This window comes from Anomaloglossus baeobatrachus, chromosome 8 (genome assembly GCF_048569485.1).
Source record: "Anomaloglossus baeobatrachus isolate aAnoBae1 chromosome 8, aAnoBae1.hap1, whole genome shotgun sequence".
NCBI lineage: Eukaryota > Metazoa > Chordata > Amphibia > Anura > Aromobatidae > Anomaloglossus > Anomaloglossus baeobatrachus.
The window spans coordinates 217916653-217988741 of record NC_134360.1 but is presented as its reverse complement, the minus strand read 5'-3'; the positions used below and the strand labels follow the sequence as shown (position 1 = coordinate 217988741).

At 47.2% G+C, this 72089-nt stretch overlaps 1 long non-coding RNA gene across 1 annotated transcript; it reads left to right on the top strand.

Moving 5' to 3' along the window:
- The first annotated feature begins 15655 nt into the window (after nucleotides 1-15655).
- LOC142249441 (uncharacterized) lies at nucleotides 15656-34011 on the top strand. The gene is made up of 4 exons (XR_012725051.1): nucleotides 15656-15733; nucleotides 32736-32873; nucleotides 32955-33027; nucleotides 33557-34011. It is a non-coding gene; the product is annotated as an uncharacterized LOC142249441 (long non-coding RNA).
- The last annotated feature ends 38078 nt before the right edge of the window (nucleotides 34012-72089 follow it).

Genomic DNA, 72089 nt, shown 5'->3' with positions numbered 1-72089 from the left:
TTTCCTGCACAGTGACCTCATGCAGAGAATGCCCACAACTCTCTCCCATGGAAAGCAACAAATTGTCTCCATTATTATCATGTCCAGTATTATAGAAGTTATATTCTTGTACATGGGAGCAGAATTATAGTAGTTATATTCTTGTAGATAGGGGGACAGTATTATAGTATATTCTTGTACATAGGACAATTTTCAATATAAAAAAACAAAAATAAATGCAATTATAATAAACAAAAATCTTCCATTAATACAAAACACAAATCACTGAGGTTAGATAGACACAAGCACTAAATAATCATATCATATACATAATTAAAAGTCTACACCTGTGGGGGGAAAAGAGTGTTAATGAAAACCTACCATCACTATACAATATAGAAGGAGCAGAGTAACAGCCATCATCAGCAGTCAGGGATGTTCTGTCCACCACCGGTGTCAATGTCAGGCTCTACCTGAGGGACTACAGATAGGGGCTTCCGCTTTGGCGGGGAATGGTCCTCTACGTCCTTGTCACACTCTGCCTCAATTTTCCTCAACTCTTTCTCATAATCATCATCATTTGACTCAAACAAAGCCCCATATTTGTTGGACACGACCACCACACCTGCAGAGCTCTGGACCTTCTTATTTGCTCTGTCATATTCTGCCTCAGGTTTACGGGAGGACGTGTTCTTCTTCTTCCTTTTATTAAGGTTAATACTCCAATCATCAGATACAGACAGTGATGCTGAAGGGGGGTTACATGAGGCTGCTGGACCTGAGGGACGACCTCCATGTTCCCCTCTGCACCCTGCTGCTCTGGCGTTACATGAGTGGACTCCCGGGGGACATCTGAGCTGGTCAGTACCTCTCCTGACATTAAATCCTTCTCCTGAGCATCCGCTGCTACCTCCTGAGCGTCCGCCACTACCTCCTGAGCCTCCGCCACTACCTCCTGAGAGTCCGCCACTACCTCCTGAGAGTCCGCCACTACCTCCTGAGAGTCCGCCACTACCTCCTGAGCCTTCGCCACTACCTCCTGAGCCTTCGCCACTACCTCCTGAGCCTCCGCCACTACCTCCTGAGCCTCCGCCACTACCTCCTGAGCCTCCGCCACTACCTCCTGAGCCTTCGCCACTACCTCCTGAGCCTTCGCCACTACCTCCTGAGCCTTCGCCACTACCTCCTGAGCCTTCGCCACTACCTCCTGAGCCTTCGCCACTACCTCCTGAGCCTTCGCCACTACCTCCTGAGCCTCCGCCACTACCTCCTGAGCCTTCGCCACTACCTCCTGAGCCTTCGCCACTACCTCCTGAGCCTTCGCCACTACCTCCTGAGCCTTCGCCACTACCTCCTGAGCCTTCGCCACTACCTCCTGAGCCTCCGCCACTACCTCCTGAGCCTCCGCCACTACCTCCTGAGCCTCTGCCCCTGCCATCACATCCTCATCAAAGAAGACTCTACAGATGTTGTGCCAGGCGTCTGGACAGTCCCTGTGAGGATGGCCCATCTTACCACAGAGGTTGCACCTGACGTCCTGGCAGTCTACAGCAATATGGCCGATTTCCCCACATAGGCTACACTTCGCCACAGTAGAGGCATTGGCCATATGACCTGTTTTACTACATCTGAAGCACTTTCTGAGTTGCCCGTGATAGTAACATCTCCCCTTTTCCTTCCCAATGAAGAAGGAGTTGGGTAGATGGGCAGTGATGTTGTTGTATTGCCTCAGCTTCACCTTCCACCCCGTTGTCCAGATACGGTCCTCGTCTCTGTCCTTGGTGAGTCCAGAGACGAGGTCACAATGTCTCCGGAGCCACACCTCGATGTCCTGTGGGGAACGGCCTCATTCCAGAAGGTGATATTCACTGTGACCGTATCTGGCCTGGAAATAGGAACCAATGTAAAATCATTCCAGCCCTCAGTGTCCCTGAACTCGGGGTAATTGGCCCAGAATCTGTCCAGGTCAGACCTGAGATTAAAGCTGACGTCATAGCCCAGCCTGTCCTGCAGATTAGACACCGCCAGGATTTCATTCGGCACAGACCCCATGTGGCGGCACAGCAGCTCTCTCACCACATGCCTGCGCTGTGGCGGATCCTCCTTGGCACCTAAATACTTAAACTGCACAACATTTATGTGTTTGAATGTCTGGCCGGTATAATATGCGCTGGGGGGCACCTGCTGGGTCACACTGGGCTGACTGACAGGACCAAGGGTCTGCAGCAGGGGGGCTGTCACACCTTGAGGATTAGACGGTAAAGGGAGATAATCACACATATCAGGCACATCATCAACAAAATCATTATCAGATCACTGTCCCCAGTCTGTGCCTCAGCCTCATCAGCACAAAGAGTCACACATGTAAGGTCCTGCTCCTGTGCTGGGCACACTGGAACTTGTGGTGCCTCTGCTGGAATCTGAGGCACTGGCTCCTGTTCAGACTTAGCTGCAGGCTGCTGCGTTGTTTACCCTCCTGGAAACAGAAGCGTGCAGCCTGTAACACCGGTCGTGTCTGCGGCTGCTGGGGCTGATCCTGTGCAGTCTCTGAGGATATGGACTCCACATCACAGTCCTGCTTGTAGGATGTGAACTGTTCCCAGTTCCTGTAGGTCTCTTCCAGGGGCCCCATCCTGTCCAGCACACAGTCCATGTCTCCTCCGGGGGCCCCATCCTGTCCAGCACACAGTCCATGTCTCCTCCGGGGGCCCCATCCTCTCCAGCTCACAGTCCGTGTCTCCTCCGGGGGCCCCATCCTGTCCAGCTCACAGTCCATGTCTCCTCCGGGGGCCCCATCCTCTCCAGCTCACAGTCCATGTCTCCTCCGGGGGCCCCATCCTGTCCAGCACACAGTCCGTGTCTCCTCCGGGGGCCCCATCCTCTCCAGCACACAGTCCGTGTCTCCTCCGGGGGCCCCATCCTGTCCAGCTCACAGTCCATGTCTCCTCCGGGGGCCCCATCCTCTCCAGCTCACAGTCCATGTCTCCTCCGGGGGCCCCATCCTGTCCAGCACACAGTCCGTGTCTCCTCCGGGGGCCCCATCCTCTCCAGCACACAGTCCGTGTCTCCTCCGGGGGCCCCATCCTCTCCAGCACACAGTCCGTGTCTCCTCCGGGGGCCCCATCCACTCCAGCTCACAGTCCATGTCTCCTCTGGGGGCCCATCCTCTCTAGTACACAGTCCATGTCTCCTCCGGGGGCCCCATCCTCTCCAGCTCACAGTCCATGTCTCCGCCAGGGGCCCCATCCTCTCCAGCTCACAGTCCATGTCTCCTCCGGGGGCCCCATCCACTCCAGCTCACAGTCCATGTCTCCTCCGGGGGCCCCATCCTCTCCAGCTCACAGTCCATGTCTCCTCCGGGGGCCCCATCCTCTCCAGCTCACAGTCCGTGTCTCCTCCGGGGGCCCCATCCACTCCAGCTCACAGTCCATGTCTCCGCCAGGGGCCCCATCCTCTCCAGCTCACAGTCCATGTCTCCTCCGGGGGCTCCATCCTGTCCAGCACACAGTCCATGTCTCCTCCGGGGGCCCCATCCACTCCAGCTCACAGTCCATGTCTCCTCTGGGGGCCCATCCTCTCTAGTACACAGTCCATGTCTCCTCCAGGGGCCCCATCCTCTCCAGCTCACAGTCCATGTCTCCTCCGGGGGCCCCATCCACTCCAGCTCACAGTCCATGTCTCCTCTGGGGGCCCATCCTCTCTAGTACACAGTCCATGTCTCCTCCGGGGGCCCATCCTCTCTAGTACACAGTCCATGTCTCCTCCGGGGGCCCCATCCTCTCCAGCACACAGTCCGTGTCTCCTCCGGGGGCCCCATCCTCTCCAGCACACAGTCCATGTCTCCTCCGGGGGCCCCATCCTCTCCAGCACACAGTCCGTGTCTCCTCCGGGGGCCCCATCCTCTCCAGCACACAGTCCGTGTCTCCTCCGGGGGCCCCATCCACTCTAGCACACAGTCCATGTCTCCTCCGGGGGCCCCATCCTCTCCAGCACACAGTCCATGTCTCCTCCGGGGCCCCATCCTCTCCAGCACACAGTCCATGTCTCCTCCGGGGGCCCCATCCTCTCCAGCACACAGTCCGTGTCTCCTCCGGGGGCCCCATCCTCTCCAGCACACAGTCCATGTCTCCTCCGGGGGCCCCATCCTCTCCAGCACACAGTCCGTGTCTCCTCCGGGGGCCCCATCCTCTCCAGCACACAGTCCGTGTCTCCTCCGGGGGCCCCATCCACTCTAGCACACAGTCCATGTCTCCTCCGGGGGCCCCATCCTCTCCAGCACACAGTCCATGTCTCCTCCGGGGCCCCATCCTCTCCAGCACACAGTCCATGTCTCCTCCGGGGGCCCCATCCTCTCCAGCACACAGTCCATGTCTCCTCCGGGGGCCCCATCCTCTCCAGCACACAGTCCATGTCTCCTCCGGGGGCCCCATCCACTCCAGCTCACAGTCCATGTCTCCGCCAGGGGCCCCATCCTCTCCAGCTCACAGTCCATGTCTCCTCCGGGGGCTCCATCCTGTCCAGCACACAGTCCATGTCTCCTCCGGGGGCCCCATCCACTCCAGCTCACAGTCCATGTCTCCTCTGGGGGCCCATCCTCTCTAGTACACAGTCCATGTCTCCTCCAGGGGCCCCATCCTCTCCAGCTCACAGTCCATGTCTCCTCCGGGGGCCCCATCCACTCCAGCTCACAGTCCATGTCTCCTCCAGGGGCCCCATCCTCTCTAGTACACAGTCCATGTCTCCTCCAGGGGCCCCATCCTCTCCAGCTCACAGTCCATGTCTCCGCCAGGGGCCCCATCCTCTCCAGCTCACAGTCCATGTCTCCTCCAGGGGCCCCATCCTCTCTAGTACACAGTCCATGTCTCCTCCAGGGGCCCCATCCTCTCCAGCTCACAGTCCATGTCTCCGCCAGGGGCCCCATCCTCTCCAGCTCACAGTCCATGTCTCCTCCAGGGGCCCCATCCTCTCTAGTACACAGTCCATGTCTCCTCCAGGGGCCCCATCCTCTCCAGCTCACAGTCCATGTCTCCGCCAGGGGCCCCATCCTCTCCAGCTCACAGTCCGTGTCTCCTCCGGGGGCCCCATCCTCTCCAGCACACAGTCCGTGTCTCCTCCGGGGGCCCCATCCTGTCCAGCACACAGTCCGTGTCTCCTCCGGGGCCCCATCCTCTCCAGCACACAGTCCATGTCTCCTCCGGGGGCCCCATCCTCTCCAGCACACAGTCCGTGTCTCCTCCGGGGGCCCCATCCTCTCCAGCACACAGTCCGTGTCTCCTCCGGGGGCCCCATCCTCTCCAGTACACAGTCCATGTCTCTCACCACATTCGCCAGCTCCACACCCTTTGAGTTCAGTCTCTGGTCACACACAGCCTTCATGTTGGGGTTCGTGGCCTTTAGGTTATATATAAAGTCTATCTCCATCTGCAGCGTGTTTTCCTGCTGCCATAACTCACCCATCTTGTTTACCAGAGCAGGTATCTCCTCCGCCAGCTGCAGCTCGGGTGCACGCGCCGTCTCCTGAGGTTTAGGCTTGGACAATGGCTCTGAGCTTTTAAATGCAGACTTGTCTTTTGCTTTCCTGGTGCCACTGCTGGGTCCAGGCTCCACAGCACTTTTACTGCTGCCACCTATGACCTCGTGCGTCCTGAGCACGCCATGCTGGTCACCATATGTTACTGCTGTAGGTTTTCCTGCAGTGTCCCTCTCTCCAGAGAGGTCCTCCTCTGCCTGAGAGCTGGAGGGTGAGCTGCACACCTGAGGCTGATGATGGGAGCTGCCTCACCTCCTGTGCACCCGGCTGGAGCTGCTACTGACAGAAGAGTCTCTTGGGGAATTACTGGATCTTGCACTGTGCTGCATTTCTTTACTCACTAACATTTTCACCTCAATTTTCTTTGATGTACTTGGAGCTGGTCTTCATTCCATTACTTTACTCACATTAACTTTGCTTCCTTCTTCTTGGAACTTGCAGAGTTTTGGCTTGTTGCTTTCTGTTGCTTCCTGCTTACTTAGGGATTAGTATTTCTATTAGAAGAAGCCTGGGAAGTTTCTCCCAGCGTAGGCCGAGAAGCCTGTGCTTTGGATGGGGAGCCTCCATACCCAGGGTGGCCCCGCCCCGAGCTTACTCCAGACATGAGGAGAACCACTGACACACAACCTCTCACATAGGTGGCAGTATTATAGTAGTTATATTCTTGTACATAGGGGCAGTATTATAGTAGTTATATTCTTGTACATAGGGGCAGTACTATAGTAGTTATATTCTAGTTCATAGGGGACAGTATTATAGTAGTTATATTCTTGTACATATGGCAGTATTATAGTAGTTATATTCTTGGTGCAGTATTATAGTAGTTATATTATTGTACATAGGGGGCAGTATTATAGTAGTTATATTCTTGTACATAGGGGGCTGTATTATAGTAGTTATATTCTTGTACATAGGGTAGTATTATAGTAGTTATATTCTTGTACATGGGGCAGTATTATAGTACTTGTTCTTGTACATAGGGGTCGGTATTATAGTAGTTATTGTTGTAAATGGTGCCGTATTATAGTAGTTGTTTTCTTGTACATTGGGGCAGTATTATTTTTTATTATTATTATTATTATTATTATTATTATAATACTGCGCCTTTTATTGAAGTTTAGTTTTAGTTTTTACCTTCCTCTTTTCTTATTAGCGGCTTATAAACTGTCTTTATTTGTGAGACAGTAAAAAAGTTGTGATTTATGATGGAAGAAATTTAGAATAAAAGTAAGACAATAAGGTTACTTTCACACATCCGGTTTGAGCACTGCGGCTCAATCCGGCTGTGCAAGCTATGCAACGGATGCGGTGAAAACACCGCATCCTTTGCATAAGTTTTTCCTTTGCGGCCAGTCCGTTTTTTGCCGCTTGCGGCATGCTACTGAGCATGCGCAGTGGCAAAAACCGCATGCGGCCGGATGCGGTTATTGCCGCATCGCGCCGCATCCGGCCGCCATAGGCATGCATTGAAAAATGCGCCGCATTGGCCAAATGCGGCGCGATGCGGGTTTTTTTGGCGCACGAAAAAACGTGCCAGGCAACGTTCCATCCGGCCGCCGCATCGGCTAAATCTGCCGCATGCGGCAAAAACCGGATGGAACGCAAGGCCATGCGGCACAATGCGGCACTAATTAAAGTCTATGCAGGAAAATCGCAACCGGCAGCAAAAAAAAAACGGTTGCGATTTTCCTGCAAAGTGCCGGAGTGTGCCGCATTGCAGAAACCGGAGGTGTGAAAGCAGCCTAAGGTGTTAGTAATTTTTTCTCAGATCTGGATACATTTTCTTGTTGTGCCGTCATTCGGGCAGTTATGCTTTGTGTATTTTGGTCGTCATGATGGCGGTATAATAATGATGTCAGTACATGTTTCCGGCGTGTGCGGCGCAGTGAAGTCGCCTGCAGGTCGCTCGGCGTTTGTCACTCTGCAGATAGAAACTGTTCACTTGTAACATCAAAATAGAAGTAATAAAAGTGCGGGGAAGCAAGTCATCAATTACCGGGCAGGAGGTGCCAGGCGGCATCATTTATATTTCACAAACATGTCAGTGGCGGTGCTGGGTCACAGCCCGGGGTGATCAGGTCTCATCTCCTTGCTGAGTGCTGATTTCCTCGGCATCACAGGCTCAGAAGGGTTAACCGTTCTCTGTTTTATGCCAGTCAGTAATGCAGGGTAGCAGATATTGGTTGACACCCAGCTTTCCCCAGATCCAGATACACCACTGCAGAAGAGAGGCGCTTCCAGGGTTCACATTTACTGAGATTTTCCTGATTTTGCGCGGCCGTGCCCTTTAAATGTTGGTAAATACTTAGCCTGGTCTTGCTGTCAGGACGGAGCGCGGCTGCCGGTGACAGTCGAGTGCTTATCTCCACATAATGATTTGTGTTAAATGGAGCCAAATCATTATCCTAATAACCAGAAAACTGTGGAACGATTCTACGGATATCATTAATATTATCTTGTCATCACAACATTTCCCCCCTTTCCGCTCCTGGAATGAAGGATTTGATGCCTGGGTGAAATATTAGCATACATAATTACATTTGATTAATACAATTATTGCATGGCATGCTAATGGTTCACTGGTCCAGTGTAAAATGAGATTGGTGCAGGCGGAGGCCTCCCTGTGCGCCTGGAGGGCTATGTCTGCGGTGTATAGTATGGCAGCACATACTGCTCCCTGCTGTAGGCACCATGCACATGTCTGCGGTGTATAGTATGGCAGCACATACTGCTCTCTGCTGTAGGCACCATGCACATGTCTGCGGTGTATAGTATGGCAGCACATACTGCTCTCTGCTGTAGGCACCATGCACATGTCTGCGGTGTATAGTATGGCAGAACATACTGCTCTCTGCTGTAGGCACCATGCACATGTCTGCTGTGTACAGTATGGCAGCACATACTGCTCCCTGCTGTAGGCACCATGCACATGTCTGCGGTGTATAGTATGGCAGCACATGCTGCTCACTGCTGTATGCACCATGCACATGTCTGCGGTGTATAGTATAGCAGCACATACTGCTCCCTGCTGCAGGCACCATGCAAATGTCTGCGGTGTATAGTATGGCAGCACATACTGCTCTCTGCTGTAGGCACCATGCACATGTCTGCTGTGTACAGTATGGCAGCACATACTGCTCCCTGCTGTAGGCACCATGCACATGTCTGCGGTGTATAGTATGGCAGCACATACTGCCCCCTGCTGTAGGCACCATGCACATGTCTGCGGTGTATAGTATGGCAGCACATAATGCTCCCTGCTGTAGGCACCATGCACATGTCTGCGGTGTATAGTATGGCAGCACATACTGCTCCCTGCTGTAGGCCCCATGCACATATCTGCTGTGTACAGTATGGCATAACATACTGCTCTCCGCTGTAGGCACCATGCACATATCTTCTGTGTACAGTGTGGCAGCACATACAGCTCCCCACTATAGGGACCGTGCACATAGCACCTGTGTACAGTGTGGCAGCACATACTGCTGCCCGCTGTAGGGACCGGGATAGGGACTACATCTACCAGGATGGGGACATATAGTGGGTACAGAAAGTATTCAGAACCCTTTAAATTTTTAAGTCTTTATTTCATTGCAGCCATTTAGGGTTTTTTTTCTCATTAATGTACACTCTTCCCCCATCTTGACAGAAAAAAAAAACAGAAATGTGGAAATTTTTGCAAATTTTTAAAAAAAGAAAAACTGAAATATTACATGGTCATAAGTATTCAGCCCCTTTGCTCAGTAATGAGTAGAGGCACCCTCCCTTTTGAGCTAGTACTGCCATGAGTCTTCTTGGGATCCTGGATTTGGGGATCTTCTGCAATTCTTCTTTGTAGATCCTCTCCAGTTCTGTCAAATTGGATGGTGAACGTTGGTGGACAGTCATTTTCAGGTCTCTCCAGAGATGGTCAATTGGGTTTAGGTCAGGGCTCTGGCTGGGCCTGTCAAGAATGGTCACAGAGTTGTTCTGAAGCCACTCCTTTGTTATTTTAGCTCTATGTTTATGGTCATTGTCTTGTTGGAAAGTGAACCTTTGGCCAAGTCTGAGGTCCAGAGCACTCTGGAAGACGTTTTCTTCCAGGATATCTCTGTACTTGGCCGCATTCATCTTTCCTTCAATTGTAACCATTCGTCCTGTCCCTGCCCCCATAGCATGATGCTGCCACCACCATGTCTCACTGTTGGGATTGTATTGGGCAGGTGATGAGCAGTGCCTGTTTTTTTCCACACATACCGCTTAGAATTATCACCAAAAAGTTCTATCTTCATCTCTTCAGACCAGAGAATCTTATTTCTCAGTCTGGGAGTCATTCATGTGGTGTTTTTTTTTTTTTGCAAAAACTCTATGCGGGCTTTCATATGTCTTGCACTGGGGAGAGGCTTCCATCGGGCCATTCTGCCATAAAGGCCCGACTGGTGGAGGCTGCAGTGATAGATGACTTTGTGGAACTTTCTCCCATCTCCCTACTGCATCTCTGGAGCTCAGCCACAGTGATCTTGAGGTTCTTCTTTACCTCTCTCACCAAGGCTCTTCTCCCACGATTGCTCAGTTTGGCTGGACGACCAGGTCTAGGAAGAGTTCTGGTGCTCTCACACTTCTTCAATTTAAAGATTATGGAGGCCACTGTGCTCTTAGGAACCTTGAGTACTGCAGAAATTCTTTTGTAACCTTGGCCAGATCTGTGCCTTGCCACAAGTCTGTCTCTGAGCTCCTTGGGCAGTTCCTTTGACCTCATGATTCTCATTTGGTGTGACATGCAGTGTGAGCTTTGAGGTCTTATATAGACAGGTGTTTGCCTTTCCAAATCAAGTCCTATCAGTTTAATTAAACACAGCTGGACTCTAATAAAGGAGTAGAAACATCTCAAGGAAGATTACAAGGAAATGGACCGCATGTGACTTAATTATGAATGTCTGAGCAAAGGGGCTTATGACCATGTGATATTTCAGTTTTTTTGTTTAAAAAATTTGCAAAAAAAATTCTACATTTCTGTTTTTTTTTCTGTCAAGATGGGGGATGGGGTGCAAAGTGTACATAAATGAGAAAAAAAAATGAACTTTTTTGAATTTACCAAATGGCTGCAATAAAACAAAGAGTGAAAAATGTAAAGGGGTCTGAATACTTTCCGTACCCACTGTATATTAGCCACAATGAACGGATTCTGACCGCTATTATTTGTATTGAAACATCTAATGAGCATGTGAAAAAGTAATTGTGAAGGGTGAGGGAGGTGTAATCAGTAGAGATGAGCAAATAGTAACTATTCATGTTCGGATAATGCTTACCGAATACCGAGGACTATTCCAGTATTCGTCACCAGAAGATAAATGCTCAAGTTCCCCACTGACTTGCATTAGGCTCTTTCTTCGTGACAAATACCGGAATAGAACTGTGGGATTCGTTACAAATGATCTGAAAACTAATAGTTACTATTCACCCACTACTAGTTATCAGTAATGGACATGAGGAGGAGGAGGCGAACTGTGACATCACCTATTGTGAATGGTGGATCCTGTGTTATCTACTGTATATAGAGGTGTTATCAGTCATTGTACAGAAAGAGAAGGAGGTGAGCTGTGACCAGGGGCGTAACAACCGCGGTTGCAGAGGTTGCCACTGCGACCGGGCCCGTGGTGCAGGGGGCCCGCTGGCCCCAGCCCCTGATCCAGATAGATGTGTGTCGGAGGCTACGCGTGACAATGACACATGCTGGTCAGTGCTGGCATGCCAGCGTCGCAGGAGGATGCCGGGAGAACGCAGGGTAGGTGAGTACCATGGCCACCAGTCGCCCAGGGCCCCTTCCAGCAGACAGCAGATGGAGACCCACAGGGAGCAGCAGATCACTGTCATTTGCTGCTCCTGCGGTGCACAGGCTCTAGCACAGTGCGCCCTCCCCTCCTCTGTGTCCTGTCTGCTCCCGTCTTCACCACAGAGAGAGGGGGAAGGGGCGCCTGCACTGCTGCGGCCAGAGAAGCTGCTTCTAAAGAGCCTCTGAACTCCAGGAGGCCAAGAAGGAGGTGAGTATAATGTGAATCATGTATTATGTGCTGCCTGTCTGCAGGGCCGGATTATAGGCGGGGCAGACGGGGCTCCAGCCCAGGGGCCCCCACCAAAAGAGCTTCTAAGGGGGCCCCCACCATACTTGGCACCTGTCAGCATTTTTTTTTCTTCACACCCTCTCCCCCTCCGTAAAAACAGTCTAATAAATCAGCTGTGTTTTCAGGGGGGGGGAGGCGCGGGGTGTTGAAGCACCGCTATTTATTTGTATCTGCGTCTTTAAGACGCAAAAACAAACTGCGGGCACAGGACGCTGATTGACACCGGAAGTACCAGCGGCCACTTGTACTTCCGGGGTCAGGTGTGCTAATGCTCCCTGCTATGTGCTGCGGCCGTACCCAGCGAGGGGCGGGCAGCTGCCCCCCCTCCCCTCCCCCTCCCCCTCCCTAGAAGCAGGGGCACGGTGTAGTGCGCCGCTGTATCTGCTGTCCCCGCTGCGCTCCTCTACACTGTGTGCATGCCAGGCACACTAGAAGGAGGCAGCGCGCTGTGCTCTGTCGGCTCTGCTGTGTGCTGTGCTCAGCATGCACCCAGTGTAGAGGAGCGCAGCAGAGCCGATGACCGAAGCTTCCTCTTTCCGTTCCCATTCAAATGTATTTGCATCTTTCAGACGTAAATACATTTGAACAGCGCGCCGGGACCCGGCCCCGCCCCCGACGTGCAGCAACATGATGAGATCAGCACCTTGCTGACGTCATCACAGTGCTGCAGGCGCCACACAGGGGACAAGAGGAAGCGAGCGCAACATGAAGGAGCTGAAGAGACAGGTGTAATTAATGGGGATGAGTGAGGAGGGGCTGAGGACACAACGGTGAACATTTGTGAAGGAACACAGCTCTGTGACAGGCAGAGGAGGAGTACTGTATTCCGAGGGAGGGAGGAGTGTGTAGTGATGGGACAGTGTAATTTGTGTGTGTAGGGGGTGATGAGGGTTGTATTGTGTGTGGGGGGAGGGGTAATGGAGGGTGCATTGTATCGTGTGTGTGGGGAAGGGTAATGAGGGGTGCATTGTATTGTGTGTGGGGGAGGGTTAATGGGGGGGTGCATTGTATTGTATGTGGGGGGAGGGGTAATGGGGGGGTGCATTGTATTCTGTGTGTGTGTGTGAGAGAGGTGATGTGGGGTGCATTGTGTGTGTGTGTGTGTGTGTGTGTGTGTGTGTGTGAGGTGATGTGGGGTGCATTGTGTGTGTGTGAGGTGATGTGGGGTGCATTGTGTGTGTGTGAGGTGATGTGGGGTGCATTGTGTGTGTGTGTGTGTGTGAGGTGATGTGGGGTGCATTGTGTGTGTGTGTGTGAGGTGATGTGGGGTGCATTGTGTGTGTGTGTGTGTGTGTGTGTGAGGTGATGTGGGGTGCATTTTGTGTGTGTGTGTGAGGTGATGTGGGGTGCATTTTGTGTGTGTGTGAGGTGATGTGGGGTGCATTTTGTGTGTGTGTGTGTGTGTGTGGTGATGTGGGGTGCATTTTGTGTGTGTGTGTGTGTGTGTGTGGTGATGTGGGGTGCATTTTGTGTGTGTGTGTGTGTGTGTGTGTGTGTGTGTGTGTGTGTGTGTGGTGATGTGGGGTGCATTGTGTGTGTGTGTAGGAGGTGATGTGGGGTGCAGTGTGTGTGTGTGTGTGTGTGTGTGTGTAGGGGGTGCATTGTAGTGTGTGTGTGTGTGTAGGGGGTGCATTGTAGTGTGTGTGTGTGTGTCAGAGCTGTGTGTGTAAGAAGCAGTACTGTGTGTGTATATATGAATTAGAGCAGTCTGTGCGGCCCCCCCCAGAACTATATGGGTCCCCCAGAGCGCTATGTCACCCATCGCAGTAATGAGTACACCACCAAAGCTGTTTGCCACTCCAGTAACGTCTATGCCCCCTGCCCCTCCTGTAATGTATATATTGTAGCCCCCAGCCCCTCCTGTGATGTATATACAGCAGTGCTGTCAGTGTGCAGTCATGTCTGTTAGTGACAGCCATCGTGAAACACAGCCACATGTCCTGAAGGAGCTGGACGGAAACAAGCGGGAGAGGTGAGTGAGGCTGCTGGCGATTTCCCCATATTAATACCTGTAAAGGCTCATGCACACGTAACTGCTGAATATTCTGCAGCGATTTGACAGCACATGTACGCTTCAAATCGCTGCAGAAACACTGCATAATGGATGCAGTTTTTCTGTACAGAAAATCCGATTTCATGCGCTCTGGCTGCTGCCCCCACCATAGACAGAGCGGGAGCTGCATCCATAGCGCACGGAATAACTGACATGCTCATTTTATGAACGCACGGATTTGGGTCAACATTTTAGCACCCAAATCGCTGCGTTCATAAAAGCTACGTGCGCACGTATCATGCACAATCTACCTAGATTGTATAGGGGACGCAGGACGCATGCATTTACACTGCAGTGCTATACGCAGTGTAAATGCATGGAATTACGCAACGTGCGCACGAGCCCTAATGCGTCTGTGTCTGCATATATGTCAGTGTATATAACTGTGCATATATTTGTCTGTTTATATGTATTTTTCTGAATTTGTCTTCAAATATGTATATGTATGCCTGTATGTGTATGTGCGTGTCTGTGTGTGGATGGGGTCCACTGAGACTCTTTCACCCGGAGGCCACAAAAACCTGGAGCCGGCCCTGGCTGCCTTAACATTGGGATCAATAAAAAATGTGAGTAAAGTTTTACACGCTACAATATATATAACGATGTGTCACGTCGTAAGTGACGCACATCCGGCATCGTTAGTGATATTGTAGTGTGTGACAGCTACGTGCGACCCTGATTGTGCGTTAAAACGTTGATCGCATACACGTCGTTCATTTTCTAAAAATTGAACGTCTGGTTGTTCATTGTTCTTGAGGCAGCACACATCGCTCCGTGTGACACCCCGGGAACGATGAACAAAGCTTACCTGCGTCCTGCCGGCAATGCGGAAGGAAGGAGGTGGGCGGGATGTTTACGCCCCGCTCATCTCCGCCCCTCCGCTTCTTTTGGCCGGCCGCTGTGTGACGTTGCTGTGACGCCGAACGTCCCTCCCACTCCAGGCAGTGGATGTTCGCTGCCCACAGCGAGGTCGTTTGGAAGGTACGTGTGATGGGGGTAATAGTTTGTGCGACACGGGCAACAAATTGCCTGTTCCGCACATACGATGGGGGCGTGTGTGATCGCATACGAGATCGAAATGTGTAAAGCAGCCTTAACTCTACTTTCCGTGTATAAGTGATGGCTGTGAGTGATCCTGGACTGTGTCTATATTGTAGTACTGTAAATCTGAATGTGGCAGAACAGGATAAATGTTCATTGGATTTCTATCTAAATGCTACAGTTCGCGCTCTACTGTTATGGCTAAAAATGTTAACGTTATGGGGCCCCCACCAGATTTTCTGCCCAGGGGCCCCCACCAACCTTAATCCGGCCCTGCCTGTCTGTGTTATATATAAGGTATGTGTGTCCTGTATAGTGTGCAATATGTAGCTGTTTGTCTGTGTATACTGTCTGTCTGTGTATACTGTCTGTCTGTGTATACTGTCTGTCTGTGTATACTATCTGTCTGTGCGTACTGTCTGTCTGTGCGTACTGTCTGTCTGTGCGTACTGTCTGTCTGTGCGTACTGTCTGTCTGTGCGTACTGTCTGTCTGTGCGTACTGTCTGTCTGTGCGTACTATCTGTCTGTGTATACTGTCTGTCTGTGTATAGGTACCCCCTACACTGTATAAGTGCCCATTATACTGTATAAGTGCCCATTACACTGCATAACTGGGAAGGGAGATCTGCATTTCCTGGGGGGTTAACTTACCCCAAACCATGTCTCCCTGAAAATAAACTCTCCCCCGAAAATTAAGACCTAGTGCTTTTTTCGGGGCAAAAAAAAAAATATAAGACAGTGTCTTATTTTCAGGGAAACACAGTATGTGGGTCAGTAAGAGGAGCACGGTTTTTGTGCCACACAGCTGGTGCAGTAATAAGGGCACATACGGCAGCACCGGCTCACTATTGGGGTGTCGGTAGGATGAGGTGTTTGTGCAGGTTGGGAATAGTTTGGACGGGTTCAAAAATGTGAGGTCAAATGTGTCTTTTTTTGTAATCTCTGCAGATGAGTTGTTCCTGGAAGACGTTATGTCAGTCTGGAAAAGATGGGAAAAGGAAACAATTCCATCCGAAAGACCATCAGCTGTAAGTCACCATCTATAACTGCACTGTGACCTCTTGTATGTCCTGCAGCACCGATATCTACCACTATATGGTCACCATACAGTGGTAATATCAGTGTCATCGGCTGAGGTTCCACTATACTCACAATTAGGCTGCACTACTGTAGTAATCATGGTTACCTGGTTAGGGGCCCACTCTGATGTTTCACCCTCCCTGAGCTGAACCCCTAACTACCTCTATATTCTAATCATGAATCCTGGTATACAGTGCCTACAAGTAGTATTCAACCCCCTGCAGATTTAGCAGGTTTACACATTCGGAATTAACTTGGCATTGTGACATTTGGACTGTAGATCAGCCTGGAAGTGTGAAATGCACTGCAGCAAAAAAGAATGTTATTTCTTTTTTTCTTTTTTTTTTTTTTTTAAATTGTGAACAGTTTATTCAGAGGGTCATTTATTATTCAACCCCTCAAACCACCAGAATTCTGTTTGGTTCCCCTAAAGTATTAAGAAGTATTTCAGGCACAAAGAACAATGAGCTTCACATGTTTGGATTAATTATCTCTTTTTCCAGCCTTTTCTGACTAATTAAGACCCTCCCCAAACTTGTGAACAGCACTCATACTTGGTCAACATGGGAAAGACAAAGGAGCATTCCAAGGCCATCAGAGACAAGATCGTGGAGGGTCACAAGGCTGGCAAGGGGTACAAAACCCTTTCCAAGGAGTTGGGCCTACCTGTCTCCACTGTTGGGAGCATCATCCGGAAGTGGAAGGCTTATGGAACTACTGTTAGCCTTCCACGGCCTGGACAGCCTTTGAATGTTTCCACCCGTGCCGAGGCCAGGCTTGTCCGAAGAGTCAAGGCTAACCCAAGGACAACAAGGAAGGAGCTCCGGAAAGATCTCATGGCAGTGGGGACATTGGTTTCAGTCAATACCATAAGTAACGTACTCCACCGCAATGGTCTCCGTTCCAGACGAGCCCGTAAGGTACCTTTACTTTCAAAGCGTCATGTCAAGGCTCGTCTACAGTTTGCTCATGATCACTTGGAGGACTCTGTGACAGACTGGTTCAAGGTTCTCTGGTCTGATGAGACCAAGATCGAGATCTTTGGTGCCAACCACACACGTGACGTTTGGAGACTGGATGGCACTGCATACGACCCCAAGAATACCATCCCTACAGTCAAGCATGGTGGTGGCAGCATCATGCTGTGGGGCTGTTTCTCAGCCAAGGGGCCTGGCCATCTGGTCCGCATCCGTGGGAAGATGGATAGCACGGCCTACCTGGAGATTTTGGCCAAGAACCTCTGCTCCTCCATCAAGGATCTTAAGATGGGTCGTCATTTCATCTTCCAACAAGACAACGACCCAAAGTACACAGCCAAGAAAACCAAGGCCTGGTTCAAGAGGGAAAAAATCAAGGTGTTGCAGTGGCCTAGTCAGTCTCCTGACCTTAACCCAATTGAAAACTTGTGGAAGGAGCTCAAGATTAAAGGCCACATGAGACACCCAAAGAACCTAGATAACTTGGAGAAGATCTGCATGGAGGAGTGGGCCAAGATATCTCCAGGGACCTGTGCCGGCCTGATCAGGTCTTATAAAGATGATTATTAGCTGCAATTGCAAACAAGGGTTATTCCACAAAATATTAAACCTAGGGGTTGAATAATAATTGACCCACACTTTTATGTTGAAAATGTATTAAAATTTAACTGAGCAACATAACTTGTTGGTTTGTAAGATTTATGCATCTGTTAATAAATCCTGCTCTTGTTTGAAGTTTGCAGGCTCTAACTTATTTGCATCTTATCAAACCTGCTAAATCTGCAGGGGGTTGACTACTACTTGTAGGCACTGTATATTAAAGGGTCCCACTGGGAATCTTTCCCCCAGGGCCCACAAAAACTTGGAGCTGGCCCTGCATCTGGCATTTGCCAGAGTTCCTAGATGGCCAGTCCGGCCCTGATTACAGCTCCTGTCATTGTGCCCTTTTGCAACTGCACCTGACATTGTGCCCCTTGCTCCTCTGATACTGTCCCTGGCATTGTGCTCCTTGTGCCGCTGCTGCTGCGCCTGGCATTGTGACCCTTACCCCTTTGTTACTACGCATTGTATTGTGTCCCTCGCCCCTCTGCTATTGCACCTGGCAATCTGCCAGTCTTTCACTTCTTGTGCCTGGCAAGGTGCCCCTCTGCTACTTGCGCATGGTAGGGCGTCCCTCGCTCCTGTGCCCCTTCGCTCTGGTGTAGCAACTGACAGCTTGTCTGTGCTACTGCGCTAGGTGGCATGTCCCTTGCCTCTCTGCGCCTGCACCTGACAACGTGCTCCTCTGCTACTGCACCAGGCAGCGTGCCTCTCTGCTGTATCGCCTAGCAGCATACCACTTTGCTGCAGTGCCTGGCAGCGCCCCCACCGCCCTTTACCCCTCTCCTACAGCACACCACTTGCGCCTTGCAATGGTCCTCTTTCCCTCTGCTGCTTTAGTCTGGCAATGCAGCCCACACCCCTCTGCTACTGCGACGTACCACAGGTTCAGGGCTGCATCTACAGAGTAGCTGCTGGCCAGAAGAGTGAACTTGAAGCTATAGTGGCTGAATCAACCCTAAATGAAAAAACTGTCTACTGCGACTCTCTTGTTAGGACCTGTCTGAGTCCGTCAGCTCAGAAAGGCTTCCTAGGACAGACTTGACACTAGCCAATCTATCCTACAGGTTCCGAAGGAACCCTCTCCTTCACTTTTACACCCCTGTACAGAGGTAGAGACTTACCACAGGCAATGGGTTGCATCTACAGAGTAGCTGCTGGCCGGAGGGGCGAGCTTGAGGCCAGTGGTTGATTCAACAATAAGTTAAAGATAGCAAACGAAAAGGCAACAGTATTTATCTGCCCAGGTCACAGAAACTGATGCACTAACAGGATACGGCAGCCCTCCTTGATAAAGATGAAGGCAGCACAGGGGCAAAATACTGATGAGACAACCACTCACAACCTACCAATTCATGGAGGGGGTGATTTCTCAGTATTAAAATTGCACAGGCATTATGCTTGTATACGGGGCGGGTAATTTAGTGCACAGTGCGCCTGGCTTACAGCCTATTACTGAAGCCCGATCAAACGGACTACCCAGCACTTGATCATTGCACTCCACCGGGACAGACACCTGTTGTGATCCAGTGACCAAGGAAGATGAGAAAAAGAGCAGTAACTCGGAAACCCAGAAAATAACCAGAGTGGCTGGAACCTTAACGGACTGCAGACCTAATACTGACACACAACTAGAAGTAGCCGTGGGGCGTGCCTACGATGACCTAGTCGTTTCGACACAGCCGGAGAACTAAATACTCTAACAGAAAGAAATGTAGAAAAGCTAATCTGCCTCGCAGTAGTCCCCAAAGATATAGATAGCCCCCACATGTAAAGATTACGGTGATATAGGAAAACACAATACGTAGCTAGAGAACAGAGTCAGCAAAGATGAGGCCCAAAACTATCTGCATAGGAAAGAGCACTGACTGCAGCTGTAAAAACCCTAATAAATACCAGCATGCCTGACATGAAAAAAATACTGAGCCTGAACAGGCTCTCCCCCGCTATATCAGTACTCTGGTGTAAATGGGATCCAAGAAAAACATTGATATAGAGAGGGGACTGAATATTGTACCAAGCATGACAAAACACAATACATAACAGAACATGGAGCAAGGTACACAGATACTCCCAGCATGGAATAATCCAATTCCACCAGGAACTCCACATAGGGAAAATCACAAGAAAGTGAAAACCATAAGCAAAGGTACAAGACCAACTTATCTGAGAGGACTTCTGGTAGACACAGAGAACAGGTCTGGTTTCAGTAAGTCCTTAGAACACAGGAAATACAATTGAGCACCGGCAAGGAACAAAAGGAAGCTACATAGTTATATAGGCCCAAACCAAATGGCCTGATTGCAAATCCTACTCAGCTGTCCAGTTCCCACTCAGCAAGTCAGCTGCATTACCAGCACTGACCACAAGAGGGAGCCCAAAACTGGAATCTAATTCAAATGTATTCACAACAGACACCCTACCCAGCACTCTATCATTGCACTCCATCGGGACAGACACCCTACCCAGCACTCTATCATTGCACTCCACCGGGACAGACACCCTACCCAGCACTCTATCATTGCACTCCACCGGGACAGACACCCTACCCAGCACTCTATCATTGCACTCCATCGGGACAGACACCCTACCCAGCACTCTATCATTGCACTCCATCGGGACAGTCACCCTACCCAGCACTCTATCATTGCACTCCACCGGGACAAACACCCTACCCAGCACGCTATCATTGCACTCCACCGGGACAGACACCCTACCCAGCACTGTATCATTGCCCTCCATCGGGACAGACACCCTACCCAGCACTCTATCATTGCACTCCATCGGGACAGTCACCCTACCCAGCACTCTATCATTGCACTCCACCGGGACAAACACCCTACCCAGCACGCTATCATTGCACTCCACCGGGACAGACACCCTACCCAGCACTGTATCATTGCACTCCACTGGGACAGACACCCTACCCAGCACTCTATCATTGCACTCCATCGGGACAGACATCCTAGTTTACAAGACCAACATAGATTGGATTGGCTGTAATCGAGTATCGTGTACATACAAATATAAATAAATGAGGTATTAGTTAATATTTTGGCCAAAATACAAAAGCTCACAACCCAATGTCAAGGGTCCTCATTGTTTTGTGAGTCCCTATACTAATAATATAAGCAAAGCCACAGAAAAATTAAAATTTCCCAAAATTTCATAAGTTCAATATAGGAAAAGAATACTGTTGTATTTACCTGCCCAGGTCACAGAATGTAATGTAGTAAACGGCTGGACCAGCCCTCCTTGATAAATATGGAAGTAACACAGGTGCAAAACACTGATTAGACAACCATCATGGAGGGGGCGATTGCTCAGTATTAACATTGCACACAGATAAGGCCTGTATAGGGGGGCTGGTCACACATGACGTGCACAGTGCCTGGTTTACAGCCTATTAGTGACGCCCATAGTATTAGATTAGGCGGGCTGCCCAGCACTCTATCAGTGCACCCCACAATCACAGATACCCTACTTTACCAGCCAACATAGATGGGCTTGTCTGCATCCTGCAAAAAAAGAGATGTAATATTCAAAAAATAAATACATTTATGTGGCATGGGTCAATATTTTGGCCAAAATATACAAGCTCGCAACCCACGTCAAGGGTCCTCATTATCTTGCGAGTCCCTACCTAAAATTAAATGCAAAGCCACAGAAAAAGGAATTAAAATTCCTTAAGTTCAATATAGCAAGAAAAAAAACCTAAATCTTTCTGTGGCTTTGCTTTTAATGCACCCTTAAAGGGGGTTTCCCCATGAATAAAGTTAAACTTAATCAATTGAACAGGATCACAGCTGATTCTTTTTGTGAGGTAAAACATTTCACGACTTGCTTTTAAAAAATCTTTTTTCTCAAAGAAAGAATAATTTGTGATCCTGTGTCTTTAAGGTCTGCATACTTTGTTAAGTCCTCCAATGCCTAGGAGTATGATCAGACTATATCCCTGTACGGTCAGACACATCCATTACACAGTACATAGCAGGGGCACATATATAGGATTATCTCACCACAGGCGTATTTTTTTTTTTAATTACATCCAATTCTGGAAATTATTATTATTTCAAGATCTATTGATTTAAATATCTGTTAAAATTAAGTTTGCTCATGGGAAAACCCCTTTAACTAACTAAAGCTTTTTTCCCCCCTAAATGTTGGGATCTGTCTAAGGACATCAGCTCAAAAAGGCTTCCTGGGATAGACTTGGAGCAAAACACTCCATTAATGCTGGTCCCAAAGAAACCCCGGCCTACACCCTTGAGCCTCAATACAAAGACAGTTTCATAGCTTTAAGGTTGAAAGACACAAGTCCATCAAGTTCATTCTAAAAGCTAATGTGCTGATCCAGAGGAAGGCAAAAACCCCATGAGGCAGATGCTAATTGCCCCATATTAGGGGAAAAATTCCTTCCCGACTCCACTTATGGCAATCAGACTAGTTCCCTGGATCAACATCCCATAACAAAATCTAGTAACAATAACCTGCAATATTCTATTATTCACAAAAGGCACATTTATGCCATCCATGAACATTTTTCTTTCAGCCGAGGTAGGAATGGAGGTGTCTGATAGACACCTCTCCATTACTAACCTCTGGGGTTGATGCCAGCTGTCAATTTACAGCTAACATCAGCCCCAAAAATATTAATCCGATTGCCACCACACAAGGGCAATCAGGAAAAGCTGGGCAAAGCGCCAGAGTTGGTGCATCTAATGCATGTGCCACTTTTGAAGTAGCTGGGGGATGCTATTTTTAGGCTGGGAAGGACAAAATAACCATGGGCCTTCCCAGCCTGATAATACCAACCCCCTGCTGTCTGCTTTACCTCCAGTAATAACACAATATATTATATAACGGACATGCAGACACTAAAGGCCCCGTTACACGCAACGACGTATCTAACGATATATCGCCGGAGTCACAGATTCCATGACGCACATCCGGCATCGTTAGCGACGTCGTTGCGTGTGACACCAACGAACGGCCGTTAACGATCAAAAATACTCACCTTATCGTTGATCGTTGACACGTCGTTCATTTTCATAAAATCGTTGATTGTTGAGGACGCAGGTTGTTCGTTGTTCGTTGTTCCCGAGGCAGCACACATCACTACGTGTGACACCTCGGGAACGACGAACTGCAGCTTACCTGCGGCCGCCAGCAATGAGGAAGGAAGGAGGTGGGCGGGCTGTTACGGACGCTCATCTCCGCCCCTCCACTTCTATTGGGTGGCCGCTTAGTGACGCCACTATGATGTTGCACGAACCGCCCCTTTAGAAAGGAGGTGGTTCACCGGCAACAGCGATGTCGCTAAGCAGTTAAGTCCGTGTGACTGCTCCTAACGATATTGTGCGCCACGGGCAGCGATTTGCCCGTGACGCACAAACGATGGGGTCGGGTACACTCTCTAGCGATATCGCTGCGCGTGACGGGGCCTTTAGCCAATATAATATTAGAATTTGTGAAATATTTTAATCCAGTACCTTGCAATTTAGTATAAGATATAATATATCTGTTGATAACAGCACTCAAGGGTAATTTACTTCAGTACTTAAGACAATGTTTCCAACAACAGACAAGGAGAATGTACAAGACAAGATGAGATAAAAGTTCCCTCGCACTCCTAGACCTGAAGTGCTGAGATAAAGTCAAATGACACCGCCTCTTTATATCCAGAGACGTTCCAGTTCTTAAAATCAGGTATTCAGAGCACCACCGGCACGGACTCTACTAACTCCACAGTGATCGTGACAAGGTCCCACTCGACCGCCGCAGGTGTGACAGTGCGTCCAGATCCCACTCGACCACCGCAGTTGTGACCCCGCGTCCACTTTTGAAACGTGGAGGTTTCAGTCACTCAGTGTTATTAGTAGAAATTCACATATAACAATACCTATATAGGTATATATGACAAAAAATATTATCTATAGGGGATAGGGGGCTTGTACCTGGGGTGTAAGTGTATCATACCCTATCATTTGTCTTCAGCCCACAAATGACTGTTGACCACACCTAGTTGGACTCCCTTATACACATTCAGGATTGTATCTGTAATCCGTATACATTCACTCAAGTTTCCATTCAAGGAGCCTCATTGTAACATAAAACAGATATTTTATGGCGTTTTTAGTTTTACAATTTTAAAAGACGAACAAGAAATATTATCTATATGGGATTGGGGGCATGTACCTGGGGTGTAGTGTATAATACCCTATCATTTGTCTTCAGTCCACAAATGACAGTCGACCACACCTAGTTGGACTCCCTTATACACAATCAGGATTTTATATATAATCCGTATACATTCACTCAAGTTTCCATTCAAGGAGCCTCATTGTAACATAAAACAGATATTTTATGGCGTTTTTAGTTTTACAATTTTAAAAGATGAACAATTGGAAATTATACAAATTACCAGGCGACAAAATCCAATGAAGTACAGAAGACAAAATTCAACAAGGTACCGGAATAAAATATATAAAAATTAATCTTATTTTGGGTTTCTTAATTAGCATTGTTGTCTTGGTTTACATAGCTGACATCACCCATTATATATAAAATTAATATATTATATATATATATATATATATATATATATATATATATATACATTATAGAATTTATACACCTGTTGTACTGTAATAGCATTAAGGGTACGTGCCCCCGATCAGGACCAGCTGTTGTCCTGGACTCAGCGTGTCCTGACGTGCGGGGCAGAGAGTCTCCTCTGTAGGAGAACGCAGGAGACCGCAGCAGCCCGTGCCCACAATCAGGGTTCAGGGCACTGCGGTCTTTCGCTTGTATTCTCCCTTCGGAGAACACTTGCTACTCCGCAGTAAACAACTGACATCCTGCGGTTCAGGAAAGACGCACTGCAGTTCACTTTTTACTGCGGGACGCACAGTGGGCACGGGATTTCTAGAAATCCCATCCACTGTGCTTGCACTGTACAATGCAGCATTTTGGAGCATGCTGCATTCAAAACGCTGCTAACCCTAATCGTGGGCATGCAGCCTAAAGGCTGCTTTACACGCAGCGACATCGCTAGCAATGACGCTCGTGAAAGCACCCGCCCCCGTCGTTTGTGCGTCACGGGCAAATCGCTGCCCGTGGCGCACAATATCGCTAGTACCCATCACTCATACTTACCTTCCTAGCGACGTCGCTGTGGCCGGCGAACAGCCTCTTTTCTAAGGGGGCGGTTTGTGCGGCGTCACAGCGACATCACACTGCAGGCGTTCAATAGAAGCAGAGGGGCGGAGAGCAGCCGCATGAAAGTCACGCCCACCTCGTTGCTGGAGGACGCAGGTACGGTGTTGTTCGTCGTTCCCGGGGTGTCACACGTAGCGATGTGTGCTGCCTCAGGAACGACGAACAACCTGCGTCCTGAACCAGCAACGAAATTTGGGAAATGAACGACGTGTCAACAATCAACGATTAGGTGAGTAATTTTGATCGTTAGAGGGCGCTCGTAGATATCACACGCCACGACGTTGCTAACGAGGCCGGATGTGCATCACGAATTCCGTGACCCCAACGACATCTCGTTAGCGATATCGTTGGGTGTAAAGCCCCCTTAAGAGTTCACTCCTAAAGCAGTTTGCACCAGAAATTTTACAAGGGGAACTATTTACTTTAAAAGGGATTTCCCGTCGTGGACAATCATTTTAATATATTTAAAATATAATAAAATGTAATTTTTCTCTTAAAGGGGATGTCCAGGCTTGAGGTTAACGACAGACTTTTGAATCCTAACAGGAACTGCACTGTGCACTGTGAGGATTCGCCTGTGCCGGTAGCGGGCAGTCGTGACCACAAGTATGTGACTTGCATACATGCGTTCAGGTGCAGACACCTAGAGCAACTGCAGACTATTACCTCAAGCCTGGAAAACCCCTTTAACAAACCTGAATTAAAATTCTGAAAAACAAATATTTACACAGAGTTTTCACAGGACTATATCCAGAAAGCTCATAAAAAAAATATCACTAATTGTTTTGCATATTTTACACTGCACCCTGTACATGAGTCTCCCAAGGAGCTGAAGATACAGGGAGAAGTCACAAGAGACCCTGATTCCAGCGATGTGTAACTTACTGAGCTGTTTGCTGTCATTTTGATAAAATCAATGTTTTCTCTGCTGCACATCTAGCAGTTATACAGAGCTCATGAATATGCTGGACTACCTGGCAGCACGCCAAGTAGTCCTGTAATGATAATCTCCTGCTGATTATACAGTGATTTTATCAAAACTACACTAAGTAGCCCAGTAATTGACACATCACTGGAATCAGTGTCTCTGTCCCTACGTTATGCAGATTAGCTGGCAAAAACCTCCTGACAGATTCACTTTAAAAGATAAGTCAAATTCATTAAGATGAAATGAATTTGGTGCATGTTACTCCAACGGGCGCTTCATCAAGGTTGGTATAGAAAAACACCAGCCTTGATTTAACGCCACCAAAGGGTTAGGGTACCGTCACACTTTAGCGACGCTCCAGCGATCCCACCAGCGATCTGACCTGGTCAGGATCGCTGGTGCGTCGCTACATGGTCGCTGGTGAGCTGTCAATCAGGCAGATCTCACCAGTGACCAGACCCCAGCGACGCGTGGAAGCGATGCTGCGCTTGGTAACTAAGGTAAATATCGGGTAACCAAGCGCTTGGTTACCTGATATTTACCTTGGTTACCAGCGCACACCGCTTAGCGCTGGCTCCCTGCACTCGTAGCCAGAGTACACATCGGGTTAATAAGCAAACCGCTGTGCTTATTTACCCGATGTGTACTCTTGCTACGTGAGCAGGGAGCCGGCACTGGCAGCAGCCTGAGAGCGGCCGATGCTAGTAACCAAGGTAAATATCGGCTAACCAATCAAAGCCCTTCGCTTGGTTACCCGATATTTACCTTAGTTACCAGCGTCTGCAGCTTCCAGACGCCGGCTGCCTGCACATTCAGATCGTTGCTCTCTTGCTGTCAAACGCAGCGATGTGCGCTTCACAGCGGGAGAGCAACGTCCAAAAAATGAACCAGAGCTGTGTGTAACGAGCAGCGATCTCACAGCAGGGGCCAGGTCGCTGCTTAGTGTCACACACAGCAAGATCGCTAATGAGGTCACTTGTACGTCACAAAAAACGTGACTCAGCAGCGATCTTGCTATGTGAGAAGTACCCCTTACATAACATTAGCAGATACAGAGCAGGGGAGTGGTATACGTCACCAGGTTCACATCATGGTCCTGGGTCGTCCTTCATCTTCTCTTTTTTCATTCTGATGATAATGTAGCGTTCTTATCCTGTTTCTCTCCAAAAAGGCAATAAGGGTGCAGGGCTCCACGGTTTATAATCCAAAGGCTCGTTCTTGTCCTTTATCAGAAAGTAATATTGTTGCAGGGCTCCAGGTTTATATTCCCAGAGCTCCACTTACGTCTTTCTGGCTGCCATAGTTCGGCTCTATCGTCCTGCCTCTATAGTAAAAAAGTGAGAAATGGCTGTAAAGCTCCCAGGAGCAGTTTGTTTAGAGCCTTTGATCATTGTGACATCACAAAGTGATGACATAGGCAAGTGGGCGGGGCACCTTTATTAGTCATCGCGTGTGGTCAGATGCAGTTTGCATATTCTATGAAGATGGATGGAATCTGCATATTTCATGTTGCCATAAACCCCTGATGTCACCACAATGAGAACAGACTTGAACATTCCATCCGGGGCCCGGCCGTCATCGTCATCTGAACCATTCATGACTGCGGCACACAGATGTCGGGGTTCAGTTTTCTTGTCTAGTTACAAAGCAGAGGACTTAGTGCTATAAAAAGCAAATGTGCAATCAATGGTTCCCCTGAATTCACAGCTCTGGAGCCGGAGGATCAGCCACTAAGGATTCTGGGAAAGTTGAGTGACAGATGTTAAAGTAAATAAAAACTCAGAATTTTTAGAAATCCGGGGGAGACCCCTGGAGATGTAATGGGGGCCGCGTCTTGTGTTATATAGCCTTAGCCTTGTATTGAAAACATAAAATATATATAAATGGTACACTCCAATAAACTATATTATGGGTGTAGTGTCTCACAACAAGTCTCCTTTTGGTGATTTTGGTTCTGCGGTCATGCTTTGCACAGTCATCTCCTCTCTTATCCGTTATATACAGACACTTACTACAGTACATCACTCCTCTCATCTATATACAGCCCCCTCCTCTAGTACATGGCTCCTCTCATCTATATACAGCCCCCTCCTCTAGTACATGGCTCCTCTCATCTATATACAGCCCCCTCCTCTAGTACATGGCTCCTCTCATCTATATACAGCCCCCTCCTCTAGTACATGGCTCCTCTCATCTATATACAGCCCCCTCCTCTAGTACATGGCTCCTCTCATCTATATACAGCCCTCTCCTCTAGTACATGGTTCCTCTCATCTATATACAGCCCCCTCCTCTAGTACATGGCTCCTCTCATCTATATACAGCCTCATCCTTTAGAAAATGTCTCCGCTCATCTATATACAGCCCCCTCCTCTAGTACATGGCTCCTTCCATCTATATACAACCCCCTCCTCTAGTACATGGCTCCTCCCATCTATATACAGCCTCCTCTAGTATATGGCTCCTCTCATCTATATACAGCCTCCTCTAGTACATGGATCCTCCCATCTATATACAGCCTCCTCTAGTACATGGCTCCTCCCATCTATATACAACCCCCTCCTCTAGTACATGGCTCCTCCCATCTATATACAGCCCCCCTCCTCTAGTACATGGCTCCTCTCATCTATATACAGCCCCCTCCTCTAGTACATGGTTCCTCTCATCTATATACAGCCCCCTCCTCTAGTACATGGCTCCTCTCATCTATATACAGCCTCATCCTTTAGAAAATGTCTCCGCTCATCTATATACAGCCCCCTCCTCTAGTACATGGCTCCTTCCATCTATATACAACCCCCTCCTCTAGTACATGGCTCCTCCCATCTATATACAGCCTCCTCTAGTACATGGCTCCTCTCATCTATATACAGCCTCCTCTAGTACATGGATCCTCCCATCTATATACAACCCCCTCCTCTAGTACATGGCTCCTCCCATCTATATACAGCCCCCTCCTCTAGTACATGGCTCCTCTCATCTCTATACAGCCTCCTCTAGTACATGGCTCCTCTCATCTCTATACAGCCTCCTCCTCTAGTACATGGCTCCTCTCCTCTATATACAGCCTCCTCCTTTAGTACATGGCTCCTCTCATTTCTATACAGCCTCCTCCTCTAGTACATGGCTCCTCCCATCTATATACAGCCCCCTCCTCTAGTACATGGCTCTTCTCATCTATATACAGCCTCATCCTTTAGAAAATGTCTCCGCTCATCTATATACAGCCCCCTCCTCTAGTACATGGCTCCTCCCATCTATATACAACCCCCTCCTCTAGTACATGGCTCCTCTCCTCTATATACAGCCCCCTCCTCTACTACTACATGTCTCCTATCATCTATATAGAGCCTCCTCTACTACATGGCTCCTCCCATCTATATACAGCCTCCTCCTCTAGTAAATGTATCCGCTCATCTCTATACAGCCTCCTCTAGTACATGGCTCCTCTCATCTCTATACAGCCTCCTCTAGTACATGGCTCCTCTCATCTCTATACAGCCTCCTCCTCTAGTACATGGCTCCTCTCCTCTATATACAGCCTCCTCCTTTAGTACATGGCTCCTCTCCTCTATATACATCCCCCTCCTCTAGTAAATGTCTCCGCTCATCTCTATACAGCCTCCTCTAGTACATGGCTCCTCTCATTTATATACAGCCCCCTCCTCTAGTACATGGCTCCTCCCATCTATATACATCCCCCTCCTCTAGTAAATGTCTCCGCTCATCTCTATACAGCCTCCTCAAGTACATGGCTCCTCTCATTTATATACAGCCCCCTCCTCTAGTACATGGCTCCTCTCATCTATATACAGCCCCCTCCTCTAGTACATGGCTCCTCCCATCTATATACAGCCTCCTCCTCTAGTAAATGTCTCCGCTCAGCTCTATACAGCCTCCTCTAGTACATGGCTCCTCTCATCTATATACAGCCTCCTCCTCTAGTACATGTCTCCGCTCATCTCTATACAGCCTCCTCCTCTAGTACATGTCTCCTCTCAGCTCTATACAGCCCCCTCCTCTAGTACATGGCTCCTCTCATCTACATACAGCCCCCTCCTCTAGTACATGGCTCCTCTCATATACAGCATCCTCCTCTAGTACAGGGCTCCTCTCATCTCTATACAGCCTCCTCCTCTAGTACATGGGTCCGCTCATCTCTATACAGCCTCCTCCTCTAGTACATGGGTCCGCTGCCTAATCCTCCCCCTTGTGCAGGATAGTGCCGCTATTAGTTCCTCTTCAGAGCAGTAGAGCCCGCTGCTGTGATAGAGGAGGCTCTGCCCCCTCCTGCGACATCATCATCGTTGTAGCCACGACTGAGCTCCTGCGCTGTTAGTTCACTTTCCAGTTGTAAAGATGGCGAAGCATATAGACATGACAGCGTGAAAAGTGAAGAAAACCTTCTCTATGATCTGCTGATAAACACAGAATAGCCTCTGGACCCAGTGAGCAGGTGAGTGGCTGACACCAGAGAGTTGTGATCAGTCAGCCGCTGTTCCCAGTGCGGACAACACATTGTTGGACCGGACAGGACGCGTAGCGATGAAATCACAGCAGTCTGGAAGTTGTAGTTCCAAAGTTTGATAAGTCAACCTGTGCCCATAGGAAACATAGAAGTGCACATTTGGTATAGCGACTGCCTGGGACACCTCCTGGCCAGCAGTGCCTCGACCGCCTGCAACTGTCTCTGGCAATGAGTCACCTCATCCCTCTGCAACTGTGCCGGGCAATTTGCCCCTCTATAACTGCATCTAGCCTTGTGCCCCTTTGCTTCTTTCACCTGGCAGCACGCCCCTCAGCAATTGTGCCTGGCAATGTGTCTTTTTCCCCTCTGCAACAATGCCTGGCATTGTGCTCCTCGCCCCTCTGCAACTGCACCTGGCATTACTCCACTTGCCCCTCTGCTACTGCGCCTGGCATTCTGCCACTTGCTCCTCTGCTACTGCGCCTGAAATTGGGCCCCTTTCCACCTTTGCTATTTGCATTTGGCAGCACGCCCCTTTGCTAGTGCACCAGGCAGAGTCCCCCTTGCCCATCTGCTACTGCGCATGGCGGCTTGCCCCTCACCCCTCTGCTGCTGTGCTTGGCAGTGTGCCCCACTGCTGCAGTGCCTGACAGCGCACCCCTCTGTTTTGGCACCTGGCAGCACACCCGTCTGCTGGGGCGCCTGGCAGCGTGCCTGGCAGTGCCCCCCCCCACAGCTGCAGCTCTCCCCTTGCTGCGGTGCCTGGTGCTCCTCACCCCTCTTTTACTATGCCTGGCAGTGTGCCCGTCCGCTGTGGTGCATATTAGAGCACTCCTCGCCTTCTGTTACTTTTGCTTGGCAGCACGCTCCTTGATTCTCTGCTACTGCACCTGCAGCATGTGCCTCGCCCCTCTGCTACTACGCCTGGCAATATGCCCCTCTGCTACTGTGCCTGGCAGCTTGCTCCTCACCCCTCTGCTACTGTGCCTGGTAACATGCACCTCTGCTACTGCACCTTGCTGCTTGCCCCTCTTCTACTACGCCTAGCTCTCTCTGGCAGCACACCACTCTGCTGCAGTGCCTGGCAGCGCGCCTCTCTGCTACTGCGCACAAATCATATGGTTTATTTTTGGGGTAGGTCTTATTTTCAGGGAAACAGGGTAGCTGTTGGACGAATGACAGCTGCAAGTTATCTCTCCAGACTCTCCCACACACAGGATAACTTGCTCAATTGAACTGTCCTGTGTTTTATATGAGAAGCTGAGGGAAAGATGTATAGCAGAGGATGGGGAAGCTGTGTGCTGAGGGAAAGATGTATAGCAGAGAATGGGAAAGCTGTGTGCTGAGGGAAAGATGTATAGCAGAGAATGGGAAAGCTGTGTGCTGAGGGAAAGATGTATAGCAGAGAATGGGAAAGCTGTGTGCTGAGTGAAAGATATATAGCAGAGCATGGGGAAGCTGTGTGCTGAGGGAATGATGTATAGCAGAGCATGGGGAAGCTGTGTGCTGAGGGAAAGATGTATAGCAGAGAATGGGAAAGCTGTGTGCTGAGGGAAAGATGTATAGCAGAGCATGGGGAAACTGGGTGCTGAGGGAAAGCTGTATAGCAGAGCATGGGGAAGCTGTGTGCTGAGGGAAAGATGTATAGCAGAGAATGGGAAAGCTGGGTGCTGAGGGAAAGATGTATAGCAGAGCATGGGGAAGCTGTGTGCTGAGTGAAAGATGTATAGCAGAGCATGGGGAAGCTGTGTGCTGAGGGAATGATGTATAGCAGAGCATGGGGAAGCTGTGTGCTGAGGGAAAGATATATAGCAGAGCATGGGGAAGCTGTGTGCTGAGGGAAAGATGTATAGCAGAGCATGGGGAAGCTGTGTGCTGAGGGAAAGATATATAGCAGAGCATGGGGAAGCTGGGTGTCGAGGATGAGATTGGTATCAGAACATAGGAAAGCTGGGTGCTGATAGAGGGATTTCAGATCATGGGAAACCTGGGTTGTGAGGGTAAGAGCCTATTGTCAGCATCATTATCCCGTACCCTGAGTGTCAGTGTCATTATCCCGTACCCCAAGTGTCGGTGTACATGGCTTGGGGGGCCCAGGTCCAAACTTTGCCCCGGGGTCCATCAAACTCTAGTTACGCTACTGGCTGTGACATCACCTAATGTGAATGGTGGATCCTGTGTTGTCTACTGTATATAGAGGTGTTATCAGTTATTGTACAGGAGGAGGAGGTGAGCTGTGATATCACCTATTGTGAATGATGGATCCTGTGTTGTCTACTGTATGTAGAGGTGTTATCAGTCATTGTACTGGAGGAGAAGTTGAGCTGTGACATCACCTATTGTGAATGGTGGATCCTGTGTTGTCTACTGTATATAGAAGTGTTATCAGTCATAGTACAGGAGGAGGAGGAGGTGAGCTGTAAAATCACCTATTGTGAATAGTGGATCTCAGCTATATATAGAGGTATCACAAATCAGTAGAAGGAAACAGAGGGTCACTCACCAGTCTTAAACCACTTCTTATTTATTTCTCCATGTCACAAATTGTAATTGTGTGTGCGGAGAGTGCGAGCACCAAGAGGATAACGGCTGTTTCGCACCCAATAGCGCTTCAAAGACCAGTTTAAGCGCTACTGGGTGTGACACGACAGTCATCCGCTTGGTGCAAAAATATACATGCAAAGAGAAAACGGGTATATGCCGCGCTTAAAAACCACTGAGGCAGAAATGATATAAAAATTTCTTTTTTATTACAGCATTCCAACGCGTTTCAGAGACAAGAACTGTCTCCTTCTTCAGGGTAAAAGAAATCATCTTCACATGTGAGTGTCCGCGTGGTTCAAGCAGCGGCCCCGTGAATACGTAGTAAAAATATACATGCAAAGAGAAAACAGGTATATGCCGCGCTTAAAAACCACTGAGGCAGAAATGATATAAGTAAGACCCTATTGCGCCTTTTGTCTCCCCACCTCTAGTATCCGCTTGGTGCCACACACCCACATTGCAATTTGCGACATGGAGAAAGAAATAAGAAGCGGTTTAAGACTGGTGAGTGCCCCTCTGTTTCCTTCTACTGATTTGGGACTGTTTCGCTGCTCGCTTGTGAGGGATAAGCACGACCTGCAGGTTTAAGCCCTCGCCCTGCACTTATGCCGTACTCTGGGATATATGGCCTAGTAGGAACAGAGAAAGATTCCCGGGTGCGGGTCAGGGTCGCTATTCTGTACCTATATACAGGAGGGGGAGGAGGTGAGCTGTGATTGTGAATGGTCAATCTCAGCTATATATACTGTAGACGTGGTATTGTCATCCTGACTGGTATGATAATGAACCTACTGAAAACACTTTGGTAAAGAGTAGTAATTACGAGTCTATAATAGCTACAGTGTCCAGTGTAAAAACTGCAGATTTAAGAAGGAAAAATAAAATAAAATAGAAACATTATATAATATTTAAAAATACTTTTGACAAAAAAAGACCTGTTTTTAACATGGGTTGACTGATATTTTCCCTAGCATAGCAATAGCAGTACACATTGCACTGTATAATCTGTGTGTACATATATAATTTGCCACAGGTACAAAGTGATGACAGGACGTAAATGTCCCCAGCTTAGGAAACCTGAAATAAATGATGTTGGGGTAATTGAAGATCACAAAGCCGAGTGCCATAAGGGAACCTGCGGCTTCTAATACAAAGACTCGGGACTTGTTCATCCACAGAGGACGCAGCGATGAGACGCACACAGCAGGCACCGGCTGCAGCCGCAGCACAATTACACAGAGATGGAGAGAAATGTCAGGGAAAACATGTCATTAAGGCTCAAACACAGGAGTCTACTGCAGCATGCATCCACATCTATCGGGATTAACCCCTGCATTCCCCCGTCTGACCCAATTACTCAACGTGCTGTCACCCCTGCAGGAAGGCGGCTTATTGATCACATTCATTATTGCCATTGCTACTCTGTTTCCTATTACCTGTTTTCTCTAAACGTCATAGCAAACATCTCAGGTGTTGAGTTCTTGGGGGTCCAGTGTCGGACGGATGTGAAGACAGACCCCAGGCACAGTGGGATCCATAAGATATTTATAATGATGTTTATGAAGCAAATAAACGAGACAAAATCCTGTTCTGTGTAGCTGGGCGGGGACGTCCAGTACAACTCCGACCGTCGGCCTCAAAATCTTGGGGTCCCAGCCTCTTCTCTTTACTCCTTTATTGCATCCTTTCAGAAAGTGAGGTCCCTCAGGGGGTTTCTATCTCAGTGGAGGGAGGTTTTGCACATGTATTTTTCCAATTCTAGGTCTATCGATCTATACTATTTAACACAATATGCAATGGATCTGGGGGGTTTTCTCACTTTTTTCAGAGACCAAAATATTAATTATCACAATGAAGCATTAACCATATATATTTACTATTTATACACGGTATACATATTTACAGTATATACACTATGTATAGATTATACTACAACCACAATGCTAAAATAGCTGTGATTCCATTGTGCCCGGTCCATGTCCATCATCGTGGCTGGAATTATCCACGTTTGTGCCCTGACCATGTCCAGCATTGTCCTCATGTCTGTGCTGAGACCTGAGGACAATTGTGTCAGGGCTGCATCCACTTTTGAGCCTTAAAGGGAAGGTGTCGTCCAAAAAAAAAAAGTTCAATAACTGAAAAAATGTAAAGTATTAATGTTTTAATGTTTCGCTTAAATATTCTTATTTGTTTTTACTTGAACAAAATCTAAAAAAAATAAAAAGTTTAATATGTTCCACTCTTAAACACTAGGGGGAGCAGCTGCTGAAATCCTACAGAAATCCCACTGTAGAAATAGCCTGAATTACAGCTGCAGTAAAAGTGGGCAGAATCTGCTCTCCTGTGATTGATGTCACAGCTCCCCCTCCCAATCTGGGTTCTTCCATAAGGATAAGGGAAGATGAAATGTAGGGACACAGTGCGGAGCCATTTTGTTAGTGACTAAAGTGTCACAAAGACAGCTGCATATTGCTCCCCACATAACGCTCTGCACGCCCTGGTCCAGCAATGCTCTGCCGCATGCACGCCCACCAGCAATGTTCTGCCACAAATGCCCGCAATGTCCAGCATTGTGCAGTGTTCTCTCTTCTTTTTACACCAGTCTTTAAATGTCGGGGAGGTGAGGAGACAATTTCTGAAGTTTTGGCAGAGGAACATTGTCTCTTCCTGTCTGATGTAGGATTCTCTCTGCTCCTCAGTTAGGGTTCTTTGCCGTATTTTTCATTTCATAATATGGCAAATGTTTGCTACTAAAAGAAAAAAAAGAAGGAGTCGGCACAACCAAGATAGCGGGATCAACTCACGACATGCAGCTTTGTACACATATAAAAACAAGGAAGAAAACATTGGTGCATATATGAGATGAGGATCACATAAATACAGAACTGTGCAGTGATAACAAGCTGCATGGTACCTCTTCATGATAACAAGCTCCATGGTCCTTCGCATGTGCACTGATAACTAGCTGGATGCTCCCTCTCCTGTGCACTGACAACAAGATGGGTGGTCCTCCTCCTTGATAATAAGCTGCATGGTCCTTCGCCTGTGCTTTGATAACAAGCTGGATGGTCCCTATCCTCGATAACAAGCTGCATTGTCCCTCTTCTGTGCGCTGACAATAAAGCTGGTGTCACACACAGCGACAACGACAACGACGTCGCTGCTACGTCACCATTTTCTGTGACGTTGCAGCGACGTCCCGTCGCTGTCGCTGTGTGTGACATCCAGCAACGACCTGGCCCCTGCTGTGAGGTCGCCGGTCGTTGCTGAATGTCCAGCTTCATTTTTTGGTCGTCACTCTCCCGCTGTGACACACACATCGCTGTGTGTGACAGCGAGAGAGCGACGAAATGAAGCGATCAGGAGCCGGCACTGGCAGCTGCGGTAAGCTGTAACCAGCGTAAACATCGGGTAACCAAGGGAAGACCTTTCCCTGGTTACCCGATGTTTACGCTGGTTACCAGCCTCCACTCTTGCTGCCAGCGCCGGCTCCTGCACTGTGACATGTGGCTGCAGTATGCATCGGGTAATTAACCCGATGTATACTGTAGCAAGGAGAGCAAGGAGCCAGCGCTAAGCAGTGCGCGCGGCTCCCTGCTCTCTGCACTGTGACATGTAGCTGCAGCACACATCGGGTTAATTAACCCGATGTGTGCTGCAGGAGAGCAAGGAGCCAGCGCTAAGCGCGGCTCCCTGCTCTCTGCACATGTAGCACAGCGACGTTATGATCGCTGCTTCTGCTGTGTTTGACAGCTAAGCAGCGATCATAACAGCGACTTACAAGGTCGCTGTTACGTCACCGAAAATGGTGACGTAACAGCGACGTCGTTGTCGCTGTCGTTTAGTGTGACACCAGCTTAAGCTTGATGTTCCCAATCTTGTGCACTGATAACAAGCTGGATAGTCCCTCTCCTGTGTGCTACATGATCACTAGCCTAAGAAAAAAACAAGGAGAAAAATTGTAGGAAAAATACCCTGACTATAAATAAATAGCAAGTGCTTAATAACAGGGTACTTAGTATATACATTTTTGCAAAAAGGTAAGAAGCTGTCTCACCTCGTCACGGTGTACCCATCTGAGACAGTCCCTAACCTACTAAAGTTAAAAACATTTTCTATACCTGACTTGTGTCATGTCAAAACTTTAATATGAACGGTAAAAAGTGGTCAGCTTGTTTTTTTCCTAGTCTTGAGGCTGCAATTCACATGCTTGTAATGTTGCATGTTTATTGAACATTTGTTACAGCTCAGTTTTTTGGTCTGCTATCTTGCTTTATTGCAAGTTGGGGGCGCAGCCCTTCTTATACTGAGGCTGAACAACTAACTGCTTCTCACTTTGCTGTGTATTTAATCTGGGACCCAGCTGACCACTTTGTTACCATTCATATTGAAGTTTTGACATGACACACGTCAGGTATAGAAAATGTTTTTAACTTTAGTTGGTTAGGGACCGTCCCAGAGGGGTACACCGTGACGAGGTGGGATGGTTTATTCTTCACCTTCGAGGTTAACAGCTCAAGACTACCATTTTTGGATGTCTTAATTGAGAAATCTGAGGGAGGGAGCATTGTCACCAGCACCCACCGTAAGGAGACAGCGACCAACTCCTTACTTAGGTGGGAGAGCGCCCATCCATTCACTTTGAAAAAGGGCATCCCTAAGGGACAATTTTCCAGAATAAAGAGAAACTGCTCTAATGAGGAGAAATGTAAACTACAGTTCGACGATCTGGAGGGCAGATTCCGTGAGAGGGGCTACCCGAGTAAGATTGTCAAGCAGGCACGTGAGGAAGTCAGTGTAGTTGGGAGACCGACTCTCCTGTATCCTGCACCTAAAGTGGAGGGTGCGGCGGAGATGGTACGCTTCATTACCACATTCAACAATGGTTCTGGGGCCAAGAGAGAGATATTGGAGAGGCATTGGTCGATCCTAAAGATGGACTCTGATATTGGCAAATTTGTTTCTGAAAAACCGCAGATAACCTATAGAAAGGCTAGATCTTTACAGGATAGGTTGACACACAGCCATTTTTTTGACAGGAGAGGCACGGGTTGCGACTGGCTCAGGAGCAATCTAAAGGGGTGCTTTCGTTGTAATGGTTGTGTGGCTTGCAGTGCGGTACAAGTAGGGAATAAATTCTGGAGTAGAAATGCAGGGAAGGAATATGAGATACGTTGCTTTGTCAATTGCCGAACTAAAGGGGTTGTCTACAAGGCCACCTGCTCTTGCGGACAAGAGTATATAGGCAAAACCAAAAGAGAATTTAGAAGGCGTGTGGGAGAACATCTTAGGGACATCAGATTGGGAAATGATACCCCTTTGGCTAAGCATGTGAACTCCTTCCATGGGGGCGAAACCGGCCATGTTGTATTCCAGGGTATTGATGTTGTCCCACCACTGAAGCGAGGGGGTGATTGGAATAAGAAAATTCTTCAGAGAGAGTGTAGATGGATTTTTCGGCTCAATACAGTTTTTCCCAATGGTCTAAATGAGTCTTTATCTTATGCACCCTTTTTGTAGCTGTAGGGATCACTGTTAGTTAGGAGGGAGAGTCATCGGATGAGCGGGGGCGCCAACCACCGTACTTTTAGGGTGCCGACCTCCGCAGGTAGGTAGGTTAAGCGGGGTGAGTCAGCTTGAGTTGGTGGTGGAGTGTTAGATATTTTTTCCTTCTCCCTTTATTAACTGTTGAGCTTCCAATCCCCTCTCTGCTCCTTTATCTGGTCCTGGGGTCGTCATTTGCCTTTTTTTGCCTCTCCAGTCTCTCTTAGGGCCATCTGTTTCCATTTGTGAATTTGGCATTTTAGTCGTTTTTTCATAAATAAAGACCCTTCCTTTTATCTCCTTTTTCTCTGGGAGTTCTGTCTGAATATCTAGTTTTGTGATTATAGTTGTTGGCTGGTAACCTGTACATATCATCTGGTACTTCTGGACCCATGCCTCGATGTCTGCTATATGTTTTAAAAGCAGATAAGCAATTGTTGTCCGCACTTTTAGACTAAGCGCATGCGTGATTAGTGAGCTGTCTATGTGCGGCGAGGAGGCGGGCCAGATGACGCGTCAGCGTCCCATTCAAAACATCCTACTGTGTAGGTGTTTTGTGTGCGCCGGGCGGCTGTGACGCAGCTTCCTTTGAGACCTTGCGTTCCACCGCTGCGTTCCATTGAGCGGAAGCGGTGGAGACGCGAGCGGAAGTGATGTCAGACGCCGGCGGGTAAGCGGTATCCATTTAAACCTGGGTGTTTAGGGACAGAGGTGTACAGCAAAAAGGATCCCAGCTGTCACCATCTGGTAAGCCGCTTATTTTCTTTCAGTTTTCTCTAGAAATCGGACGTTCATAGGGGTATTATGATTGTGACCCCTCGGCTTTGTCCCCTCTTTTCTCTTTACAGTGAACCCTGTGAGGTTTCTCACTAAAACCTGCATCTCCTTATAGTAACTCCCCTGAAGAATAAGCATATAGGAAACGCGTCGGGAGAAGGAGGATTGGGGATTTAAACAGCAATTTTGTCACTTTAGAAGGGATCCCGGATCCAGAGTGGAAGTATCCGTGGATACGCCGTTAAATGGTGGCAAATTGTCTGTATGGAATTTGAACACACTTATATGGGTGAGATTGTTCCATTTTTCTAAACCAGACAAGGATACAATGGGGCTTTGATTATTTACCCTGTTGTTTTGTCCTCTTGGGCATTTTTTGATTCAGCACTGATATAGTTGATAAGTGTCTCCATTCCCTCCATCTGTTTACATGAGGGTATGGCACGGTATGTTCTTGGAAATAGGCAGTGCTAGGGTGGAGTGACCCTGCAGTCTGGAGTTTTGTTCATACTGATCTAATCAGGTGCCCTTAGTGTGGTTGCCAATAGTAGCCAGTCTTTATGTTTGTGTGTTAATGCCAGTTAGCAGGGTGTATGGGCCCCCCATTTCTGTAGTGCTCTAGGGGCGATACATTATCATACCCTCTCTATGGCATTTTTTAATAAAGACAGGGTCTCTTCCCTTTTTAGAGAAACATAAATAAAAGTTACTTTTTATCATTTGCTGTTTGATGATAATCAATATTCATTACCAGTGGCTGTATTACTGATTTATTGCAAGTTGGGGGCGCAGCCCTTCTTATAGTGAGGCTGAACAACTAACTGCTTCTCACTTTGCTGTGTATTTAATCTGGGACCCAGCTGACCACTTTGTTACCATTCATATTGAAGTTTTGACATGACACAAGTCAGGTATAGAAAATGTTTTTAACTTTAGTTGGTTAGGGACCGTCCCAGAGGGGTACACTGTGACGAGGTGGGATGGCTTCTTACCTTTTTGCAAAAATGTATATACTAAGTACCCTGTTATTAAGCACTTGCTATTTATTTATAGTCAGGGTATTTTTCCTACAATTTTTCTCCTTGTTTTTTTCCTACTCTTGAGGCTGCAATTCACATGCTTGTAATGTTGCATGTTTATTGAACATTTGTTACAGCTCAGTTTTTGTTTGTTTTTTATGATCACTAGCCTGTGCGCTGATAACAAGATGCATGGTTCCTCTACTGTGCACTAATAACAAGCTGGATGGTCTCTCTCTTCAATAAAAAGCTGCATGGTCCTTAGCCTCTCTACCGATAAGCTGGATGGTCTTTTTCCTCAATAAAAAGCTGCATGAGCCCTCTCTTGTGAGCTACTAAGTTGTATGTTCCCTCTCCTCAATAACAAGCTAGATGGTCCCTCTCCTGTGTGCTGATAACAAACTGGATGGTCCCTGTCTTCAATAACAAGCTGCATGGTCCCTCGCTTGTGAGCTACTAAACTGTATGTTTCTTCGCCTTGATAACAAGCTGCATGGTCACTCAAATGTGCGCTGATAAGAAACTGGATGGTCCCTCTCCTCGATATCAAGTTGCATGGTCCCTCGTCTGTGTGCTAAAAACAAGCTTAATGGTCCCTCTCCTCGACAACAAACTGTATGGTCATTCTCCTGTGCACTGATAACAAGAAGGATGGTCCTTCTCCTTGATAATAAGCTGCATGATCCTTCTGCTGTGCTCTGATAACAAGCTGAATGGTCCGTCTCCTCGATAACAAACTGCATGGTCCCTATCCTGTGCACCAATAACAAATTGGATGGTCCCTCTCCTGTGTGCTGACAACAAGCTGGATGGTCCCATCCGAAACTCTCCACACTTACCTTGCTCCTGTTCCCTCGATGCTCTGCCCCAGCCTCCGGTGCACTGATGCTCCACACAGCACATGATGTGATGTCATCGCGTCTGCTGTGTCTCACGCTTATTGGTGGAAGACGAAGCCAGTGGTTCCTTTCCCACCAATGTGTTCACCGCTATCTGCATCCTGAGGATGCAGATAGTGGTGATATCGGGTGACGGCCAGCAGTGTCAGGGGAGGGCATGGTGAGGCATGCGGTCCACTGTTTTCAGCCCTTCGGCTGTCTTGGTCCGCGGACCACACTTTGCCCAGCCCTGACCTGGAGTTATGCGGAGAGAAGCTGGCCAAGGCGCAGCGCTGAACTAGTCTCGTCTCTGCCTTTGGTCCCCGGATGGAAATTCTAACTATATTTTCTCTAAAACAGCAGAGCATTTGAGAGAGAGAAATATACCTAACAGCAATCAGGCAACCAGGCTCTGATTCATGCTGCCTGTGACAGATACCCTTTAAATTATTATTATTTTTTTATTATTATTATTATTAATAATAATAAATAATGTACCAATAATCAGTAATAAAAATACCATATATAAATTCATTATAATATAAGTGTCACCAGAACTGTTCATTTGCTCTAGCTCTTGCCCTCGCTATATCCGTTTGGGGCTTCACTCCCGATACCACCGTATTTTCCTTTTCCTTTTTTTATCCGGTCTCTGAATCTTGACCCCTGGAATTCTTCTGTACTGATCAGTGGGGCTGACACACGTGGCCGGACCCTGATCTGTCATCCTAGCAATGAGACATATAAATTGATGCTTTCTGTAACACACACAAAATCAAATCTCTAAAGCTTCACAACATCCCTCTAATGTGACACAAAATTAGGAAAAACAAATGTTTAAGAGGCCTTTCTCCAAGATTTAATATTCCCCGGCCTGGAACCAGCTCGGAATTAATCATGGAATCCCAAATCTAATTGTTAGCAGGAATCCCAGATCTCGGCCTATTCTGACCCTATTACAGCTCTGCGTTATTATGACATTATTTTATATTACAGGGGAAGGTCTGGAGAAATCCCATTATAGCTCATTTTTCATGTTCTACCTGGGGTTCCCTAGTTTAAATAAAGGGGCCCTGCCTGCGACGCGCCCACCTCCGCTCCGATATTCATATACTATTTATAACAATTACTCCACAGATGGACTAAATGGAAAAGAAAAAAGTTATGTATAAAAAAATGAAAACATTAATTGTGATAAATGTTATTTCTGGTAAAAAAAATATGTTCTAACAAGCTGGAGCCGGGCGAAGGCCTCCATAATGCTGCCACTTCTGGCCGAGGTCCATAAGAATTCAGAAATTCCCAGCAAAGGTTAATATTTATTGTATGATGATCACAACAATGTAGCAATATATTTATAACCATGGTGACAAATGTGATGGACCAGCACCAATGAGAGGGCACAATGATATAACATGTCACACTGACACATTAAGCTGTTCTTGTACCCAGGTCCACTAAATAATATTCTTTTGTGGATTCACAGTAAATACTCACTATAAGTAATATTATAGTCGATTTTAGAAAGTCAGTACCAGCACACAGCAGAAAGCATTACCCCCGTGCACCTCCGCACGTAGAGAATCCAGAGAGTATATAATCAAGTACAGTGGAACCTTGGTTTACGAGCATAATCCATTCTGGGAGTGTGCTTGTAAACCAAGTTACTCGTCTAGCAAAGCAAAATTTCCCATAGGAAATAATGCAAGCTGAGACAATTCGTTCCACACCTTGTTCAAAGTCCCCTATTGTGCCATTCCACACATGCACAAACACGCATGCACACACCCATATTATGCTCACCTTACCTTCCGTTCCATCGCCAGTCTCCTTGTTCTTCTGGTTCACCGCTACAGGATGTGTATCGGGTAACCATCGCGACCGATGCCGGAGCTTCCGCTCCCAGCACGCTGACATCAAAGGCATGAGCCGCTTGCCTCTGTTTGGCTAGCGTGCTGCCTTTTGGTAGCGTCTGACAGCGGAAGTTCCTCCATCGTCGCGATGGTTACCCGATACACATCCTGTACCGGCGAACTACAAGAACCGGGAAGCCGGCGATGGAACGGAAGGTAAGGTGAGCATAATATGTGTATGTGCGTGCGTGCTTGTGTATGTTTGTGCGTGTTTGTGCGGACTACAAGAGCAGGTCAGAGCGCGGTTAAAGCACGGAACCGGAAGTGTGTGCGGTGAGTATTTGCTCGTACAGGAAAGCTTGCTCGTAAACTGAGTTACAAATTTACAGCAAGCTTTGCTCGTATAGTGAAATGCTCGCAAACCGGGTTACTTGTAAACCGAGGTTCCACTGTATATGCACCTGAAGAAGTGCCTGTCAGGTGCGAAACGGCTATTTCCCCCCTACTCTAAAGTTTTCCACCACACTGTGCTTTGTTTTTGGACTAAAGTCTGCTGAAGTTTAGGGTACTGGCGAGTGCCGTAATTCATTCTACATTTATGCTTGCATAATTAAGATTATAAACCCATTGTCACTTAGACCCATGAGAAAAACTAAGTACACATTCTTAAAATTATATGAGAAGCTGCTTGAAACTGGCATAAAAATACCAAAATAATGTAATGTTTTATGAGTTAATTTGAGGTTGGATTTATATAACTTTAAGTGGCCAATATATATAAAAGTTTACACCAGAAAACTGTTTTGCGCAAAAAAATATCTTTAATTAATTTTCCATTATCAAGTGTGGCCACCTTTATAAAATAAAAAATGTTTGCTGGACCAAAGTATTTAGGCATTTTTTAAACACAATATGAAGGAGGAAAGAGATTAGCAATAATATTAAAGAAGATATTGTTGCAGCACAAATATTTTGGAAGTATCATAAGGCCATTTCCATAATTCTTTGGTGAAAATTATTTCACAAGTTGAAAACATTCAGGGAATTTGATAATCTTCCTTGGAGCTGTCAACACAGCAAATGGTGCCCAAGATGAGACCATGCAGTGCTCAAAGAAATGTAAGAATCCAAGAGTTACAGCTCAGACTCTAAAGGCCTGTTATACTGTCATAAAAATTAACATTCTATTAGAAAAAAAACTGGACAAGTCTGGCTTGTTTAGAATATCTGCCAGAAGAAAGTTTCTTCTTTCCTAAAAGAACATGTCAGTGTAGCTAAACATTGCAATGTCATATCTCAACAAGCCACGAGATTTATAGAACAATGTCCTTTTGACAGATGAATGCAAAGTGGAGATTTTACAGATGAGGGCAAAGTCGAGATTTTTGACCAGAAATCCTTGTACCATGTTTGACAAAAACCAAACCCAGCATATGGGCAGAGATGGCTCACACAAGATGGGCTGCACGGTGCTGGAGGTGATTATACAGTAAGGGCCAGAAATATTTGGACAGTGACACAAGTTTTGTTATTTTAGCTGTTTACAAAAACATGTTCAGAAATACAATTATATATATAATATGGGCTGAAAGTGCACACTCCCAGCTGCAATATGAGAGTTTTCACATCCAAATCGGAGAAAGGGTTTAGGAATCATAGCTCTGTAATGCATAGCCTCCTCTTTTTCAAGGGACCAAAAGTAATTGGACAAGGGACTCTAAGGGCTGCAATTCACTCTGAAGGCGTCTCCCTCGTTAACCTGTAATCAATGAAGTAGTTAAAAGGTCTGGGATTGATTACAGGTGTGTGGTTTTGCATTTGGAAGCTGTTGCTGTGACCAGACAACATGCGGTCTAAGGAACTCTCAATTGAGGTGAAGCAGAACATCCTGAGGCTGAAAAAAAAGAAAAAATCCATCAGAGAGATAGCAGACATGCTTGGAGTAGCAAAATCAACAGTCGGGTACATTCTGAGAAAAAAGGAATTGACTGGTGAGCTTGGGAACTCAAAAAGGCCTGGGCGTCCACGGATGACAACAGTAGTGGATGATCGCCGCATACTTTCTTTGGTGAAGAAGAACCCGTTCACAACATCAACTGAAGTCCAGAACACTCTCAGTGAAGTAGGTGTATCTGTCTCTAAGTCAACAGTAAAGAGAAGACTCCATGAAAGTAAATACAAAGGGTTCACATCTAGATGCAAACCATTCAGCAATTCCAAAAATAGACAGGCCAGAGTTAAATTTGCTGAAAAACACCTCATGAAGCCAGCTCAGTTCTGGAAAAGTATTCTATGGACAGATGAGACAAAGATCAACCTGTACCAGAATGATGGGAAGAAAAAAGTTTGGAGAAGAAAGGGAACGGCACATGATCCAAGGCACACCACATCCTCTGTAAAACATGGTGGAGGCAATGTGATGGCATGGGCATGCATGGCTTTCAATGGCACTGGGTCACTTGTGTTTATTGATGACATAACAGCAGACAAGAGTAGCCGGATGAATTCTGAAGTGTACCGGGATATACTTTCAGCCCAGATTCAGCCAAATGCCGCAAAGTTGATCGGACGGCGCTTCATAGTACAGATGGACAATGACCCCAAGCATACAGCCAAAGCTACCCAGGAGTTCATGAGTGCAAAAAAGTGGAACATTCTGCAATGGCCAAGTCAATCACCAGATCTTAACCCAATTGAGCATGCATTTCACTTGCTCAAATCCAGACTTAAGACGGAAAGACCCACAAACAAGCAAGACCTGAAGGCTGCGGCTGTAAAGGCCTGGCAAAGCATTAAGAAGGAGGAAACCCAGCGTTTGGTGATGTCCATGGGTTCCAGACTTAAGGCAGTGATTACCTCCAAAGGATTCGCAACAAAATATTGAAAATAAAAATATTTTGTTTGGGTTTGGTTTATTTGTCCAATTACTTTTGACCTCCTAAAATGTGGAGTGTTTGTAAAGAAATGTGTACAATTCCTACAATTTCTATCAGATATTTTTGTTCAAACCTTCAAATTAAACGTTACAATCTGCACTTGAATTCTGTTGTAGAGGTTTCATTTCAAATCCAATGTGGTGGCATGCAGAGCCCAACTCGCCAAAATTGTGTCACTGTCCAAATATTTCTGGACCTAACTGTATAATCTGGTTTTGCAGCCACAGGACCCGGTACACTGCAGTCATTGCACAGACCTTGAATTCCTCTGTATAAATATTCTAGAGCCCAATGTGAGGCCATCAATCCAAAAGCTAAAGCCTGGCCGACTGTGTCAGGTAACAGGACAAAGATCTCAAACAGCAAATCTACATCAGAAAGTCTGAAAAGGAAAAAAACAAAGTCCAGAGCTCGGCCTGATGGAAACCAAAACCTACAAAGCAGCCAAAGAGGAAGAGCTCAAGAGCTCGGCCCGATGGAAATCTGAACCTACGAAGCAGCCAGAGAAGAAGAGCTCGGCCCAATGGAAACCTAAACCAATGAAACAGCCAGAGAGGAAGAGTTCAGCCCTATGAAAACCAGACCCTATGAAGCAGCCAGAGAAGAAGAGCTCTGCACAATCGAAACAGGAACCTGCGAAGCAGCTAGAGAGGAAGAGCTTGGCTTGATGGAAACCTGCACCTACGAAACAGCCAGAGAGGAAGAGTTCAGCCCTATGGAAACCAGACCCTATGAAGCAGCCAGAGAGGAAGAGCTTGGCCAAATGGAAACAGGAACCTGCGAAGCAGCCAGAGAAGAAGAGCTCAGTCCACTAGAAAGCTGAACCTACAATGCAGTCAGAGAGGAAGAGCTCGGCCAGGTAGAAACCTGAACCTACGAAACAACCAGAGAAGAAGAGCTGGCCCAATGGAAACCTGAACCTATGAAGCAGCCAGAGAGGAACAACTTGGCCCGATGGAAACCTGAACGTACAAAACATCCTGAGAGGAAGAGCTCAGCCCGATGGAAACCCGAACCTGAGAAGCAGGCAGAGAAGAAGAGCTAGGCCCAATGTAAACCTGAACCTACGAAGCAGCCAGAGAGGAAGAGCTCGGCCCAATGGAAACCTAAACCAATGAAACAACCAGAGAGGAAGAGCTCGGCCTTATGGAAACCTGAACCTACAAAGCACCCAGGAGCTCGGCCTGATGGGAACCTGAACCTACGAAGCACCCAGAGAGGAAGTGCTCGGCCCAATGGAAACAGGAACCTGCAGAGCAGCTAGAGAGGAAGAACTCGACCCGATGGAAATCTGAACTTACGAAACAGCCAGAGAGGAAAAGTTGGGCCCAATGGAAACCTGAACTTACGAAGCAGCCAAAGAGGAAAAGCTTGGCCAGATGGAACCCTGAACCTACGAAGCAGCCAGAGAGTAAGAACTCGGCCAGATGGAAACCTGAACCTACAAAGCACCCAGTGAGGAGGAGCTCGGCCTGATGGGAATCTGAACCTACGAAGAAACCAGAGAGGAAGAGCTCAGCCCAATGGAATCCTGAACCTACAAAGTAGCCAGCGAGGAAGAGCTCGGCCTGAATACTGGGCCAGGATCTTACAGAGCAGTGTATAGACGAATGCCCATGGACCTCAATATACTGAAGCAGCACTGTAAAGAAGAGGGTGTGCAGTCTCTAGAAGAAACCGATAAAGTCCTACAGAAAACAATTAGTTCACGTTATTTCTGCTAAAGGTGCTTCTACGAGCTATTGATTCATAGGGTGCTCATTTTTCACACACTGCGTTGTCATTTTGACCTAGTAGTAATTTGTCATGTGTTGTTGTTCATCTGAGGTTGTACTTTCCTAATTTTAAGGCTAAAGGATGAGATTTGTTTTCTTATGTTCTGAAATGTAAAACTATAGAGTTCACAGAGGGTGTATTTATTTTATCTCATGCATGTATTCCATGAAAGTGAATTCACAGTCAGTAATTGAATCTCATTTTTTTCATCTTAATGTTGATGTTTTTACGAGCCTCATTCAGATGGAAGGACGGTCAGAGAAACTTTAGCACCAAATCTTCATCATGAGAAGTTATAGGAAGTTATAGGAACCTGTTGGGACACCAATTACCAATCAAACTGGTGGTACTACTGAACAGGTAAAGCAACAATGAAAATGCTATCGGTCTTGCAGTGATCTAATTTGCCAACACAAAGAAATTTGATTCTGAAGCCACATGCAAATTACTAAGTGCATTGGGGGCCTATGGAACTAAATCAGTACATCAACCGGAATACAACCAGGTAAAATCATCCTGACAGTGATGACACTGACAGTGATGACACTGACAGTGATGACAGTTTTTAGTTAATAATTATCCTCCAGGCAGTAGAAAGTTGCTAATGTTTATAATATATTTTGTTACTTTATTTTTTATTCTTCTCTCCCAAAGACATGGCTGCAGTGCGGTATTAATGACTAGTACATGCTTCTTAAGAAGCCCTTGTCAGCTGCTGCTTTGCGAGCATCACAGTATAATGAAAGAAACTGTATGGGACTTAAGGCCACTTTACACGCTGCGATATCGGTACCGATATCGCTAGCGTGGGTACCCGCCCCTATCTGTTGTGCTACACGGGCAAATCGCTGCCCGTGCCGCACAACATCGCCCAGACCCGTCACACTACTTTCCTGCCCGGCGACGTCGCTGTGACCGGCGAACCGCCTCCTTTCTAAGGGGGCGGTTCGTTCAGCGTCACAGCGACGTCACAGCAGCGTCACTGAACCGCCGCCCAATAGAAGCGGATGGGCGGAGATGAGCGGGACGTAACATCCCGCCCACCTCCTTCCTTCGCATTGCGGCCGGGAGGCAGGTAAGGAGAGCTTCCTCGTTCCTGCGGCGTCACACATAGCAATGTGTGCTGCCGCAGGAACGAGGAACAACTTCGTTACTGCTGCAGTAACGATATTTGAGAATGGACCCCCATATCACCGATGAGCGATTTTGCACGTTTTTGCGACGATGCAAAATCGCTCATAGGTGTCACACGCAACGGCATCGCTAATGCGGCCGGATGTGCGTCGGAAATTCCGTGACCCCAACGACTTCGCTTTAGCGATATCGTAGCGTGTAAAGCTCCCTTTGCCCTATCTTATTTCTCGGGACAGGAGCAGAGAGGATTAGACAGGGGAAATCTGCTACACAGAATGTGAAGGGGTGCAGAGAAGATCAGACAGGGGAAATCTGCTACACAGAGTGTGTGAAGGGGGCGCAGAGAGGATCAGACAAGGGAAAACTGCTACACAGATTGTGTGAAGGGGGCGCAGAGAGGATCAGACAGAGGAAATCTGCTACACAGAGTGTGTGAAGGGGTGCAGAGAGGCTCAGACAGGGAAAATCAGCTACACAGAGTGTGAAGGGGTGCAGAGAGGATCAGACAGAGAAAATCAGCTACACAGAGTATGTGTAGGGGGTGCAGAGAGGATCAGACAGGCAAAATCTGCTACACAGAGTGTGTGTGAAGGGGTGCAGAGAGGATCAGACAGCGGAAATCTGCTACACAGAGTGTGAAGGTGGTGCAGAGATGCTCAGACAGAGAAAATCAGCTACACAGAGTGTGTGAAGGGGGTGCAGAGAGGATCAGACAGGGAAAATCTGCTACACAGAGTGTGTGAAGGGGGTGCACAGAGGCTCAGACAGAGAAAATCAGCTACACAGAGTGTGTAAAGGGGGTGCAGAGAGGATCAGACAGGGAAAATCTGCTACACAAAATGTGTGAAGGGGATGCAGAGAGGCTCGGACAGGAAAAATCTGCTACACAGTGTGTGAAGGGGCGCAGAGAGGATCAAACAGGGGAAATCTGCTACACAGTGTGAAGGGGCGCAGAGAAGATTAGACAGGGGAAATCTGCTACAAAGAGTGTGAAGGGGTGCAGAGAGGCTCAGACAGGGAAAACTGCTACACAGATTGTGTGAAGGGGGTACAAAGAGGCTCATACAGGGAAAATCTGCTATACAGAGTGTGAAGGGGGTGCAGAGAGGATCAGACAGAGGAAATCTGTTACACAGATTGTATGAAGGGGGTTCAGAGAGGCTCATACAGGGAAAATCTGCTATACAGAGTGTGAAGGGGGTGCAGAGAGGATCAGACAGGGAAAATCTGCTACACAGAGTGTGTCAGTGTTCTGGGATTTCCAGTTTGCTTCTGAAGGATCTTGCCCTTTGTTAACATGGAGTTTTCTGTTCTGTTGCCCTACTTCCTGTTCATCGGTTTAAAAGCCCGCCCCTAAGCTTAGTCTAGTTGCTTAAGTATACTGCTTCCTGTCTACTCCTGCCCCGCTGCTCTCATTTTCTGGTTGTTATTTTGGATCCTGGTGAATCACCTGACACCGGCCCTGGACTCCACCTGGTCTCATCGAGCTGTGCCCTCGTTGGTCCCGGACTCTGTCTGCCGTCTCTGGTTGGCGCTTGTGCCCAGTCCCTTCCGGTACATATCCACTCTAGGACCCGCGTTCCACATCCCGTACGGACATTTTTGGACTATAACCTGTTGCCCTTTCGTGTCCCGGCTGCTGCGCATTTAGGCCTTCTGGGGTGATCGCCAGACAGCCCCTGTATAGGGGTTCGCTCCTGGTGGCCTCCCCGGGGAAATCCGGTGCACGGTCTCGGGAATTCCCCTGTGCTCCGAACCTGGCAGGTATATACTGTGTTTATGTTCTGGTCTGTGTACATATTGTTGGTTGCATATTATAAAACTTATTTGCACCAAGAACCCATCTCTGGTTGTCATTGCCCTAACGCGATCGAAATCCTCAGTTTATACAATAGTATTACAGAGTGTGAAGGGGGTGCAGAGAGGATCAGACAGGGAAAATCAGCTACACAGTGTTCGTGTGAAGGGGGTGCAGAGAGGCTCAGACAGGGAAAATCTGCTACACAGAGTGTGAAGGGGTGCAGAGAGGCTCAGACAGGGATAATCAGCTACAAAGAGTGTGTGAAGGGGGTGCAGAGAGGCTCAGACAGGGAAAATCTGCTACACAGAGTATGAAGGGGGTGCAGAGAGGATCAGATAGGGAAAATCTGCTACACAGAGTATGAAGGGGGTGCAGAGAGGATCAGATAGGGAAAATCTGCTACCCAAAGTCTGTGAAGGGGGTGCAGAGAGGCTGAGACAGGTAAAATATGCTACACGGAGTGTGAAAGGGGTGCAGAGAGGCTCAGACAGGGAAAATCTGCTACACAGCATGTGAAGGGGGTGCAGAGAGGCTCAGACAGGAAAAATCTGCTACACCGAGTGTGAAGGGGGAGCAGAGAGGCTAAGACAGGGGAAATCTGCTACACAGAGTGTGTGAAGGGGGTGCAGAGAGGCTCAGACAGGGGAAATCTGCTACACAGAGTGTGTGAAGGGGGTGCAGAGAGGCTCAGACAGGGAAAATCAGCTACACAGAGTGTGTGAATATTGTCTCTGAATCTTGCTAATTGTTGAAGGGAGCATGCATTGGATGTTGCAGACGAGTGTTTGGGAAAGAAGAAAACAAAATAAGGTAATGAAGGGTTTTGCAAACTTTGTGTGGCGCCCTGGACAAGCCAGGACGTCACAGGTACTGCAACAACACACCCCACACCCCGGTTAGGAACATCAAGGTCAGACACAAATCCTTGTTGCCTCCCTCCAGGGGCTGATCTCCACACCAGGTGGGGCGGAGCCAGGCGGTTGGTTCCTCCCACCGAGGAGTTCACAGTCCTGGAGGCGGGAAAAGGAGAAGAGAACAGTTTGAGAGTTGAGGGAAGTGGTAGTGGAGCAGACTGACCGTGTCCGGGTACGTGGCCCGGGCACAAACAGCAAGGTTGGCAGACGGTGGTGACCGTCTGCAGGCGAGGCCGATTGACGCACAACCGTAAGGACCGGGGACGGGCGGTGGCCCGCCGGTACCGAACCGGGGAGCGAAGAGAGGCCAGCACCATTCGGCAGGGCCTACGGACCCCGACCAGGCTTGGAGTCGCCGTTAAACCGGTCAAATCCGTCAGCGACGGGAACCTCCGGGGTTTCCCAGCAGTAAAGACCCGAATGAAGGCAACCGTCCAAACCGTGAGGGAGATAAAGCTACCGCCAGAGCTAGAGCTCCCAGGGCCAGAGCCTGCGGGCAAAGGAAGGGCTCCCTTAGCCAACATACTGCTGGGGAGCGGGCTATCAGTGGGAAGCCATTGGGGCCGAGAACAGAACACCGATGCAGGGAGAGACAGTTACCGCCAACCTACCGGGAGTGACCGCCGCAGCCGTCTGTGAGACTCGTCCATCCAGCCGTTTGTTTTACCAGAGACTCCGTGTGCGTTACTGGCTGAGTAAGTACCACCGTGCCGTCTGGCACTGCACTGCCCCGCGACCCTGCACCCGGCCAGGCCCCGCAACCCACCTTCCGACCTCCACCACCGGGCCCCGGGACCACCAAAACCCCCCTACCCACAAAGGGGAGAAAACATTTCAGCTGCTCCCTGTCAACGCTCCCAGGATCCCCGTACAGAGCAGCGGTGGTGTCCCAACCTCACCACAACCGTGGGTGGCGTCACGGACAATATCCCTAAACCAAACCACCCCCTTTCACTCACGGGCGAGGAGCGCCGCTTGAGTCCCCGGGATCCAGCCCACCGCTCGAGCCACCGACCGAGCGAGCAGCAGCAGCAGCCGGACCCGAGCTGTGGGTGAGTGCAGCGCCCTCCCCGCCCGCGACATTTGTAACACAGGGCCCTATATATCCATTTATTAGGGTCTATTTACTTCTCGTTTTGGTCCTATCTTCTGTGCTTGGAACAGGGTGAAGCCCCCTATCGTAACGCTGCCTCACTGAATTAGCCCGTACAGTTATATTCACAAGTTGTGTTTTTGCTGTGATTTTTTTGCATATTTTTTCCATTGGTTTTATGCAAATAAATACAAATATAAAGCTGCTTTTTACAGTATGAGTAATACCTATGAGATTCCAGAAATCTCCTGCATCCAGTCAAACACTTGATTTATTTTTCTGACTGAAATGGAAAACTGCTGCATTTTTTAAAGAAGCAGCGTGTCAAGTGTTTTCGTGTTTTTGCTGCTTTTTTCAACACTGAAAGCAATGAGAGTGAAAAAACGCAGTTGTGTTTTTTGCTGCTTTTGCTGTTTTTGCTGCGGTATTAAACATTTCCCTAAAGGTTCTTTCAAAGGTAGCAACTAATAGCAGGAGGTCCCACCAGCAGGAGACCCTGTGACCAGTTTATTGTCAGGAGAACCCCCAAAATGGAGCTTTCCTAAGGTGGCCATAAATATGATATGAGTGTGATCCCAGCAACAGCGACAAACTGAATCTGATGTTGGGGAAACCAGCGATTTAGTAGATTGGATTCTGACATGCAGGATTCATTCTTCTGCGGGGAGATAAGTGAGTGCACAGGCGTGTGTAGCCACTTATCACTCTGTCACTATGGTAGTAATTCTGGATTTTTTTCCTGTGAAGATTTCAGGCAGATGGGACATCGGAGACATCATGTAAGGACAGCAGAGCCTAAGTAGTCACTGCAGCATAGCTGCCAAATATCACATAAGACATCCATGACTCGAGGGCAGGAGGCCATGGGGTATGGGACATCTCCACAAGGCCCTTTTTGCCTTTTCTAGAATCTCTTGAGCTCCCCCTAGTGGTGACTGCAGGGAGGCAGAACGTGATCAGTGATTCTGTGTCTGTGAAGGGGGTTTGGAGCTTTGTATCTAACAGATCTCTGACAACAAAAACAATACATTGTGGAATCAAGCGGAGCACAATTCCATCCTGTGTAAATGTACTGCTGGGTATTCTGCACAATCTATTTTTCCCTGTTATAAGCCATTTTCATACTTACAAAAATTGCTGTTGGGAGAATAGGAATAAATAAGTACACACCTAAGAACGCCCCGAAATATTAGAAAGGTAAAGTTGCTTAGTTTTGGGCAGAGATTTCACAAGAGACACCTATTTTCCACCTAAAACAGCCCGGAATTTACTGGCAAATTCAGGACTGAGGACTGAAGTATAGGAATGAGTGTGAAGAAGTATGTAAACCTTTCCGCAGTGCCGGACCCAGAAGCCTCTACTACAATTTGGGCAGCCAAAAATATCCAGCCTTGGGTGTGGAGCAATATTGGTGTGATGACATCACTAACTAACATGGTGACATCACTTCAGGTGATAAATAAGAAATAACGTTTGGAACTCCATTCTATGTCTGAACTGGGTGCAAAAACCTAAAAAAACATCACTATGGGGAGATAAGGTATGCACACCAGTGACTATGTAAGGGGAATACATGGAATAGCAGAAACTGCTGTGTGAATACTGACATGAAAAATTCAATAGCTATATGTAAGGATGAACTGTGAAAAATGGAACCTGCATTACTGCCATTTTTTAACTGCATGAGAGGACACACACAAGCTAGGGACCCCAACGTAGAGAAATACTTTGGCGTAGTGTTGGGGCTCTATTGCATTGATCAATTCAGTAGCTAAATTTCTCTTTATTCATATATTCATGGCAGTAATGCAGGTTCCATTTTTCACAGTTCATCCTTACATATAGCTATTGAATTTTTCATGTCAGTATTCACACAGCAGTTTCTGCTATTCCATGTATTCCCCTTACATAGTCACTGGTGTGCATTACTTCAGGTGATGTCATCACTGACTAACATGGTGACAACACTGCTTCAGGTGATGTCATCACTGACTAACATGGTGACAACACTGCTTCAGGTGATGACATCACTGACTAACATGGTGACATCAGTGCTTCAGGTGATGACATCCCTGACTAATATGGTGAGATTACTGCTTCAGGTGATGACATCACTGACTAACATGGTGACATTACTGCTTCAGGGGATGACATCACTGACTAACACGGTGACATCAGTACTTCAGGTGATGACATCCCTGACTAATATGGTGAGATTACTGCTTCAGGGGATGACATCACTGATTAATATGGTGACATCACTGCTTCAGGTGATGGCATCACTGTCTGAGATGGTGATATCACTGCTTCGGGTCATGACCTCCGTACCTGAGATGGTGACATCACTGCTGCGGCTCATGACCTCCCTACCTGAGATGATGACATCACTAATGCTTTGGGAACCCAGGGATTTGTTGGTCCACTTCTGGCCTATAGAAGTCCCCGGGGAACTAGAGGGATGTTGGAAGCTCTGGCAGGGCGTGAGAACTTAGTCACTTATGTTCTGTCAGTGATGTACTGCCGCCTAGTAATGAAGGATGCGCAGGGACAATGTAGCAGAATGCCGCCCCGCCGGGTTGTTCCTGACTTCTAATCCTATTGTGCTGTGCAGTTATTATCGCTGCCGACCCCTCGTCAGTCTCCATATTGTCGCTGCACCATTAAAGTTCTTCATTATCAAGCTGAGACATAAAGAGAAAGTCTTGATAGCGCGACCTGTGGACTGAGTGCTGCGCAGCCACCGCCTGTCTGATGTGTCCTGGGACCAATGGATAAGACAAGAATGAAAGTCGCCATCGTGGAAAAGTAATGAAAAGATATAATTTCATTCGATGCTGAAAGGCATGAAAAAAAAAAAAAAAGGATTTTATACAAAAGTTAAAAAGTTAAAACTTTTATGTGGTGTTTGAAGCGCCCAGCACCAGGTATTTCACAGAAAAGATGGCGAAACAAGAGAAAAGCAATTTGCTTACAAAAACCGTCTGCAACCAGGACTTTGTGACTCACAGAAAAAAAAAAAATGTTTCCCTCGGCCGGTCCCAGTCTGCACTCATTAAAGCTATTGTACATCAGGGCTGACGTTTCAAGCCCATTAAACACATATGATATTACTTAAAGGACGCATGGAAAAAGATTCTGCTGATTGGCACAGCAGCCCTTCTCCTCCCTGCAGCAGAGACTCGTAAACCGCCGCCTGCACAGGGGACATTCCACCAAACAAGCACAGCTCCACTTCACAGCCCACCTAATTGATCTAACACAGCCCACTGAGGGGCACTCTGCTGTAATGAGGGTCCTGCGGGGAAGGGGGGTGATAATGCAAGGAGTGGACATCACACATCAATCAACAGCAGCGAGATACAAAGCAGACACCTCAAGGAGCAGGTGACAGTATGACTAGAGATGGGCGAACCTGCAGATGTTCGGGTCCAGACAGATTTAAATAAAAAAGAGTCTGGTTCAGGATCGGAGTTGAACCTAAACATGAGCTTATGGGAATCCGAACATGTGTGCTGTCAAATGGGGTTAGTAAAGACTAGGGGGCTGCAAAGCAGGAGAATTATACTAACCGAGTCTACGCATGGCTGTCACACTAATTGCAGATCTGCTCATTACCTCTCATGCATATTCACTGCTTCCCCCGCCCACCCTCTGTCACAGCGTCTGTGATTGGTTGCAGTCAGACTGCCAGCGTCTGTGATTGGTTGTGGAGTGTAAAGGTGGCTTTACACGCAGCGATATAGCTAGCGATATCGCTGGTGAAAGCACCCGCCCCCGTCGTTTGTGCGTCACGGGCAAATCGCTGCCTGTGGCGCACAATATCGTTAGGAGCCGTCACACGGACTTACCTGCCTAGCGACGTCGCTGTGGCCAGCGAAACGCCTCCTTTCTAAGGTGGCGGTTCGTGCGGCGTCACAGTGGCGTCACTAAGCGGCCGCCCAATAGATGTGGAGGGGTGGAGATAAGCGGCCGTAATATCCCACCAACCTCCTTCCTTCCGCATTGCCGGCGGCCACAGGTAAGCTGTTGTTCGTCGTTCCAGGGGTGTCACACGTAGCGATGTGTGCTGCCTCGGGAACGACGAACAACCTGCATCCTCTACAATCAACGATTTTTTGAAAATTAACGACATGTCAACGATGGACGATTTGGTGAGTATTTTCCATCGTTAGCGGTCGCTCGTACGTGTCACACGCAACGACGTAGCTAACGATGCCGGATGTGCGTCACGGAATCTGTGACCCCGGCGATATATCATTAGATACGTCGCTGTGTGTAATGGGGCCTTAAAACTAAATACATAATTGGAAAAAATAGCGTCGTGTTCCCTGTATATTGATACCCAGCGCAGATAAAACAGAAAGTTAGAAATTGCAGCCCCCAGCTGTGTGCGTTATCTTGGCTCTTGGCTGTGTATCAAACTACAACGTACCTCATGCGGCTTTTTTACAATTATTTAAATAAATAAAAAACAAAAATGGCTTGCAATCGGGGGGGATTGATACCAATTTTGATACCCAGCCAAGATAAAGTCGACAGTTGGAGACTTGTATTCTCACACTGGGGAGGCCCATGGTTATTGGGACCTCCCCAGCCTAAAAATAGCAGCCCTCAGCTGCTCCAGAATTGGTGCATGCATTAGATACGACAATTCCAGTGCTTTACCCAGCTCATCCTGATTGGCTTGGAGCGGTGGAAATCTGGGTAATATAAGGGACTAATGACAGCTGTGATTTGTCAAAAAATATCACAGCTGTCATCAAGCCCGAGGTTAGTAATTGGGAGGAGTCTATGAGACCCCTCATTACTAATCCTGTAAGTAAAAAGAAATAAAACACAAAACGCACAGAAAAATCCTTGATTTAAAAAAAAACAAAAAACACCCTCTTTCTCAAATTTATTAACCACCTAAACACCCTGCAGGTCCAATGTTTTCCACAGACACAACGTCCCACGACGATCCCGACTCTGCCACATTTTAGGTCACACTTGGCGGTCACATTAAAAAACGTGACCGAGCACTGCATCATCAGGGACACTCTATGACCTCAGGTGAACTGACCTAAGGTTAACCCAGTGAAATCCAGGCAAAAAAAATGCACCAAAACTGCATCAAAATGCATGAGGTTTTGGTGGGATTTTTTTTGCCAGGAGATTCAGATTTGGTGCAGAAATGTCTGCAATCAAATACTCAATGTGCACACATTGCCTGATTTGATAATCTGGGTTCAATTCCTTCTCCTTCGGTGAGGTCACTGAGTTCAATGAGTTCACGTAGGTCAGTTCACCTCAGGTCACACCTGGGGTACCGTTGGCACCCCAGCTGTTACATCAGGTGATCTCACTGACGTCACCACTCACAGCTGCAGCTCCGTCAGTGTCTCTTAGGCCGCAGTGAGCAGCTACGTTTTCTAATGTTCATCATAGGAATCAGTGTTACATGTGAAGCTTCAGGTCTCACCCCGAGCTGGATTCACAGCTACACTGCTCACTACTGTCCTCCATGCTGCTGCTGCTTCTGACCATCTACTCCATAGACACAGGAGCGCAGGAATCCCTCGTATCTGTGTGTAATCTATGGGAGACCAAAATGAAAATTAAAGATCGGGCCTGCAAAGGAGAACATCAGTGAAAAAGTCATGATACAAGCCATGTGATAGTGATATCTGAAGGGTAGATTGTTCCCTGTGATGCGGATTCCTGCGGGTAAAGATACCTGTATTCAGGCTCTGGGGAAGACATGGAGGGGCCTATATATCTCATACACGCACCCCCTTTCCTGCCCGTATCAGCCCTGTCTGGGTTACGTACAAGACCTAATACAACCGCCTCATAATAACATTATTAAACTTCCAGATGTGACACTTGTGATAAGGACATCGTTTGCTGTCATACATGATGGAGGATAAAAGGAGCCAGAAGAGGAGCCGGGACAACGATAACATGGTGGCTGATATAATGACATGGCGCGGGGGCGAGAGATGTATACGGGGATGGAAATCTGGAACCTCAGGCATGTCAATTAAGAGGGATTCACTGGAAGGGCTCATTACACAGACCCAGAGTCCCAGAAATCTAACATAGCAGAAGAGTAGAGAGTGTAAAAACAGTCCCCTACAATAACAAAATATCAAGCGGCTCCTGGGCACAGAACCTGAGGATATGACCTCTGCTGCCCAAGACGCGGGCAGAGGAACGCAGCCGAGAACCAGGCGAACCAGCGTTATATACACTGAGAAAGATATACAGCTCCAAGAACTGTATACAGCTCCAAACAGGACCCGAGAGTTATATACAGGACCCGAGAGTTATATACAGGACCCGAGAGTTATATACAGGACCTGAGAGTTATATACAGGACCCGAGAGTTATATACACATCGAGAATTATATACACACCAAGAAATATATACAGGCTCCGAGAGTTATATACACATCGAGAATTATATACAGCTCTGAGAACTATATACTGCTCCGAGAGTTATATACACACCGAGAATTATATACACCGAGAATTATATACAGTTCCAAGAACTACATACAGACTCCGAGAGATATATACATACTGAGAACTATATACAGCTCCGAGAGTTATATACAGGCTCCAAGAACTTCATACAGCTCTGAGAAGTATATACAGCTCCGAGAGTTATATACAGGCTCCAAGAACTTCATACAGCTCTGAGAAGTATATACAGCTCCGAGAGTTATATACAGGCTCCGAGAACTACATACAGCTCTGAGAGTTATATACACACACTGAGAATTATATACAGCTCCGAGAACTATATACAGGCTCCGAGAGTTATATAGAGCTCTGAGAGTTATATACAGGATCCGAGAATTATATACAGGCTCCGAGAGTTCTATACAAGTTCCGAGAATTATATACAAGATCCGAGAATTATATACAAGATCCGAGAATTATATACACACCGAGAAATATATACAACTCCGAAAATTATATACCGGCTCTGAGAATTATATACAGGCTCCGAGAGTTATATACAGGATCCGAGAATTATATACACACCGGGAATTGTATACAGAATCCAAGAGTTATATACAGGATCCAAGAGTTATATACAGGATCAGAGAGTTATATACAGGCTCAGAGAGTTATATACAGGCTCCAAGAATTACATACAGGATCCGAGAATTATATACAGGATCCGAGAATTACATACAGGATCTAAAAGTTATATACAGGATCCAAGAATTATATACAGAATCTGAAAATTATATACAGGCTCCGAGAGTTATATACAGGCACCAAAAATTATATACAGACTCCGAGAATTATATACAAACTCCGAGAATTATAAACAGGCTCCGAGAATTATATACACACTGAGAATTATACACACCGATAAATATATACAGGCTTCGAGAACTATATACAGCTCCAAGAGTTATATACAGGCTTCAAGAATTATATACAGGCTCCGAGAATTATATACAGGCTCCGAGAATTATATACAGGCTCCGAGAATTATATACTGGCTTTGAGAATTATATACAGGATCTGAAAATTTTAAACAGGATCCGAAAATTATGTCCACATCGAGAATTATATACTGGATCCAAGAATTATATACAGAATCCGAGAATTATATACAGGTTTAGAGTATTATATACAGGATCCGATAATTATATACAGGATCTGAGGATTATACACAGGATCCAAGAATTATTTACAGGCTCCAAGAATTATATACAGGCTCCGAGAATTATATACAGGACCCGAAAATTATATACAGGATCCAAGAGTTATATACAGGCTCCGAGAATTATATACAGGATCTGAGAATTATATACAGGATCCGAGAATCATATACAGGATCCGAGAATCATATACAGGATCCGAATATTATATACAGGCTCCGAGAATTATATACAGACACCGAGAATTATATACAGGATCCGAGAATTATATACTGGCTCCAAGAATTATATACTGGCTCCAAGAATTATATACAGGATCTGAAAATTATATACAGGCTCTGAGAGTTATATACAAAATCTGAAAATTATATACAGGCTCCAAGAGTTATATCCTGGGTCCGAGAATTATATACAAGATCATAGAATTACCGGTATATACAGGCTCCGAGAATTATATATAGGATCCGAGAATTATATACTGGCTCCAAGTATTATATACAGGATCTGAAAATTATATACTGGCTTCAAGTATTATATACAGGCTCCGAGAATTATATACAGTATCTGAGAATTATATACAGGATCCGAAAATTATATACAGGCTCTAAGAATTATATACAGGATCCGAGAGTTAAATACAGGATCCGAGAATTATATCCACACTGAGAATTATACACAGGCTCCAAGAATTATATACAGGCTCCAAAAATTACCGTATATACAGGCTCCGAGAATTACCATTATATACATCAGCTTAGAAATTGTGAGTTGGGCAATAAACATATCCTTGGAGAATTGAATTAAATCCAAACAACAATATTATAACATGTATTTAGAGAATATTTACATTACCATAATATTATTATAATTATTATTACATTTGCCATAACTACTAATATACTAATGTTCTAATATGAAAATAATGCTATAAATAATATGAATAATAAATCTTCTTTATGAAGTTTTCATTAATAAAGAGGACGCCTCCCGGCCAGAAGCTGCGGCCGTTACACTTTATATCGGTCTCTTTCTGTGTTTTGGATTTTAAGAACTTTGGATTGATATTTGTCTGTAGTTTTGGATGATTGGTCGGAGTGTAATTTCGGCTTCTCTCTGGGTCTCTTCTTGGTAACCTCTGCTCTCTGCGGACACAACACCACTGGTGACATCTACTGGCTCTACCGATAACTGGCAGCAGTGGACACCGTATTATAACAGAAAACGACTGCGAAACAAAGTGTACAGATGTGTCCTATGGGGTGTAGTGTATAATACATGTATACTATGGAGTGTAGTGTATAATACATGTATACTATGGAGTGTAGTGTATAATACATTCATACTATGGACTCCATAGTATGAATGTTTTATACACTACACTCCATAGTATACATGTATTATACATTACGCTCCATAGTACACATGTACTATACACTACACCCCATAGCACACATGTATTATATACTAAACTCCATAGTATGGAGTGTAGTATATAATACATGTGTGATATGGAGTGTAGTGTATAGTACATGTGTACTATGGAGCGTAGTGTTTAATACATGTATACGATGGAGCATAGTGTATAATACATGTATACTATGGAGTGTAGTGTATAATACATGTATACTATGGAGTGTAGTGTATAATACATGTATAATATGGAGTGTAGTGTATAATACATGTTTAATATGGAGTGTAGTGTATAATATATGTATACTATGGAGTGTAGTGTATAATACATGTCTAATATGGAGTGTAGTGTATAATATATGTATACTATGGAGTGTAGTGTATAATAGACATGTCCTATGGAGCGTAGTGTATAATACATGTATACTATGGAGTGTAGTGTATATGTATACTATGCAGTGTAAGGGGAACCCTGTGTCTAGGGAAGTGGGAGATGGTGACCCCTGTCCAAGCGTACCGCTGGCCCCTGCGTTCCCTCAACACCCTAGATAGGTGCTACACGTATGCGCGCCGAACAGGATACCTGGCCCTAGCTGACTCTGAAATAGGCTCTAGGTAAGGAACAGATGGGATGAGCACTTAGTCAACCCAACTATGCTCTAAAGAACAAAGCGGGATAACAAACAGGGGGAATGAACTAATAGCTTACCTCCAGATGCCTCACGGTGAGGGACTGCCACAACAATAAAGTTCCACCAGATGAATCCAAGCCGACTGCTTGCACTGAAGGCTTCTAAAGGGTATTAGGCTATGTGCGCACTAGAAAAGTGATTTTTCTCAAGAAAATTTCTTGAGAAACTTCTGGGAGTTGAAGATTACCGCACCTGCGGTAAAAAACAGCACCAAAACCGCAGGAAAAACGCATGCCGCGGTTTTTCCGCAGGTTGGTCCCTGCGTTTTTTTTATGCTGAACTGCAATAAATAATATAGATAGTAGATAGATAATTAATAGATAGACAGATAATGGATAGAGGGAAAGATGGATAGATGAATAGATAGATAGATAGATGAGAAAGAGCTATATAATGTTCCACCCCCCTGCTTTTTCTAAGCTGGCACCCTTTAGTGACTTTCATGTGGCACTAAAGGGTGCCTAGCCTTGTATTTAGCCAAAAAAATAAATAAATAATTGAAAAAAAAATGACGTGAGCTCCCCCCCATCTTTTGTAGCCAGCTAGGGTAAAGCAGACGGCTGCAGCCTGCAGCTGGCAGCTTCACCTTGGCTGGTAATCTAAAACAGAGGGCACCCCACGCTGTTATTTTACATTAAATAATTTAAAACAAAAAACGTGGGGTCCCCCCCATATTGGATCACCAGCCAAGGTAAAGCGGACAACTGGGGTCTGATATTCTCAGACTAGGGAGGTCCACTGTTATTGGACACTCCCCAGCCTAAAAATAGCAAACCGCAGCCGCCCCAGAAGTGGCGCATCCATTAGACGTGCCAATCCTGGCGCTTCGCCCCAACTCATCCCGTTGCCCTGGTGCGGTGGCAAATGGGGTAATATATGTGGTTGATGCCAGATGTGTAATGTCACCTGGCATCAAGCCCTGGGGTTGGTGATGTCACGCGTCTATCAGATACCTGACATCACCAACCCAGTCAGTAAGAAATAAAAAATAGACAACAAAAAAAGTTTTATTTGAAAAAACACTCCCCACATTCCCTCTTTCACCAATTTATTGACAAGAACAATCAAATCCGGGTCCGGGGTAATCCAATAAGGAGGGGGGGTCCCACGACGATCCATACCATAGTCACTGTCCCAGTAAGTGAAGAACAGAATGTTCCCCATTGGCTCGGAGAGCAATGCAGTGACCTGAGCTAACATCAATAGGTCAGCCCAGGTCACTGCAGGGGATGCCGAGCGCTGCCATCAGGAGGTTAGATGAGATCATTACCTGCTGTGATGATCTCCTGCAGTCCCGCCATCAGCGCTGTCACTGACTTCTATGCCCGCAGCATTGTCAGCAGTATCGCGAGAGCCCGTGACGTTACCGCTAGTGACAGTCTCGGGCCGCGGGCATAGACGGCAGTGACAGCGGTGACGTCAGGAGGCAGGAGATCGTCACAGCAGGTAATGATCTCATCTCACCTCCTGACAGCAGAGCCCGTCATCCCCGCGGCTGCACGCACTGCTGTGTGTCAGTGTCTGCCTGCGCTGCAGCATGACAAGCTGCTGATACTGCGGGCAGACACTGACACACTGCAGGGCAGGCAGCCGCGGGGCCGGAGCGGCACACAGACTGCACGGGCACCTGGAGGTCACACGGAAGTGCTTCTGTGCGGCGTCCAGGGAGTGTGACGTCTGTGTTTACTCTGCTCCGCTTCCTCTTCTGTCATAATGACATCACTCCCTGCAAAACCGCAGGCAGCGATGAACATTACCGCAGGTAAATCGTGGCTATACCGGGGGTATACCGCACATCATTTGCTACCTGCGGTATACCCCCGGAATTTCGCGATTACATTACAGTGAATGGAGTGAAATACCGGGGGTACCTGCGGAAAAGAAGTGACATGCATATTTTCTCAAGAAATTTTCTCAAGAAAATCTTCACAAAGAATTTTCTTGAGAAAAAAACGCAGTGTGCGCACAGCTATTTTTTTTTCCATAGGTTTTGCTGGGAAATGTCTACAGAAAGATTTCAAACATTTCTCAAGAAATTTCCGCAGCGAAACCGTGGGTAAATCTGCGGGTAAAACGGCCTAGTGCGCACATAGCCTTAGACCTATCAACATCACAGACCAGAAGGAATGAGGGTTTTAAGGACACAAAGGGATGTGCTGATGAAAACATCTGACAGGGTGAGGAACTCCACAGGGTCCTAAAGGGAAAGAGATAAACCCCAAGCAGAGGAGATACATAAGATACCATATGCACCGAGCAGCATTAATAGAAGGTCAGGGAGCAGTTTGCACCGCCAAACGCTGCACCCTTCTATTGCCGAACACCACCGGACTGTCTGTCACCCGTGACACACCCATGACAGTACCCCCCCCCCCCCCCCTTCTATGTCTCTGGACACTCAAAACTACTCAGAATCCGGATGGGCAGCATGAAATGAACGAACTAACCTTATGGCATTTACATCCAATGCTGGGACCCACATCCTCTTCTTTGGTCTGTAACCCCTCCAGTGCACCAAGTATTACAGGGAACGACGTAGAAAATGAGAATCAACAATCTTAGCTATTTGAACCTCTAAATTGCCATCAACCATTATTGAGGCCAATGGCAAGGAAGACGTCACAAAGGATACCACTTACTTATTGAGCAGAGACATGTGGCACACTATGTGAATCCTAAGAGCCAGCGGTAATTCCAGACGAAATACTGCTGGGTTAAGGACAGTGATTACCTTATAGGGACCAATAAACCTAGGTCCCAGCTTCCAGGAAAGTACCTTCAACTTAATATTACTGGTAGACAACCACACATAGTCATTCACACTTAGGTCTGGACCTGGCAAGTAGTCTTTGACAGCCATACATTTGTTTCTGTCGCCCATCAGCTTCAAATTACTATGAAAACCTTGAAACACAAAACGCTCCTCCTCAGGAACTCCCGAAGCACCCCTACCATTAAAGATACCAAATTGCGGATGAAAACTGCATGAACCAAAGAAAGGTGACTTGCCAGTAGACTCGTCATGACGATCGTTCATAGCAAAGTCGACCAAAGGTAAGTAAGATGCCCAATCGTCCTGGTCCTTGGAGTCAAAACACCAGCGGTAAGTTTCCAAAGAAAAAGACAACTGCACCCCTAGTCAAGCACAAAACGCTTTCCAAAACTTGGAAACAAACTTGGTTCCCCGATCTGAGACCACATTGGAGGGAAGCTCGTGAAGCTTCACAATCTCATTGATAAAAACCTGAGCCAGAGACTTGGCATTTGGACGTGCTGGTAACACGATGAAATCTACCATCTTACTGCACCTATCTACAACCACTAAGACCACAGTTTTACCTGCAGACAAAAGGTAGGTCAGTAATGAAATCCATGGATAAATGTATCCAAGGTCAAATAGGGATAGCCAATGGCAGGAGAGATGCAACTCGGCCATCAAAAATGCCGAGAAAGGAGGTTCAAGATTGCTTTACTATCTGAATGACCCGTAAGTGCAGTGTTGTGATGTTCCCCAATTATTTTGCGGCACAAATCAGGTGGCACAGACAACCTCCCTGGAGTGCAATAGGCCGCTGTATTTCCCTGAGTCTCCAACACCTCCCCCTCCATGTCTGTGATTAAGGTAATGGAATGGACTTCCCCCTCCAACGAATGACGCAATTCTTCAAAAGCCAACTTAATCACCAAGAATTTTCTATTGCTAAAATCATAGTTTCTCTTGGCTGAAGACAATTTCTTGGAAAATAAAGTGCATGGACACAATTTACCAGGAGATGGACCCTGTGACAACACAGCCCCTTCCCCCACCTCAGATACATCAACTTCTATGATAAATGGCTGTGAAACATCAGGCTGGATGAGTACAGGTGCTGTGAAAAAACATTGTTTAAAGAGATAAAAGCCTACAGAGTCCGACCATTTAGAAAAATCCGACCCCTTTTTTGTCATGTCAGTGAGAAATTTCACAATTACCGAATAATTCTGAATAAATTTCCGGTAAAAGTTTGTAAACCCCAGCAACCGATGCAATGCTTTCAGGTTTCCTAGATAATCCCAATCACGACCTTCTCTGGATCCATCCGAAACCCCAAAGACGACAACAGATATCCCAAAAATTGCACCTCTTGGACAGCGAAAACACACTTCTCCAGTTTGGCATACAGTTTATCTCTTAAAATATTTAATACTAGTTTTATATGTATTTGATGTGTCTCCATATCGGGTGAGTAGGTCAAGATATCATTCAAATAAATCACCACAAACCTGCCACCAAATAATGAAAAATATAATTCACAAAATGTTGGAAAATGGCAGGGCATTAATGAGACCAAATGGCATGACCACACTTTTAAAATGCCCCTCGGTGTATTGAAAGCCATTTTCCATTCATCCCCTTATCTGATTCTAACCAGATTGTAAGCCCCCCTTAAGTTCAACTTGGAGAACCATGTAGCTCCGACATGCTAGTTGAATAAATCCAGAATCAGATGAAGAGGATATGGGTTTTGGACGGTAATCTGATTTAATTCCCGAAAATCCAAACAAAAACCCGACAAAAATGCAGGTAAGGTCTCCATAGACACTGCATCGAGGGAAGTGTTTAAGCAGTGATCAAGACAGTAATTTCTCCACTCTATAATTTGTCTGGAATGCCAATCCACTACAGGAGGATGTTTCACAAACCAAGGTAGACCCAGTAGAATAGAAGTGGGAAGGTCCTCCAGGACATAATAGGAAATGAATTCACAATACAGAGGTCCTACCCTCAGTTTTATATCATGTACTATCTGTGTTGGGCATCCCTGTGCAAGTGGCGCTGAGTAAATGGCATAGATGGAGATAGGATTAGCCAACATACTGCATGTAAGCCCATGAGTATTTACAAACTATGTACTATGTATTACAGACTGTAGAGTACCTGTGTACTATAGAGGATAAAGAGTATAGCCTGCTTTACACGTTGCAATTTCGCATACGATATCGTATGCGATTTGCAACGCCCCCATCGTATGTGTGGCACGTTCAATTTCTTGAACATGCCGCACAAACGATTAACCCCCGTCACACGTACTTACCCATCCATACGACCTCGATGTGGGCGGCGAACGTCCACTTCCTGGACTGGGAGGGACGTTCGGCATCACATCGACGTCACGTGGCAGCCGGCCAATAGAAGCGGAGGGGCGGAGATGAGCGGGACATAAACATCCCGCCACCTTCTTCCTTCCTCATTGTCGGCTGGAGCCGCGGACGGAGGTAAGCTGTTGTTCAATGTTCCCGGGGTGTCACACACTGCGATGTGTGCTGCCTCGGGAACATTGCACAACCGCACGTTCAATTTTTGAGAAATGAACGATGTGCATACGATGAACGGATTTTCGTTCAATCGCAATTGCACGGAGGTTTTACACGCTACAATCATACTTACGATGCCGGATGTGCGTCACTTACGACGTGACCCCGCCGACACATCGTAAGATTAATGGTAGCGTGTAAAGCACCCTTTACACAGACAGGGATGGTCTCAGGAAAACCACCAAAACTACTCAGGATATACATAAATCCTATAGATAAATCGAACACAGTGTGATTAATTAGATTAGAATCTCAATCAGGTGAATCCTGAGACCACCGGTCCTGGAGTGGGAGGGATGTTCAGCGTCACAGCGACGTCACGCGGCTGCCGGCCAATAGAAGCGGAGGGGCGGAGATGAGCGGCCAATAGAAGCGGAGGGGCGGAGATGAGCGGGATGTAGACATCCCGCCCACCTCCTTTGTTCCGCATTGTCGGCGGGAGCCGCGGACGGAGGTAAGCTGTTGTTCAATGTTCCCGGGGTGTCACACACTGCGATGTGTGCTGCCTGGGGAACATTGCACAACCGCACGTTCAATTTTTGAGAAATGAACGACGTGCATGCGATGAACGGATTTTCGTTCAATCTCAATTGCACGGAGGTTTTACATGCTACAATCATACTTACGATGCCGGATGTGCGTCACTTACGACGTGACCCCGCCGACACATCGTCAGATTTATTTTAGCGTGTAAAGCGCCCTTAAGCAAATCAACCGTTCAATACCCAACAAATGGAAAAATAATTACCTGGAAGTCAGATGGATTAAAGGTTAAACCTTCAGTTTGAAAGACCCCCCAGTGAGGAACCTGGACTTCATCGACGCGCGTTTCGCATGGTACAAGAGCTTTTTCAAGATGGAGAGGCACAGGATCTATGTGAGAAGTCGAATGTTATATACCCATATGTTCCCAGTAAAACGAGATGCAGCTGTGAGGGGAGGAGAGCAAATACCCAGACATGAAAGGTAAGAGACTCCCAGAAGCTATGCGCACGTGTAAAATCTAAGACGCGTTGCCTGGGTAACCAAGGCAAAACGTCACATCCGGTATGACGTGCTCACCAAGCAGTAAGATAAAAAACGCCCAGAGGCTGTGCACACATTCACTGTCCAGGACGCTTTGCCTGGGTAGCCGTGGCGGAACGTCATATCCGGTATGACGTTCATAGTAAACGGGATGCTCACAAGTGCTTGATCCAGGAAGCCATCGCGCACCCCCAGAGCGCACGCGCGGTCCCAAGGACATGTCACCAAGGGAACCGCGCATGCGCACCGCGGCACCGCAACCACCCGGAACGAGCACAAGGAAAATAAAGAAGAAATAACTCCATGTCAGGGTATTGTGATGCGTTTTAAGGTAAAAGGGAGGACTGGAAGGTCCACAGAAAAGGTTAAAACGTCCCAAAATATGTGGCCATCCACATCCGTGCCCCTTTTATACGATCTTTTATATTTTGGGACGTTTTAACCTTTTCTGTGGACGTTTATTGTCTATTGTGTTTTTTTCATATTCATTAAAAATTGTCTAGTTTTTGCACATCTACTCTTTATCCTCTTGATTACATATATATCTCTGAGTAGTGCAGTCTGGGGTGTTGGTCCCTTGTGACCACCTCTCAGTATTATTTCCTCTGGTTCTAAATGTTGAGGTTTTTGTACTTGATGTGTACTATAGAGCGTAGTGTATAATATGTGTACTATGGAGCATAATCGAATAGATGAAACTATTATCCCTGAATGCCCCTGGTACTCCCATGACCTCCTCTGCATTTCCCCGCTAGACTCCCATTTAGTTTTTCTGACCCTTTGGTCCACTCTCGACTCTGCTCTCCTCGCCTCCAGATCCGCTGTTCACCTCCAGTCTGACCTTTTTCCAGACTCCTCCTTTTCCTCTAGATGTGTATTTTTTTCCTCCAGAGCCATTTAGATCTCCATGTCCCTTTCCAGAGCCTTCTATCCTCCTTTGGAACCCACTGTGCTCCTTATTTAGACTCTTCTGTATTGTCTATACTGCTCCGTCTCCTGATCTCTCTCTGGTAAAAATACATGAAACTAATAGATGTGTTGATTTCCATCGTGCATTATTGTACTTCCCAATGTCACTCATCAGAGTCTTCTATTCTCCTCTAGACACCACTGATCTCTCCCATACTTCTCTATTCTCCGCTGTCCTCCTTCTCTAGACCCCGCTGATCTCTTCCACACTTTTTCTATCCTCCACTATCCTCCTTCAGACTTTGCTGTTCTTCTCCTCCAGACCTCATTTTCCTCCAGACCTCATTTTCCTCCACCTCCAGACCCCACTGAACTCCATACTTCTCTATCCTCCGCTGTCCTCCTCCTCCAGATGCCGCTGATCTCTTCCACACTTCACTATCATCCGCTGTCCTCCTTCAGACTTTGCTGTCTGTCTCCTACAGACCCCATTGTCTTCCTCCTCCAGACCCCACTGATCTCTTCCATACTTCTCTATCCTCTGCCTCCAGACCCCATTGATCTTTTGCATACTTCTCTATCCTCTGCTGTCCTCCTTCAGATTTTGTTGTCCTCCTCCTCCTCCAGACCCGACTGATATCTTCCATACGTCTCTATCATCCGCTGTCCTCCTTCAGATTTCACTCTTCTCCTCCTTCAGATCTCATTTTCCTCCTCCTCCAGATCCCACCGTTCTCCATACTTTTCTATCCTCCACTGTCCTCCACCTCCAGACCTCACTGATCTCTTCCATACTTTTCTATGCTCCGCTCTCTTTCAGATTTTGCTGTCCTCTTCATTCAGACCCTGTTGTCCTTCTCCTCCAGACACTCTGATCTCTTTCATACTTCCAGATCCTATGCCTCCAGACCCTGTTGATCTTTTCCATACTTCTCTATTCTCTGCTGTCGTCCTTCAGACTTTGCTGCTTTTCTCCTCCTCCAGACCTGACTTATCTCTTCCAAACTTCTCTATCCTCTGCTGTCCACTTCCTCTAGACCCTGCTCATCTCTTCCATACTTCTCTATCTTCCCCAGTTCTCATCCTCAAGAGTCCACTGATTTGTCTATACTTTTCTATCCTCCCCTATCTTCCTCCTCCAGACTCCACTGATCTCTTCCATCCTTCTCTATCCTACCCTATCCTCCTTCTCCAGACCCCGCTGATCCCTTCCATACTTCTATATCCTCCACTATCCTCTTTCAGACTTCGCTGTCCTCCTCCTCCAGACCATGGTGATCTGTTCCATACTTCACTATTCTCAGCTGTCTTCCTCCTTCAGACCCCATTGATCTCTTCCATAGTTCTCTAACCTCCGCTGTCCTCCTTCAGACTTTGCCGTAATCCTCCTCTAGAGCTCATTTTCCTCCTCCACCAGACCCCACTGATCTCCAAACTTCTCTATAATCTGCTGTCCTTCTCCTCTAGACGCCACTGATTCTCTTCCATACTTCTTTATCCTCTGCTGTGCTCCTTCTCCAGACCCCGCTGATCTCTTCTATCCATACTTCTCAATCCTCCACTGTGCTCCTTCTCCAGACTCCGCTGATCTCTTCTATCCATACTTCTCTATCCTCCACTGTCCTCCTTCTCCAGACCCCACTTATCTCTGCTATACTTCTCTATCCTCCGCTGTGCTCCTTCATACTTCACTGTCTTCCTCCTCCAGACCCTGTTTTCCTTCTCCTCCAGGCCCCACTGATCTCTACCATACTTGTTTATCCTCTGCTGTCTTCCTTCTCTAGAACCCACTGATCTCTACCATACTTGTTTATCCTCTGCTGTCCTCCTTCTCTAGACCCCACTGATCTCTTCTATACTTATCTATTCTCCACTGTCCTTCTCCAGACCCCACTGTTCTCTTCCATACTTCTTTATCCTCTGCTGTCCTCCTTCTCCAGACCCCACTGTTCTCTTCCATACTTCTTTATCCTCTGCTGTCCTCCTCCTCCAGACCACACTGATCTCTTCCATACTTCTTTATCCTCTGCTGTCCTTGTGACGCTCTGGCCAGCCAGGTGGTCACAGATAGGGCCCCGCATTACACCTGTCCCCCATAGGTAACATACAGCCAAATACATTTAAACCCTAGTCACCCCCTCAGGGCTTGATGGACACACCAGGGGGCGGAACCAGGCAGTTGGAAGACGCCCACCTAGGAGTCTCAGACAGCCTAAGGCGGGAAAGAAAAGAGAACAAGTCTAGAGTTTCAAGTTGGAGAGGTGTGCGGGCTGGAGCTGTGTGCAGCTCCAGCAGAGGAGAGAGAAACCAATTTGAGCAGGTGCCAGGGTAGGAGCCCTGGTACCTTTGGCTAGGAGGCAGACAGAGGCCTCTGTCTGCAGGAGCCGGGAAGACGACTTGGTGGAACCGAGGTGGACCGTGACAGGGTTGTAGCCCGCCGGTACCGACCCGGGGAACCGACTCGGAAACCGGAGCACAAAGGGGGGTACTCAGACCCTGAAGCTAGGTCCAGAACAGAAGCTACTGGGGGCTAGCTAATTAACTGATTGCGCCCAGGACTAGAGGTCCTGTCCCACCCAAAGTCCCGACTGAAGACAACAGCCCAACGAGGGGGATAGAAAGCCACCGCCACGGCTCAGAGATCCCACGGGCCAGCGTCTGCGGGCAAAGGGCTCCTCAGGCCGGGAGCGGACTCCTGAAGTTGCAAGCACAAGCAGTCCACCATCACACACAGGTGCAGGAGAAAGACAGAGACCACCAGCCGGGTGGGGGACCAGACTGCAGC